This window comes from Anopheles gambiae, chromosome 2 (genome assembly GCF_943734735.2).
Source record: "Anopheles gambiae chromosome 2, idAnoGambNW_F1_1, whole genome shotgun sequence".
NCBI lineage: Eukaryota > Metazoa > Arthropoda > Insecta > Diptera > Culicidae > Anopheles > Anopheles gambiae.
In genome coordinates this window covers 57,518,957-57,591,045 of record NC_064601.1, presented here as the reverse complement: position 1 = coordinate 57,591,045, position 72,089 = coordinate 57,518,957, and the positions used below count along the sequence as shown (strand labels likewise).

The 72,089-nt window shown below is 35.7% G+C and overlaps 2 protein-coding genes across 2 annotated transcripts; both read left to right on the top strand.

The window, feature by feature from the left end:
- The first annotated feature begins 8,714 nt into the window (after positions 1-8,714).
- Positions 8,715-12,226, top strand: LOC4576785 (uncharacterized). Its single transcript, XM_001231055.4, has 2 exons — positions 8,715-9,231; positions 10,717-12,226. The coding sequence occupies exons 1-2, from the start codon at positions 8,925-8,927 to the stop codon at positions 12,060-12,062; spliced, it is 1,653 nt and encodes a 550-aa protein (XP_001231056.4). The 5' UTR covers positions 8,715-8,924; the 3' UTR covers positions 12,063-12,226.
- Positions 12,227-32,191: 19,965 nt separating this feature from the next.
- LOC5667717 (homeotic protein proboscipedia) lies at positions 32,192-68,018 on the top strand. Its single transcript, XM_061644986.1, has 7 exons — positions 32,192-32,427; positions 33,206-33,964; positions 64,437-64,594; positions 65,081-65,174; positions 65,243-65,347; positions 65,432-65,592; positions 65,678-68,018. The coding sequence occupies exons 2-7, from the start codon at positions 33,442-33,444 to the stop codon at positions 67,007-67,009; spliced, it is 2,373 nt and encodes a 790-aa protein (XP_061500970.1). The 5' UTR covers positions 32,192-32,427; positions 33,206-33,441; the 3' UTR covers positions 67,010-68,018.
- Positions 68,019-72,089: the final 4,071 nt, after the last annotated feature.

Sequence of the window (72,089 nt, the reverse complement as noted above, 5' to 3'; positions counted from 1 at the left end):
AGCGACAATGAATATAAGGATACGAAGTAAAGCTGACTGATATGGAAGTACAAACTTTACTCTAGCAACCTGGGGGTACGAAGCATAAAAATATACTTGTAATTCAAATGCGTAAATTTACATAAAGTTGTCATTAATCATCGGTATGATTTGAAATTAGAATATTTCCTAGCAGATCCTCCCTTGTACCAGAATACTTTCAATCTCGGTTCCGTTCGTGGAGTGGAAGGACTATTTTTTGTTGCTTATGTTGAATCGCGATCGTGATTTCTCATTTTTTCACTCTTTGCTACACGTTGCTAAATATTCAATTTCTCATATGCCGCTAAGCGTATGCAATACATTTTCCCTATTTTGCAGATTTTCATCCAACTGTGCGGCATTGCGTTGGGTATTTTATACTTTTCTCTCACTGTCAATCGGAGCCATCTGGTTCCTGAATCACGGACGCAGGTTTTGGCAATGACTTTGCTTTTTTTCTATCGTTTTCCTATTTTCCTTTATTTTGACTGCATCCAAGTGCTGTGCGCGTGTAGGTGATGACAAAGAAAAGCGTGCGTTGTAAGATGATAAAACGCATTTTTTTACGAATCTTTCAGTTGTACCAGCAGCATTTTGCGAACAAATGCAGACAAAGCAAAGTATCCTCTCGTTCATGTTCGCATTACGGTCTGCTGGCATCCTGCAATGTGGACGAATATTCCCATAAATTTGTAACGGTTTAATTGTTTTATCGGTACAGGAACAGAATACCTTTAATCTCTTCTGAATTATTGCAGTTGAATAACTTTTTTGGTTGATTCATTCTATACCTCTCATACAAATCGTGGGAAAGTACATAGTAACTTTCAGGAAAGTGTTGCATGAAAATGTCACTAAAAATGTCAATTATTTATATTTTTTCTTTAGTTTTTAGCTGCGTACAAGAATTGCTAAAAATTTCAAACATTTATCATAAGCACCAAAACAAATGCTTTTATATTAACATGTTTTATGGAAAATATGGAAAAATTTCCTCAAATATAGTTTTAAAGTTATTTCACATCTTATGGATTATTTTCTTCAAATTAAAATTCAATTTTTACGCAGCGCTAGCCACATGCAATACACGCTGTAATTTAACTTATTTGCATTAAAGAAATATTGGCAGTAGAAAATTTTATGAACTCCCCTATTTCTGCAAAAAAGGGTATTGAGACTCCCCGCAATAATTCAATTCTTCTTCTTTTATCTTTCATAAAATTAACATGATCGTTGGAGAGTGTTGACTTAATGGCCCTTGAATTAACCCAATCCAACAGTTTTGCAGCATTATAATTGTCCCTCAGTGAAACGATAGTACATTTGCTAAGTTTAAAGCGTCAAATATTCAGTTTTAACGAGTTAAGATGATTATCAAATTGAAGGATATTTTCTGCAACTGTTGCCACCAAAACTTGTTTCAACGAAAATAAAAGTCACCCTATCTCAATCCTTTTAATCTTTGAATTTTGCCTATTGTTAGTACAAGCATTCAATATCACTCAGGTTCTTCATTTAGTTTCATCAGATACAATGCTTAACATACTACTTCCAAAATTTAAACGTTAATTGATTGATTGGACAACATACAAAATTCCTTTAAACAAATCTCAACACATGACACTATTGACCATAAATAAATAATAATAAATAATAATAATAATAATATAAATAATAATAACATTTTCCTGCAATGTTTTTTTTATTCAGGAGGAACAGTCCGAGAAGGCCGTATAGCTTATTCCTGCAATGTTATCATCTAAACATTCCTGCCTTTGAAAACCCCAATCTATTTGATATGTCAAGTACCTCTGTTAACCCACTTTTGTAATCCTGCTCCAAGAAACTAGAATATTTTACAAACCCACCTTTGTCAATGCGCGATCTTCATAAATAACTCGCATATAAAGAAAACAATGAAAAACGGAACTCTCATACAACTCATACTACCCACAACAAAAAACTATTCAACCCTTTTTCCGCACTAGCCAGCCATCAGTGAAGAAATACTTTTACTTTTCTTTCTTTCGACACACCATTGGAAGACCTCTTTCTCAAGGCAAACTTGTTTGTTCATATTTAAAGCCCTTGTGGTTTCCAATGTATATTACTTCCAAAAGTTCACGACAGCATGAAAAGGGCAAGCTGGTGACAAAAGAAACCCCATTTGTCTATTAATTTTATCCTTCATTTTAGAAGTAAATGCCAACTATAAAAAAATATTTATAACATTAAATCCTTGGACCTTAAAGTGAGATTTATTATTCTTTGAATCCCTCATCTTCTGCACATTCCATACACTTGATACACTATTAGCTGGACACTGTGAAGTTCATTCTGTTTGTTATTATTACCTAACTAAACGCTCTCCAGTTTCTGAGATTTACTACACATTATTGCTATTCAGTTAACAGAATCTTCGTTTTTTTTTAATTCTAACATGGTAATAACTATGAAATATTCATTATTAACTGCTTATACTACTCTGAAATCAATAGAACTATTGAAGTTATCAATGTTTCTTTTTTTTCATTTCACATCGACTTTTTTACCATAATTGTAAAGAAGGAAATAAACGCAACATTCGATTTTACAAATGATTTCTGATCCAATTTGTTCATTTTTGTAGGGGGTATTGTATATATTTACAAATCGTTTGTCTTTTGGCTTTGTCTACGCCAAACTGCATCCATATCTCATTTTGGTTCGCTGGTTGCGCTCTCTATTTACATTTCGGTTTGCATCGTTCAAGCAAGTGCTAGCTGTGTTCGTTTTTAGGCTTCTTTATCAGATGATTGGGAGACTGGAATGAAAATAAAATAAACGACTTTAAAATACCAACCCTAGTCGATCTCAGCATTTTACTTACAATCCCACAAAACTTTCGATCTTCTGCGGTAGGGCATTTCGGTGCCATTTTTACCAGCGTTTATAATGGTTACAACCTTTTTTTACTGAATCATCACGGCACTTACTTAAAGCATTCCTTCTTTTTCTCAATGAAACATGATGTTAGAAACTTTAATAAAAAGTATACTCCCACACATACATTAGCGTGAAAAGAGATCCAAAAAATGTAAAACAGCTATTGTAATGAAGCTTTAGATTCGCTTTTAAATTAAAGATATTTATCCGATCGGGCATAATTCAGTACCTCCCCCCTGAATTTTCGTCGTTTCTCGTAAGCCAATGCCTGATATTTCAGGCATTCTTATTCAAATTTGTCCCAAAATGTGCCGTGCATGAACTCGATGCTACACCCAAATTCTAAACCGCATGTCAAAGACGCTAACAAGGCCACACTAAGGAATTTGCGAAAGAAGGGAAAGTTATCGATTATCGGAAGAATTATTTCGACGTTAAGGTTGGTTAATCTCAGTGAGTGATAGAATTTGCTTTATCTTTTGGACTCTTTTCTTCGTTCTTCTTTTTGAGAACAGCAGTTTTATTGAGCATAAAGTCTGCCTTGGCCCTAAAATGCTTTCTAGGTTTACAAATCACAGTCCAACTTTACCAAAAAATGCTTCAAGATTTCAATTTAAGAAACAGCAATCTTGAAACATTTCTTTACTCAGTGTTTTCGTCAAAATATGTCAAAGATGCTTGCTCTAGCGTTTTCTTCGCGATAATTTGTGTCGTTGGTATCATTCACGTTTGTTAGCATCATTCCGCTTTCGTGACATTTTTTCGCGACGAATCATAAAAGTGTCTAGTGGTCTTGGGGTAAATCGCAAACCCTGGAAATATATTTGATATACCTTTTTAGTGTTTCTAGTTTTTTTTCCTATTGTCCAAAAGAATTAGGTGCACTCGGTTTTAGCCTTTGTTTTTTAGTACATACTAGCTGTCCTAAAATTATCTGTGCATTTCGCTTAATTAAATTTGATTGTGTTTTTATTTTATAAATCTAAACAATCAATCTAAAATCAGTCTATCTATTTTTTTCATCCTCTTTGGCACATTTACTTACTATCGCTTTAAAGGTAAAGGCCTGTCTTTACCACTAATCGGAAAAGCTCTTCGGAGTGACTTCATTTCTTACCCATAGCAGGATAGTTAGTCCTACGTATAGGGGGCACGGTTTATACGTGGTTTGAATCCATTACGGGAATGTTGTAAACCCGTGCGAGTTGACGACTGTACCACGGGATCGACTCATTTGTTGGACCTATTTGTTGGTTCTGTTAATTCGTATTATAGATATTTTCTTTTTTTTTATTACTTTATTAGTCAAACGCATCGACGAAGCGGACCATCTGGACACAAACTTCCGAGGCGCTACCGACATGATTCAGCATGATTTTACAGCTCTGCATGATTTGCTCCACTCTAGTCACTTATCGCGCTCACAACTCTGATACTATGACTTCATTCAGCTCATATACCCCACATCAGTTTTAACATTCTGGTTGTGTGTTATTCTTTCTTGTCGATCCGACTTAACCACAACGGGCGCATTTGGATGCCGCCATGACGAATCTACTCACACAAACGCACAGTTTCGATTCTGTGTACCACGGTCATACTAGTGCCGGCGTCATGAAGATCATTAATTATCGTCACACCTCGCATCAACGAAATCAAAGCATCCCATTTTGATGGGCAATTGGGATCAGTTTGGTCAATTGACCAACGGTGAAAATGAGGGGGGGGGGGGGTGATGGGGTAAAAAACGATATATTACGTGGGTCTCTGAATAAGAAAAAATGAATTTCAAAGCACATTCATTAAAAAAAATCCTCCTCACATACTCTCGATACTGCAACTGGCGGTAGAAGCCAAATAACCTTTTTGTTTTATTCGCTTGCATACTATGAAAGGTGGCGGATGATCCGACTAATTAAGGAAAAAGATCAGCAAGGTCGTTCTTCATGGCATGTTGTAGGCCAACAGCCAACCACCGAACATTTCTCTGCCATTTATATTGTATAACCATCTTCTTCCTATCTCACCAGCTGTCTAGCCAACCTTTTCAGTTGATTTCTGACCATTTCCAATAATAAGAATATTGCCCTTGGGCTGATTGATACTCCATCCGCGAACCCATGTGTGACTATTTTAATCTTGCTAATGAAAATAAATGGTTTTTATTAATTTGTATTAACTTTCCAATCAATGCTTTAGAATAACAAATGTTATGATATGCATGTTTATGTTTGCATTCACATATCAGTCGCATTCGAGAAACACTCTCGAGAAACTAAAATCTCGATTATCTGTGTATCTCTTAGCACCTTCGAACTCATCGTCCGGTTAAGTCTGTTAAACATATTACACGTTAAAACATATATTTTCGAATCATGATGTAGTTTGCGCCTCCTGGTCGCCTGATCGATTGATATTGCTGCCAGCGCTGCAACGCTACCTACAAGGATGCAGCCATGCGAAGTGACCTACAGGCGGCAATATCTACGGTCGTTGAGAGCATCAAACCCGTCATGGAACCGTTGACCAACGAGATAAAAAAAACTGGGTTTGCACGGGACAATCTAAAAATTTTATTAAACAGTCACTCTCCTGTAAAAATAAATCGTCGCATAAATCCGTCGCAACGTTTGTTTTCCGATGTCATTAAAGACAACCGTAAATTGATTATCGTTTGATCCATGATCAATTGAAATAAAAATATTCTGTATGTTTCTTGTGATTTGTTCTGAGGTGCTTTGTTAAAAACCAGATGAAAACAGATAGAAAGATAAAAACCAACAAGGAGCAAAACCGAATCTGGCTAATAGAGTTCCGATTTTCAGAACGGCGTTTATCTGTTAAACGTGATATGACAGATATAATTCATTTGAGAATGGTAGTTTTTACCCGTCTGTGATAACCACTTCATGGTTTGTATTACTCTTACGTTTACTAAACAAATCAAATTGAATTAATGTGATCCATTTTGTTTTTCTAGACTGATTATTTTCTATAACAAGCAGACATATTGTGTATGGCTAGTATACGATTATATTTATACTTTGTCGTTACATATGTGACTATTTAAAAATTAAAACTAAAATGTCACGTTCCTGCTCAGAAATAATTAAAAACAAATTACACCCATTCCATCGGCAACAAACAACTAAAAACGAATATGGAAGTCTTTTCAGTAACTCGATTTTGAACACCAGGCGACGAATTTCTTATAAACACATAATGTTCGATAAGCCACTCATTTTCACGTGGCACGGCATTGGACGGCGTCCATAATGAGGATCATAATTGGACCACCTTAAGGTTTTGCTATTGTTGTTGTGTTCTCTCAGCCGGCCATATGGGTGTAAATGATCAACCGGCAGACATCGTCATTTTAAAGGAACCAATGGTTAAACTAATTAAAACTTCATTGCTGGCCATTCACTACTCTTGATTGTAATAAGACAATGTCACGTCATCAATAGCTATTAAGTTTATCTTCTTTCAGTTATATTTTCACGAAGATTTTCTGGATGTTATTACTTCTAGCTCAATACTTTGCACAACGGTGGATAGTTGAAAGGATAATATTTATAGAATATTTATCGAATATATTGAAAGGAAACAAACATTTATCTCTATTTGAACCTGATAAATATTTGTTAGACGTACATTGTTCTGTCATTGTCATTTTTTTGCATTTCTTTTGTCTATACAGACATGCTATATTTATAAAGTACTGGTGCTATGACCTGTGCTGTGAAAAGGACAGCCAGAAAGAAGCAACGATTTCTAAAAAAAATCGAATAAAAATTCTGTACAGTCTCGTGGTACAGTCGTCAACTCGTGTCCGTCATGGGTTCGAACCCCGAATGTACCGTGTCGTCATGCGTAGGACTGACTACGATAAAAATGGAACATGGTTATAAATCAATATGTCACTGAAAGCCAAACCCACTAGTGACACAGGTAGGCCTTAACCAACCACGGTTGTTGTGCCATAGAAGAAGAAGAGGATAAAAACTCTTCAAAAACCCTTTTCAAAACATATCATAACGTTATTTTTTTCTTACAACTGTGTTCAAAATATGCTTTTATATGCAAAAATAATAAAAATTAGTACGGTTATGTGATCCTGCCGGCAAAATATAATTTGTGACACATTAAACCTCTTAAAGTAAAGCAACTTAAAATAAAATGCTGGGTGTGGATTTCAAGGGGCCGGGCGGAGTTTTCGAACCACAAAAGAGTTATACGTAATATTGAGACAAGTTTGTTTTTAAAATAATTATCTACCCTGGAATATACATCCTTTTTGTATTTGTCTTTCTTTTACCCGTACATAAATTGAGATCAACATGTAACTTCATTTGACTGGGAATGGGAAATTGTTTAAGGAAAAATGTGTACATACGGTTATATATTTTTATATTATTATATTATCTAACATTATATTATTATATTTGCATATATATGTATATATATATATATATATATATATATATATATATATATATATATATATATATATATATATATATATATATATATATATATATATATATATATATATATATATATATATACATATATGGTTATAAATCAATATATATATATAACTGGGTACATAAATTGAGATCAACATGTAACTTGATGTAATAATGTATATTATTATATTTGCATATATATGTGTATATATATATATATATATATATATATATATATATATATATATATATATATATATATATATATATATATACATAAGAATATATATTAAATATATTTATATAAATATATATACATACTAACTAAACTAAACCACTTAATTTGAAACTTATGCTTGATTTCTAAATTATATACTTTTTAGCATCAATTACTTATTACATTTAATCTCATTGCATTCACAATAAAAAAAAACAAATTGAGTTATCCAGGTTGAAGTTGAGAGCAAATGACTAGACACTTGACCAATGGTCAAGTTGTCGGGACATCGATCAGTCAGGCTACCCCAATTTGAGAATTTGGCATACATAATCTGCTAAAGGCATTCCCGTCATTGATTTTGGTTTATCCTCCAGATTCTTAGCAGCTAATCCTGACAACAAAGCTGACTTACTTTCTTTATTAAATGTAAATAAACCGTTTGACGCCCGGCACGGTGACTAGACGATAGTGTATGTTCTTTAATTTTCCCGGCAGTTATGAGGCCAGAAGTTATGGGCGTTAAGGATATCATCTATTGGGTCATAGATCTGAATAGCATTATCGACCACTCCAAGACAGGTTGTAAAGAAGCAATGGTCGTAACCCATCGACCCGCGCCACCAATGCCGCCCGGTCACCTATCTGTTGCTGCCACCGTGACTCGATGCACAATGCTCATTTTCCATGCCTGGACTGAAGTCTCTGGTGTCATGTTGCTTTGCAATGTTTGGCGTCAGGTATAAAAATGCGTCAGTGTTTTCGAAAATGGCAAGACGACGGGCACACTTCCCAGACACAGGTAGAAATGGTGATCTTCAGTACCTTTTACCCTTGATAACACTTGGCACTATCCTTTTTGAACTTTGCTTTCCTTTTTGCTCTTTTTGGTTTTATATCCATTGTTTTACCTTTGCTGCAATTATTATGTATCTCTTGTTTCTTCACACTCATACCATTGAAGATTTACTGAAAAGTTCTTACCCTTTTTCTTGAAACATTGCTTTACAATTCCAGCCGTATTCAAAATAGACGCCAAATAACAGGTGCCATGCACCTGAAACAAAATAGCAGGACATACGATGCTCAACCTATAAAATGACTTCTCACTGTCAGTATTCTTGTCATTTCAGTGAGAAGTTTGAGTTGATTAGCACGTGCTGACGAATTGGAGCTACGTGTAACTGAAAGTTTTGTTTAGTTGGTTATTTTTATTTTATTCCTTGTTTTTGCTTAAGTGATAAAAAGCACATAAAGTTTCTGTTAAGCAACTGCAGTAAAGTGTTTTTAAAATGTTATCGTCTATGAGTGAACTTTTCGCTGATCACGAAATGAATCATTTTGTGGAATATAAAACAAATGGTAGTGTTGAGCAAGACAGTTTAGATTTAACCAGATTGAATGATGGTAAATTTTGGACCACCGAGTTGGATAACGTGCCATTCCTTGACCGCAGTACGATGGGATCGTTTACTGATCTGGATGAATTGCCACCAACGTATGATGAATTTTATTCATCCAAGCTTGTCATTCCGTCAGTAGTGCAACCCATGAAACATTCAGGATTTCTCAGCATCCCATCAACATCAATTTTCCTAAGTAAGTAGCTTTAATTGGATTTCTAAAATGTACGGTTAACTGTATCAAGAAAAAAACAAGACGATCCCCCCTTTGGTCAATTATAAGAGTAATTGATATAAATATCTTCCGACTATTTATCACCAAACAATCAAGTGCGGTTTACGGTGTAGATGTGAAACTAACGCAAGAATAGCCATAAAAACGTAATGGGACAACAGGATGAGACTGTTGAACAAACAGGATATGGGACCGTTTATGGCGTCGATCTGCGAAAAGGGATACTCGGCCTTTCCGGTGAAGAATGGACTGATATTAAGAGAATGCCCTTATTCTCTTCAGAAGAGGGGAAAGAAGGTGATAAAAAATCAAGTTCGATGTTGCTTAAATTATCTTTCTGAACAGCATTACAAGGGATACGCTCAACAGTTTTGCGCAAAGAGCCGTTTTCCGGGGATGGTCAAATTTATCATCGTCATGTCTGGCAAATTTTTCGCCCGATACTAGGATAGAGCTGACCGGTGAAAGAGTTTGGTTTTTTTTTTCAAATTTCTTATATTTTCAAAAAAATTTATGCGATTTAGCGCGTATTATTTAGATTGAATGTAAATCTTCACGTTTCAAGCATTTACGATTACTATTCTACGTTTAACTATGTTTTAATTTTTCATTTACAATTAATAAAAATTATTTGTTTTCAACAAATTAAACTTCTTTTAGTAAAAAAAGTCTTCTGTTCTTAAGATTCAGGAATAACTGATTTACATTTATCGTCTCCACACGAACGGGTCTATAAACAGATCCTATTTTTTCCTACTAAATTATTCTAACACTCACTGAAAATTAGCACAACATTTGCTTCCTTATAAAATTGCTTTTAGCAAACTTTCTCCTTGAGCAGACAACTTTTTTTTTTCCTCAGACAACTTTACAGTCAACTTCTTACCAACCAGATGTGCCAAATGGTGTGTTGGTGTATAAAATTTCCCATTCATATATGTAATATATATTTCGCTTTCATTCCTCACATTTGATCTCAAACATCCAAGCTGCAACTTTTCTTGTGTTTACTGATTTTCCAAGCGGAAAATCTGCCGTTACGGTGCCTTATGGCACTGATTTGGGTTTCATAGCTTGATCTGTAATTTGAAGAAAGTAGGGAGAGCTGACATTTTGTGGGTGTCGGATTCTCTATTGAATCGCGTTTCTTGCACTACCTCAGTGTTGATTATGTGCCATGCAATATAAATCATGCGGAGAACATTTAACAAAGAAATCACATGAATATAGGACTGATTTACGAATGAAGTATTATTTTTTTATTTCTCGTTACTGAAACATAAAAACAACACGAAAAGAAAGGTTGGCGACTGAATATGAACCCTATAATGGTGATTGTTATCGGTCAACTACAAAGCATTTCCTCATTGTGACTTGCCTTATTTTATGTATGCTCGGTTGATGACCTGAAATTAACGATTTGTTCTCTCTTTTTTTACTCCTCAGATTACCAAGAAACCGAAGCAGTGAGGACCAATGCTACTAAATCGAATAATATGTCATTCGAGTGCAATGAAGTAATTGATTCTACGTTATCAACCAATGCAGACGGAAATAGTTCAAATGGCGCTTTCGCTGCTGACAGTTATATTGGTTCAACTAAACGCTCCCGTACGGCCTTTACTAGTTCTCAACTAGTGGAGCTGGAGAAAGAATTTCATTCTAACCGTTACCTATGCAGACCGCGTCGAATTGAGCTTACTCGTAAGCTAGCATTGACCGAGCGTCAGATTAAGATATGGTTTCAGAATCGACGCATGAAACATAAAAAAGAAAGCTCAAATATTAAGATCATAAGCAAGATTAAAAGTTCTTGCCATTGTACAGATGGAGAATCGTCGCGGTCACCTAAAATTTCTTCTCCAGCATCTCCTCATAGCGTTCAGGCGACGATTGTAGGGGATGACGATCACAATGGACACCAAAACATAGTGAACCGCTTGATGGCACATTCTACGTATGCCCCTAGAACGAAAGTATATAACATTACTACCCTTGATTCGTACAACAGAAACTCTGTCACGCATAACGCACAATCTTATAAAACATGCTCAAACAATATCAGTTTGGAAACTTCGTACACTTCAGAAATAACTAGTGCTAATGCTGAGAAAATATTCGACCAACAGGCAAGATGCACCGACTTATCTGGTCATTCAAAAATGTTATCTCATAACAACGAGATTCACGAAGAGCTAAAAGAATTAGAGAGTTACGCCTATTTTCCCTCTATCATCCAGGCACTCGATTTAAGCTTGCTTTCCCATCCCATGGCACAAAAAACGACGACATCGATTGATGAATCACTCAAGGAATCTTCGCAGATGACTATCTTAATGCCTTCGATATCCTCTGCCTTTACCGATGATATAAGCAACGTCAATCCTTTAGTTGACACTTCGTACCTTCCTCTCGGTAGTTTTAATCATTCTTCTGAGGCTTGTAGCACATCTCTCGATAATGATGGTAATGCACCATCTGTCACTATTCAGTGGGGTAATAAGAATTGCCAAAAATATCACCACAAACTGCCTGTTATTCAGCAGGAAGTAACCGAGGATTCAAACAACAACAAAAGCAGCAATTATGACTACCTTTGCGATAGCTCGGATCTAGTCCAACAACGCCACATCATTCATTCCCAACCCATTCCATCATTAAATAAACAACAACCACACGATGCTTTTGAGGCGAGAGTCAACGTTTCTGCGCAAGAAACTACAACGTCTGTTCCAACATTTTCTATCCACTCTTCATCTAGTGATACTGACAACGTGTTTCTAGATTTATAAAAACCCAGATAACATACTTAACTCAATTTTCATCAAACAACATTTACCATATAATGGGTACTACGACATCTGGTAATTAAAACAAACGTAATTTGAATTTAAGAAACATACAACATTATTCTCTTACTTGCTTACAATAAATGTACCTTTAAACATTCTAATAATGAATTCAGCGACGATAATATTTTAAATGATACCAAACGTATCAACTGTCGATGGGTGTTAATTATGATGATAAAATTAGTAATTTTGTTTTAAAATGAAGACTTCGGTATATTTTAACCATACGAAAATCTAGTGTATTTCTTTAGTCCTAACAGTTGATTATTGTAAAATAACATCAGTCTAAGATACCATCAACCATCTTTTAAATTAATAAAACATAATATTTTGTTTTTGAGCCACAGTATTGCTTTCATTAGTTATTTTTTTTCAGCGGGACAAAAAAATAAAGTCATTATATTTAGTGCTTATTAGATTTTGTCAATCTTTTTACAATAGTAGTTAACAATACGTAGGATTGACTATCCTGCTAAGAGGGGAAATCAATTAGTCACTGAAAGCCAAAGCCCACTAGTGGTTCAGGAAGGCCTTGACCGACAACGGTTGTTGAGCCAAAGAAGAAGAAGAAGTAAAAAAACAACAAATTCTATATTTATAACAAAATATAACAAAAAGTAAAGAAATAACAAAAAACAAACAACGAAATTGCATGATTTATTAGAAATAACAAAATTTGTAACTAACAAACAAAATGCTTTTGCTTTTGGTATCCTTATCATATTTGTTACAGAGAAATTGTATAACTTATGCATCAATATGCATTGTCAATAGTGCCTCTGTTAATGACCAATGTTCCAGTATTTTGTGACCATTGTTCAATGGCCAATGTCAATTGGTTCAAACTGCATATACAAATATAAACAAGTATAATATTCATAACAAAAGCTTTCTGAAGAAATGCATACAATGGCTGCAACTTCTTCATGATTATATGTTAATTAAAGCCTTTTGTATATAAATGCCTTTTTCTGCAAGTCGTACATAATACTCAAATATCAAATGTTATTATTTGATGATAGTCCATGGTGGATAAAGACTTTTCATTCGTTCCTTTTCGTTATTGTTTCATCTATGTATATTTTCGTCTATATTCAAGAATATGTCAATTCCCATGAAAAATTACGTAGAACAGTGATGAGCATCTTTTTCAAGAGCTGAGCCACAATTGTAATAAAACCGTCTTGGCGGGTCATAAAACAATGATTATCTACGTAATATGATTTACACATTTTGTTATATGTTCTTAGCCAATTAACGACCCATTGATCCATTATTTGATTCCGACAATTGTATACAATTGTATACAAATATATTTTAAAATATTTTCAATATAGCAAATTTCCAAATCGAACTCTGTCTAGAATCACGAATCAGATTTAATTAATTGATTCGGTCAATATATTAATTTAAAAATTGTTAAACAAGCCGCATGCATAAGTCTGGTTCACGCCTGTTCGTAGAGGCTTTCATGTAACATATTTTCCTGTTTATAATTTTAACCTATATACAATGAAAATATCAAAACTCATTGCTGAACCTACCGTGACTGGGGAACAACCCATTGGGTAAATATAAACAAAAAGAGTAAACATAGCTTGTACGTAAATTGGTATGTAAACCAATACCAATGCTTTTCCTCCAGTTTTTTTTTTACATGTTTTTATTAACAAATTCATATGTGTTTCCTGCAGGTGCTCAAAATGTCAAAAAATGTTCAAAATTTATAATCATATTTTAGTAATTAAGGTAAGTGTACCAATTATGGCTTTAATATATCATCAAGATACCCATTTTACTGCTGTAAAAATAATTATTGTGTAAAATTTTTAAAGGCTATATGTTTACTAGAATCCTATAATGTGTATAACACGAGAGTATTTTTTATTTTGACTCAATGTTTAGCAAAACAATAGAAAATTTCATTTAAAAATTGCATCTCAAGTTACCAATTATGGCTATAGTGTTCCTAGCAATTCGCCATAGCTGTAACAATTGTGGTTGTAACCCAAACTCGTAGATATTTACACCGTAGGTTGTAAAAATCAATTTGTGACATTGTTTTAACTCAAATCAAGTAGTAATAAGTTCACTGCAGGTAAATTAGGAAGTAAACACCATTAAATGAATTAAATTAAAAGTTTCAAACCTTCGTTGTGTACCACAATATGTATTGATATCCACGCTGAATTATTCGCACAATTGATTGGGCGATACAGTAATTTACCCCCCTCCACTGTTGTATCTGTGCGTGAAACAACTTCTTCTAAAATATTAGGAACTTATTCTACTGATAACACCGTATTTGAACACACTTTATATTTCCTGACAATTCTTCATATTACTTCTTTGGAAGCTGTACCGAAGTTAGCTACCATTTCAGCACAAGACACAGAGGAGCGCAAATTAGGGTGGCCTCATTAAATTGGTTTAAACCAAAGTCTTATAATACAGAGGTCGAGTCGTCCAGAACATTTGATCGAAAAGCGTGGGAAAGTTTTGACAGCTGAATGAAAAAGCTTCAATAGTTTCATCGTAGCATACATTGAGGTTTTAGTTGTTGTGCATGCAGTCGTCTGAAAGCATTTTCGGTCTTTTTACATCGTTTGTTTGTAATATTGTATTTAAAAAAGTTGACGAATATCAAGAAAAGATAGAATTATAGTGAAATTATCAATTACAACAAGATTATTGCCTGAAATTACGACGAAATCATGTGCAGCCCAAGGGGGCCAAAGCTAAGAGGCCAGATTTCTGATTATGGTCATTTTTAAGCGATGAATTACTGAAAAAACTACTCCATGCCACGTTCATGAGAAACATATGTATAGTTACATTGAGTTTTGAGCACAAAATGAACAATTAGCCCTGAAAAGTGTTTGGTTGTTTGGAATCGTTTGTGAACGCTGTCAAAAATAAGCTTTCAAAATGGTGGACCAAAATCGAGCTATGCATCGACCTCTGTATTATATAGACTTTGGTTTAAACGAAGAATCTTAGCCATTGTCCAACTATGTTGAAGATACTTCTAGTCAATTATGCTCTAATTAACGATCAGAGAAGAACAAGAGCGCACTTGGCAATAGAACCGCACGAGCGGCGTTCAGATTAGACCTTTTTTCGTATTAAAGTCATTCACGACTGCGTTATTTCGATGTAATTTATTCAATGTTGTATAATTTTACAAGAAAATGATCCTTAAAACACAAAGTAACACTTTATATTGCGAAAATAACAATGAGAACCCCTATCTGTTCACTAGTAAACTACGCACTACGACCAAAACGACAGTTGTAAACAAAGCATCCATGGTATACTGCGATATTTGGTGCATTAAAGGTTAGTTGCATCAATAATGGACACAGGGAAAAGACGATGAAATAATGGTAAATTTTGATAAGAATTCGTTAAATAACTAATATTTTGCACCAAAATGATGATTTTGAGATAAAATTATAGTAAGGTGCTTGAAAATCGCAAATATCCTACAATGCTGATCTTAACAAAATGGTAAGAGATACCAAAAATCTTGGCCAATATATCTTGGAAAATATATATTTATATATACATATATATTCATCAAGTCATACGACTTAACAACATGCTCGTCAGTTGCTAAGCCCAATGTGCACTGAACCACTCATATGTAGGACTTACTATCTAATCACTAAACTTTCTAAATTATATTCTAAATAGTATTATAAATTATAGTAAGTAAAGTATATAAGAACGAATTATGTTTACTTACGTACGTAAATAAGAAAGAAAGAAACAAAATAAATATGTTTTGTCATGCTTCGAATGACGTTATATTATTTTTTTGACATCTTTCACATTTTTTGATACAATTGCTTCTTACTATTCCTTGAAAAAAACTTTTTACATGGCCATCAAATTAATTGCATCCATTTCAATGAAAGCGGTATTATAACAAAATGGTAGTAGACTGTTAATATTTTCTTGAGTTATCTCAAAACATTAACTCAAAAATATGTCAGGTCAGCTCAATCGAGCAAAACAAAAATGAAACGTTGGGAAAAACAATGCAGCAAATTATGCCAGCAACAGAACATAAAAAATAAAATTGCATGTGCTCTGTCATTAAGCGTCATTACATTTTATAGCCTATAATTGGCATTCGGTTTCCATATTTGCTAGTAGGCTTTTACGAGTCTACCGAGATGCCTCACAATCCATTCCACTACGATCGGTCAAGGTATAAGAAAGACACAACAATCCTTCTATCAATTCTTCTATAGTTCTTTTCATCCTCTTCGCTCCATTCGAAGATGAAATATACAAAATGCCTGCTAGGTGTGCCTGCTGACTGAATGACTGACTAATCATATACATCCCACAAACTTTTGACTAGCGAGTTTAGTTATCACAGGTTTCTTAGTTGTTTTCCGCCATGATTATTCCATGAAGGACGTATTAAATTATTATACCTGAATAAAAGCAGGAATCCTATTTGGTACTACGTGTTGTCATTTTCATACGTCTCTTTGGTCCTATCATACTTAAACCGATGCCACGGAGTTGTTGTTGGACCGCGACCACGCTAACAGTTCTATAGCCAATGGGGAGACCAAGAAAATTGTTCTCTGACACGAAACCCCTTCAAAGGAAGGCACACAATAATAACAGCTTACACGGAAACCAAGCATTTTTTAAAATGAATGTTAGTCTGCAACAGAACGGTTTCCTTCTGTTGTTTCGTTGGTTTTGATACCAAACGCAATGGCTCTTCAGGCTCTTATTATTTTCATAACAGTATCTTACCGGTTTCTTCACATTCTAGCAGAGCTGATACCTAACCTATAGCCAAGTAAGCATCTTAAGGGTGTCTTACTCCCATTAACAATCCATTTGATGATTACTAAAACTCTGCAGTATACTTGAGGTTTTGTGGTTTAGTAAGGACGAAAATAAAAGTATTGGGCATGTTTTACATATGTTAAACTTCGATGTGTTAGAGCGGTCTCGTGGTACAGACAACAACCAGCACGACTTAAAAACATGACCATCTTGAGTTCAAGCCCCGAATAGACCGTCGGGCCCTCATATAGAGGACTATCCTAGGATAGACAGGACAGGACTAGTGGTACAGACAGGCCACCGACAGCTGGTGTGGTGCCAAGGAAGAAGAAAATTTTTATATTGTATAGCGTACAGACGCTAAATGAGCTAAAAAACAACATATTATATTATTATAACATCGTATTAAAAGAGGCAATTTTGTCAATCGAGTATTACAGAAAAAGTGTCAACATCAGCATTCAGTTCTATTGTAGCATACCTACAATACAGAACTTATTATAAACCATACTATCAGCTATAGACACATTGTAACACACTTCGGAAAGCCAAATCACACTATTGCAACACATTCATTATAACACTTAAGCAAATCAGTCCACACCATAGCAACACACCCAGACCATACCGTTCATAGAAAAAAAAACATTGAGACACACTTATCGAAAACAACCAAAACGCACAGCATAAGTAATTCAAGTGTTACTGCAGCAAAGTAGAAAAACAGAGAACGCTTAACAACTTATCGCTAAAATCGCGGCGTATGCAAAGATCGACGAACGCACCCGTTGAAACTTTCTTGAACTGACAAACAGTTGAAACTTTTCAGAACTTTCATAAAAACACTAAAAGCGCAGTATAGGCACAAAATGACTGACACCTCACTCCGATACAATGTATAAATTGCAGCTCATATCACTATCCTTTCATTGGAACAAAAACACATTCCAAAACCAAATGTACCAAACCCATAACATCTTTTGAGTATAAATAAAACCAACTCCGACCATTCCAGGGCAGATTCGTTGGGACTGTCAAGATAGAACGTTACGCTGCCTAAAAAACTTCGCTTTCCAACTTATTTCAAGAGTTTAGTTATGTTCCCTCCTTATTCTTATATTCTAAGTGTTATTCTACCTGGATACATGTCAGCAAAACACTGACTTACCGCGACGGTACTCGATGTACAGTTGTACGATCATCACATTACATGGCGACCGTATCTCAAAATCGAACATACTACATGGCGACCGTAACTATCTCCAAATTCATTACATGGCGACCGTATTCAAAATCAAACATACTACACTATTATGATGTGTACTAGGAAGCTAGATTTGTCTCTTGTTTGATATATCTAACTGAACGAATCTAACTGTGTACTGTATATTGAATTTTTATATACCATATAGCGTTTGAAGGCTTCGATACACGACCCGAAAATTCGAGGCGAAAACTCAATAATCTGATATCTTTACATGAAAAAGGTTTCGAAGCGTGTTCCCCCGTTTTGTGCACCACCGAACATACCACACAAAACCACTGTCATATGAAGCAAGCCAGAATTTGTGAAAATATTTCCCCAAATGAATATTAATACTCTTTCAATGAGTGAAGAGTGGTTGGCTACCGGGATCATCGCGCGACAATACAATTGTTTGGTTGTGATAATGCTCTTCTTTTTCCTTTTCACATCTAGAATACGGTCATTTTTAGTTTGCGAACTAAAAACGATTTCAGATGAAATTTCAGCTCGCGGAACTGAAATCTTTTTGACGTAAAGTTTTTGCCTTAGCCCCCCCCCCCCCCTTTGACCGAAAACTTTTTGACATTTCAATTCATGTACCGAGGCCTCTACATAAAGTGGCTGCAATCTAAATTCGGACACCTCATATTTTCACCTATTATCTGACTTTGCGGCACCCTGCTACCATGCTACTTCTGTTTGAGCCCTACACCAACGGTATTTGACTGATGCAGACCGTAGAGCACTTGGACTAGGTTATGTAATACGCAGATGACCACCCAAACTAGTCGATGGACCATCAATAACTGATATCAAATTATTCTAGTACCATATTGGCCAATATTAGCAAGTAACGTGGTCATGTTGTTATAAAATGAAGAATTCCGACTTTTAGTGGATCGTACAAATTTCATACCTTTTATCACATGTGCATAGAGTTCAGAGATTTTAAAAGATAGCGGCCAGAGTTTTTGACGGCCTGAGACATAGCTGAATAGTGTTCGGACCAATGGGTAAAAAAAAAGTTTTCCGAGAAGTGGAGTAGTGGAATGTCCAGCGTGCCACAATGTCATATAATAGGTGAAAATATAAGGTGTCCGACTTTAGGTTGCCGCCACTGTACATCGAGACTGCAGGTGAGAGATGGCTGTGAGAGAATTAACTACTGATTTTTCACGTCGGTGTGTGTAGAAGCTCCGAAGGTCGTAAAGATGTGACTTATGGAACGATGTTGAAAAACAAAAAGATTTTAATCGGTAAAATGAAGTCAAATACATTTCTTTTGCTCTTTATCAATATTTATGTGCTTATTTGACTGGAAAATGACTAACTGATCGCCCACCTTAAACTGCAAATTCAAATTTTTATCAGCTCCATCGTTCGTTGCATGCCGAGGACATTTCTCTCACCAAAAATGCTGTCAGTCACTGTCAAAGCATGCTGTCAGTTATTGCCACAGCTGTTTTCTCGGTGTATGTAGAAACGCTCACCGACATTATAAAGTGCGACCGAAAAAATAATTGAGAACTTTTTGAATTGATAGCTTCAATTCAAAAAGTTCTCAATTCTTTTGTATAAGCCTTTAGCTCAACAGTATTTCTACATCAAAATTGTGACAACGTGTCTGTTGACCTCGGGCTACCTTAAGTTCAGGACCCCAAGCGACCACTCTATGGATGATCAGCCTCTGATTACAAACCATGATGAATGAGAAAAAAGTTGTAAACACTTTCTGCAAGTCAAACCCTTGGTTTTAATTGGTTGCTCTATACAAATAGATTTTAATATCTGCATAAAAATGTTAACATGTTAAAAACAAGTTTTTAAGAGAATTAAGAAAAATCGTCCAAAGAACATCCAATAAAAACTGGAAACAAAAAACAAAAAACTGTTCATGAATATGCACTTTGGACTGCAAGAACATGCAGTTGAATATTTGAATAAACGATATTTAAAATTTCGACTCCTTAACTTAATGTTAACTCTCTAGGTTAAATCACCATCCTCTTATCACTAATTTGAGGTATTTCGATACGTAAGGACATATGAAACGCGAATACTAAAAAGCCTCATAAAAGTAACAACAACAAAAACAACAACAACCATGGAACCAACCACTTGATAACGTTTACACATAATTTGATTTGGGCATCAACAAATCAAAACCGTCTCACTCTTGAAATCGTTTGTGTATCGTATGCACCAATGTGTGGATATGTGTTTCAATATAATAATTCAACAGTTATACGCAAAACCATACAGATAGAAAAGAGGATCTAGATTTCTTTAATGCGGAAAACTGCTCCTTCTTGACTGTTCTTTTAAATTTTTACCCTAATACCCTCCAAATGCCCGACCCAGTAGTACAGGTCCACCCTATCCTGCATAACCGAGGGGTTGCGGTGAATGATATCGTTACCCACCCTTCAATTATTTCGTATGATGCGGTATGCTCTGTGCTTTCGCTGGATTGACTACCTTCCAGTCTGCCTGACTGGCATATGCTGGGCCATGTTTACGCTCACTCAATGTTCCGTGAGCCTTTTCTGGGTTTGTCCCTTTGTATTTTTTTTTTCTTTCCACGATACACCACCATTCACTGTTTCTGTGGGCATCGGAAACCGGAAGGGAAATCGACCGCCCGAGCGACAGCCGTCGTCAGCGACGAAGTACCAATTGTACCAACAAAAACAGCATCAACAAACTACGACTACGTCGACGACGACGATTACGTAGAAATTGTAGGTTGAAAAAAGAGGAAAACGATGAAAAAGGGAATTCATGGCGGTCATCAATCTTCTTCTATCTTTGACTGACAGCTCTGGGATGTAGCCACCGAAAGAACCATGAATTGGTCGCACAAAACGTGGTAAGCGATCACATTTTCATTTGTTCTACTAAAGATATTTATTTATCAGTGCGGCTCTTCTTCAAAATAATGCTTCCAGATACAACCCTGCCAAAATAGCCCTACACTATCAGTCTTCACTACATTCGTATGTTCGTAAATTTTCCCGTTCATTTTCTTCTTTTAAGACCTGCAGCAAACTGCACAAGCCTCACAAAAACTCAAACGAAACGTAAGCTCTACACCATGCGAACTGACATACCAACATCGCCTGTTATAAAAACGTTGGGAAGTATTTGGATCACACGAAGAACACCGATACTTGGCCTTCGTCATTTTCATCACTTTTTTAATCTTACCAGTCTGATCTAACAATTCCAAAACGCATACAGTAATTTAGCGTAAATACTGTTTCTTTGTGGAAACTAAACAGATCACATTTTTCCAGCATCTTTAACATTTAAAAGTCCCACGCATTTCTTTGGGAAAATTGTATAAAAAAATTGTTTGTTGAATTATTAGAAATACTTGCATATAAATATAAATAAAACAAAAATTAAATTTTCAAACCTTGGAAAAAATCTTAATACTTTAACATAATCGTGATGAATAGTGGGAATCTCTTTAAGACTTTCTTAGGAAATCAATAAGAGTAGAACACATAGTATGATAAAAGAAAAACTGATCATATTGTGATTTCTAATGAACTATATTGCGAGAAACTGAGAGCTATGTTACGATCGTTTTTTCATACACTCACTATTCAAATAAATTTGTAGTACGAAACGAAGTATAAACGACTCATTTGAATGAGTTTTTTAATTTTTGATTTTACAATTTTATCATTAGCTAAAACATCATGAGATCATTTTCTCCATTATCGAGACATCATGAAAATTCTATAGCATAGAGTATATCAATTATTAGAGTATGTCTTATTCAGGATTTATAATACTTTTTTTTTCATTCAAAGGGACTGTACTGCTTTCCGTTCCGTTTCCGTTCCCGATTTTTTTTTCTGATAAATATTTTTCCGTAAAAATAGTTATCTTCAACATACTTTGCAACTATTGTACCCAGCAAATCTTAACAATACATGATTTCTCGCAATTGTACTGTTATCAAAGATGTATTACAAAGAAGAAAAATAAATATTTTTTAAAAATAAAATGCGAAAACGAAAAGGCAAGCAGCGTAAATATCGTTAAAGGGCAACAAAGTGCAAAAGCATTTTTTTCTTCCTATGTTCTGCTTACCTCACTTGATAGTCAGTGATACTATTCCCTTCTATATTTCTTCGATGATTATCAGCGTTTATAGACGAGAGCAAAATTGTTACCATCTTTTTAGCATTTAGGTTATTACAGCGCTAGTCTTTACTGGAATGGAATAAATGAATGAAAAAACCATAGGAAGTACACGACCACAGTAAATTGATTAGATACCACGCATGCAAAGATCGAAAGCTTTTGGAGAAATTTAACACGATATGTTCTACAACATGGTGTTCAGACCTTAACCCTACTGCCGTGCTATTGACTGGCTGACTATTATACCAATATTAACATTCATATTTTATTTATTACACATACTATATCCCATCTTTTTCCAAAACAAAGAATGTTGTCTTTTGAATACTATCAATTTTCTCCAAAAAAAATATCGTTTAACGTTTCGATTCACCAAAAATTATTCACATTTGTCTGTTTCATGAAACATCGTAAGTAAATACGAAACTAAAATTAAACCAACGAGTATTGTTAAGAATGACATATTATTGCGGCAGCTGAACTCAGATAAATTTCAAACTACATAATTTTCAGCAAATTTAATTCAAGACACATTATCTACCATGTCCGGTAAAAACCGCAAATATTCAACCGATCGGAGTGGTCAGTTCCTTCTACCTTTCGAAACATAGCATTCATCCTGTAAACCATAAATTGCAAACCTTTTTCCTTCCTAATGCCTGCTTTGCTATCTACTATGACCCTTCTATAACCCAAACCATTTATGCTATAAGTCATGGCAGTAGTGAAAACACTTTGAAACATCTTTACGTCATAGGCAACATGTGTTCTTATGCGCTACGTTCAAAATTTGGGATAAAACCCTTCTCACTCCATGTGCATACAATGATATGCTGGGTGAAACCTACTAACAGCCACTTTTCAATAAATCCCATCCCTATTTACATGCTTTTTTTTATTTTTCTTGCATATAATGTAACTTGTTTTTCTAGCAAATACCTGTGTTGTATAATGTTTCAGCACTTTTTAGCTGTGTCTGTGCTTGCACATGCCATTTGATAGATGTTCGATGAAAATATTGGTGGGGCTTAACAACACCTAAAAGAGACACATTATTTTATACACATTGTTCACTGTAATTCAAAACATGTGGCTTCTCATGCGTTTATACTCTATTAACCCCCATTAACGCTTTCGAAATGATAATGGCCTGAAAAGTTTAAAACGAATATAAATTCTTTCATACTACTTTGTAACATTCTTGCGAGCACCATCGTAGTTTGAATCTTTCTTTATTTGTTTACGATGAAGCAATAGTATACGAACTACTATAGCATGCAAACAATCACTACCAATAAATATTTTTAGGAACAAAGTTATAGGAGGGTAACTTTCACGATAAAACTACTTTAAACCAATTATCAGGTATCTTTTAAATATGTATTCGCTAAAATGTACAGTTTACAACATGTAAAATTTCACTTTAGGATTTTTAAATTAAATCACATATAGTTATTTAAATTAATGCATTAGCATACAATTAAATTGGATACCGTTTAAACGATGTGAGAATGCACCAATACGTCAATATCCTTTCTTATCTTAACTGTACCGTTAAGTGTTTTGCACCTAATATTGTTCATATCATGTAATTTAGAATCATAGTTCATAGTGTAATTTAGAATCATAGAAGCATAACAATATGTATTATTAAAAAACGCGTAGGATTCTCCGACTACATCTGCGACCTTGAAACCAATCTGCGCATAGCTACTTCAGTAACCATTTTTGCCAGTAATTTCCATCAATTTTAGATCTGTCCATTTTCCTTCGCTAAACAGTATACACCGTTACATCAGCCTTTACAGGCTCCGTACGCTTTGCTATTCGAAAACACGATTAGAATAATAGGAATTGAATCGAAGTTCATTGAGTTACTTCTGATTGAAAATATTTTGATACAGTCAAAACATATTTTTCACATTCAAGATTTGCAAAAAAATATAACCCCTGGCTATTTTTTAACATATATCTCCTTCTTTTTTCTTACTTGCTATTGGAGGCTACATTGGAGGTTTTCCAGTCAAGATTAAAGTTTGCTTCTTCCTTATAGGCGTAACAACCTACGCAGTCATGCCGGACTTTTACAGGTTTTCGAGACTTATTTAGTACCACGCAGCCGGACAGTAAGTCTTTGCTACGGGGGGACGGTCCATGTGTCCATGTTAAAGTAAAGTAAGAATTCTGGAATTCCAGCCTGTCCATGGAACGATATGCATCATCATGGTTGTATTTTTCATACCGAACAGTCGTTAAGTTGTACGACTTATAACATGCCCGTAATGGGTTCAAGCCCCAAACCGTGCCACCATGCGTAGGAGTAGCCATCTTATTATAAGTAATGAATAAGTCACTGAAAGGCAAGGCCACTAGGCCTTGACCGACAACGGTTGTTGTGCCAAAAAGAAGGAAATGAAGATAAATTTCAAACCACATAGTATCAATATATTTTTGCATAAAAAAACTTCGACATAAAAATCGTACATAAGGTAACCAGATCAATCATGCGACGAATTGCTGTTAGTTTACTTTTTTACCAACCTGTAATAATTCAATCCGAAAATCTATGGTTTGGTTCTGAGGAAAATATGATCCGTTCAGCTCTGGCTTGTTCGTTTTTATTGGGTATAAGTAATTGATAATTGTTACATTTTATTCTTTGCTCTGGCACATATCATTGGTGATTTTATTCTATAGCACTATATGTGTGTTATTGCCGGATGAGCAAACGGAAACCTGTTACAGGCATTTTTCAAATTATTATGTTTTTTTGGTGTTCATTTAACACAAACTTATTTTCATACAATACTGAACCACAAATAAAAATTTTAAAATGTGTCTTCTAGACCAGTGGTCTCCAACCTGTGGTCCGTGGCGTTAACAGACGTGGTGTACGAAATAATTGATTTTGTAATAGAAAAGCTTATTACAATATATAACGCTAATTTTTTTCCGCACAGTCAATAGTACATGTTCAACAGGCATCTCTAGAATAAGATTTAAACACATTTTTGATCAAAATATTTGAGTTAAACCTACAAAATATTTAACCTCAATGGATGTTGGCTGCGGCAAATGTATTTTCAAATCCAAGTGGTCTGCGATCCTAAAAAGGTTGGAGAGCACTGTTCTAGACACACTAGTAGTTGTACTGCATGAATAAGTTTTATAAGAGACTAGGTTGAAACACTAAATTATACACATTTTTGAGTTTTTTGCTAACTAGGAGTTTTAAATAAGATGTCTCTGAACATTTCTCCAAATAAAAAAAAAAATCTGGTTGCAGTATTCATTTTGTTCTATACAATGTGACTGTTGTCAAACGAGAGTAAAGCTATGTGTAGACCATTTTTTAACATTCACATATACTTTTCTGACCTCAATTATTTGACCTTTTCTGACGCGTATAGCCCCATCGCGATCACTCTGTGCCAGGTCGATGCTTGATGTAGAAAATCGCTGAACTCGTTTTGGCGACTTTGATTCTTTTTTACGTATGTGCCGTGTAATTAATGTCGTTTGTTATCGTCACCAACAAGTCATGTCGAGCACCGCTTTGATGAATTTAATCATACCGTGTGGGCATAATCGTGTTACAGCCGTCAAGTCGTTGGACTTAATAACACGCCCTTCATGGGTTCAAGCCTCGTATGGACCATGCCCTGGTAGCAAAGACTGAATATCTGGACTTTATTTTGGTTGTATTTTGATATTCTGATTATTACACCCAAAGTGTATGAATATCAGGTGGTCTCGTCCCATACAAATTAACAACTAATTTCGGAATCAAAAAAAGCTCCTTTTGACAGAATGGGTGAAATGAATTTCCATAGGAACCGTTCGCTTTGTTCTTAGCAACACATTTGTAGTACACATTGGTGTCCTCATCGACGGCATTATTTTGATCCAAAAATGGATTTAAATAGTTCAGATTTGGTTTAGCTCACAATAACAAATATTTTGAGTGCTTTTTAAGGTATTTCAGTGCAAATAACGAAGATTCTAAGATTGTTTGTGTATTAGGCAAGTCGTCAGAAAGCTTGTTTGGGGAAATGTTTTCACCCATGCTGTCAAAAAGTGACGTTCAACTTTTGCTATGAAAAACAGGCTATGAGACCACCTGATCTTCATACACTTTGATTACACCTGTTCTCACTTTCCTTTGAATCTTTATCCCGTTGCTATGGATCGCAATCAAATACGTCTGAATCATTTTCAACTACGTCTGAATCGTTTTCAGCAATGTTTGGATCGCTCTCAGCTACCTTTGGATTTTACGGTAGCTCGCGCAAATTTCGTTGCGGCACATAGTTTATTTAGTGCCCGCTCAGCGTACCTCACGATTCTCCTCATGATAGATGATTTGAAAAGCAACAATTTGATATTGCTCTATGTTTGAACCCAATTGAGAACTTGTGTTGAAAACCCATTTTTAAGCAACAAATAACATTTGACAGATTTGTCGTCTTCTACGCCGTCACTCCATAGCAAAGATGGAATATCCGGCTAAATCTCGAAAGCAGTAACATGACAGAAAGACTACGAAGGTCGTTACTCCAAAAAGAAGAAGATTGTGCAGGTTTTTTGGAAAACTTGGTCAAAGAATACAAAAATGTATGAATGGTGATGTAAGCTTCACATAAAATAATGTGATTAGATTTTACAATTGAATGCATTAATTATTTAATTCTTTCCTTGGAATGCAAATGTGTCCCGCGATCACTGAATAAACGGTTGCGCTTCAATGAATTTTGCGCGAGCTACCGTAAATTCCAAAGGTAGCTGAGAGCGATCCACACGTTGCTGAAAACGATTCAGACGAAGCTGAAAACGTTTCAGACGTAGTTGATTGCGATCCATTCTCATGGATTGTGATCCATAACAACCGGATAAAGATTCAGAGGAAATTGAGGACAGGTGTATTTCATGAAATATAACAGAAAATCCCAAATTCTCACGATCAATTTCACTGGAACTGTAATCCGGACTTTATTCGTTAATCCGCAGTATGTAGTTATATACAGGTACATGCACTACATACGATACTTGAATCTTTGAAGAGCATGTTATGTTAAGAATACGACTTAATTCATAACTTTACCACGAGACCACCAGTTATTAGTAAATTAAATGACAACTCATTGCAAAGAAATGAGAAGAAATATTCCTCATGGAATATAACCCGGATTTGAAGGATATATTATGCCTACTATAATCTCTCATACTAGCAGTACGCTGTACCAAACTGTAGGGATTATTGACTTCAATTGATATTTTTCCTCTATGAACGTTTCACCAATCTGATGCTAACGAATCATAAAAAAAATTTTGTCTGTGCCATGCATGTTTCTATTTCCTTGTCGTTAAAGCCCCCCCCCCATCTCCCCTCTTCACAAATTCCCAAATCCCTCAACTCATACTTGGAGAAATATGTATGAAAGCCTTTGAAAATTGTGTGAATAGATGTCACAAAAAAGCTAACTTCCGGTCGCCTTTTTTTGGCCAGAAATTAGCCTTTTGGAGATGGATTAATTCATCTTGTGAGGTCATTTTCATTTGAAGGGTTACTGTTATTACAAATGATGCTTTGGACGATGAATAAAACTCTTTAAAGTAAAATATATGATCTATCAAAACCATCCACCCCAAGAAACATTTCCTATAGCTTTTACACTTAAACATGTTTAAAGAATGATTTACTATGAGTGTACTAAGCCTTATAGTTTTAACATGTATTTTGAAGATGCTTAACAGTCTTTAAAGTTGTTAAAACTTTAAAAACGTTCTGAAGGCGATTATAAGACTGTCTTATAAGACTTATAAGATGCCTGGCTTTAACCATCCAGTAAACGTATTCTTAAGCATGTTTTAAGATTCGTTATTTGAGACTGGGACTTCAAGATCAACTGATCTTATTAAATGCGTATTAAGTCTTGAATGAAGGGAACTTGGAACAAACTATACAGGCTGCATCTGAGATACGCTATTAACGCAAATCGTGAAGAAGCGGTTTTCAGCAATTATAAATTTAAGTTTCTTTTCCTTTTACTTGCAGTGAGTGGTTATTATTTAATCATGTTGCTATTAACTGATATTGTATCAAATCAATAAAATTTGAGTGAAGAACTGTCAAATTCAGAAACCCTCGATTGTGTAAATTTGCATACCGGGATCCGCGTATCTCGAACACTAACTGTACGTGGAGAGTCTTAAAACTTGTTAGTCTGCACAAGTGCTTACTAAAGTTATGTGCTGCTTAAAACTATCTTAGCCATACATGCAGCACTACAAATCGATTGAACTTGTGATCAGGAAAGTCCTCTTGATCTTAAGTCAATGGTATCCATTTTAATGTATAAGATTGTTGATTTGTGTATCCAAAATGTGTCAGTCATGTGTAGATGTGTAACCAATTCATAATTTACAAGACAAATAGAAAAATGTCTATTTTTCAAACGTTTTTCTCGTCATATTTATTATGCCACATCCTTGAAAAACCTTTTTGTGCAAATTAAGGAAGTTTAAATAAAAACTATATTTTTAAAATAATTGATTTTTAAACTAAAATGTTGCTTACTATTGAGGCGCTTTAATATTTTTTAAATTATTATAATGAATTTCAACAGTTACATTTTCTTGGCACGGATTTCTGCTCACACGTAAGCGATTTCAGAATCAGACAAAAATATTAAGACAACATAATAATTCTAAAATAACTCTCAACCATTATAATGATTTCATAATCATTACTTCATTGCCGTCTCATGAACATATCCATAGCAATAAGCTGAAATTTTGATAATTTATTTACGCCTCACATCTTAGAGGTCTAGAAATGGTTTTAACAAGTAGTCTTAAAAGAGTTCTGTAGATGGACCCTTTCAGTCTTAAGAGAGTTTTACTATAGTTTTATTAGCTCATATAAGACATTCAAATGAAAAAGGGAGTCTTAATGGAATAACCGTAACAACAACATTGAAACTATGATAAGATTTAAAACGTTACTTGGGATACCTGGTCCCTCGACCAAAATGTTTTAACTATGCTTTTCATTTGAATTATCAAAAAAGCTATACAATAGATTTAAAAATATGTAACGTATTCAATTAAACACTGATTGGGGATTTCAACATGCCTTCAATGATCTAAATTTAAATAAGGCTAAACAGCTTTTCGTTTAATCCAGGATATTCCATAGCACTTGATCCTTTTTTCTCTTTTTGACATGGTTTATTCAATATTCCTAGCTGCAGATAACGTTGTAAAAAATCTCACTTAAATTGATTCAGCGTAGCACTCCAGCAGAAATTGTATACTACACGTATTCAAGTGGAATCTCAATTCTCCCTTTCCCGATTTGCGTTACTCTCCTCCAATTATTTTATGTGAAATTGACAATCAATTAGGTTCATTGTTTTCCAAATTATGTGTTGGACACTTATAGGGTATCTTCAAAGTTTCAGAGCCTCTTGGAGAAAAAAACAATTGGTAAGGTAATCCAGGGGCTAAGTATTCAGATTGAAAAAGTATATTGATTGCAGTCTGATTATAAAAACTTGAAATAACTTGTCTCAAAATTGCACAGTTTACGTTATCAATAATAATTTAAAAACATCATCATTGATATATTCATCAAACACATTCATTTTCAGAAGATTTTATAACGATGGGTTTAATTCAAGGGAAACAATGAACGTTGTACTATCCATTTTATAATAATTCAGAAAAGAAATAACTTTCTGTCGTAGCTTGTGAAAATGGATGCAGCAATGTTGCAATTGCTTCCCAAAATAGTTGGGATAGTTTTGCATAAATATTGCATGACTGAAAGAATCATAAAAAATTACTTCGATGTAGAACTTAACCTGAGATTTTGAGCTCTTACGAAACATTTTTTTTAAATCTCATTAAAGCAACAAAAAAAACTATAGAAATCATAAACACTTAACAAAGTGTAAGAATGTAATACAATTGATAATTTTTATATCATCTATAGATATAACTTAAACATATTATTCATTAAGGTTTCGGAATGTATGTAATGTTTCCAGATCATATTTCTACGAGTCAATATCTGGAAGTGCACATATTTTAATTCGCCGGAGAACGCGTTGAACGTCGTCAAATGTTCCAAGTAGGAAAATTAATTTACTTAATAATACGCATCTATATGTAAACTCCTGGAGGTGTTTTTCAGTGCAGAAAGACACTAAAAACTAAGCCTTGTCTATTTAGCTAGCTTTGCATACGAAAACTGAAAACGTGTTTGAAATTATCTCAAATGCAGTAATCATATTTCACATATGATTCCACCCTTTTATCTTTTTTTTTTATTTTGGTTTGTGCTGCTTGCTCTTTATAGATTAATCCTGTTTGCTTTGTAATGTTGATACTTTTTTCATACAAGAGTTTTATTTCAAAAGTTAAAACGTTTGTAACATGTTGAAGTTAAACAAGCTAAGGTAAACGTAAAAACATTAAATAAATGTATGAATAAACTGAGTATGTGTTTCAGGGCTTCAAATTTCCCCTGTAATCTTAAAATAACCACTAATATAATTTTCGATTGCTTCTTTAATAACGTTTTAGTTTATGAATTGTTTCAGTACGCGGTTTTTATACTCATAACGAGCAGCCTATGTTGCTTTATTGTTTATAATTCATGTTTATTTTTCACTGTTTGTTTCTTAGTACGTGACAACAGGTTTGAAAGAAATAAAAATAAACTTATGTGTCACACTCGTTATAAACATTTCATGAAAGCGCAAATGCAGCAAATACCCGTGCAATATCTATCTACATGTATGATTGCTACAGATAGGATTATCTACTAATTCTTAAAAATATAATCCATAAAAGAGATAATAAACATGTTTTCTCTACTCATTTCGCTTTTCGGGGTACAATTCAATACTATTTTCTTCTTGGCAACTTTAATTAAACATTTTGTAATGTAAGATATTTTATCTAGATAACTGAATGATCTTCTACTGGAAACAACTCCAAAGAAAAACGGTCAAAACACATTTCAAATCTGATTTATATATCCGATGGCTCTAAATTTATCTCTATTGATCAACCCACCAAGCGAATAATTATTTTTAATTAGTAAATACTTTACCAACACGCTTGTCGGTTATTTTCTATTTAACAATAGAGCCAGTGTTAAACACAAAGTCGTTATTAGTCATAATTTGTAAATATTTATTAAATTCTCAAGAGTAATAAAGTAATATATTATGCTATCGATTTCAATACTATTCCCAACTTCATTAGCTGACAGAAAACTTCACGCCAGAGATCAGGGATTAAAAACCATTCTTGATCCATACTGTTTATTACTATATTATACATATTGTTTTATTACTTACTACCTTAGTGAAGTTTAGTGAATAGGCTATAATAAGTAATAAAAATGAAAATTTGAAAATATGAAAGTATGAAATTTAAAAAGGAATATTTTCTTTGTTGGGTTTAGAAGATTTCTGATCAAAGATATTAAACAACCCCTTCAATTCATAAATATCATATACAGCTGAATCATTGTACAATTCGTAGATTTTTCATCTTCATGTTGTTTCAAATCCAAAACATGACAATCTCTGAATCGTTTGTAGATTGTTGCCAAATTGTTTTCGCTTGCTCATCCCTGACAGTAGCAGCAAGAAATAATCACACACACACTCAAGTACGCTTGCGTACACATCGAAAAAGAAGGCGTGTTACTGTTTTCGCCACCAATGTTGGCGAGAAAAGAAAATCCCAGTGTTTTGTTCTCTTTCTATTTCCTGTTCCTGAGAAAAATGTTAACTTTGCCAGCCAACCACATTTTACCAACGCAAACGCCTTAGTTTCAAAATGGTCAGTTAGCTGTTACACATCGTTCGCTTACGACACATCGAATACGTAAAACTGCCTTGGACTAGATTGCGGAATTTTATGTCCATTGAGGTTGTTTTAGAAAAGCTAGTGACGGTTTTGACATGCTAATACGTTTCGACAAACAAACCAAAAAAGTGGACAAGGTGAAAATGCTGGTGTTATTAAAAAAAGCGTTTTGATAATTTCTGTAAACCAATTTATGTAAGGAATCAAAGTATTTTTTGAAACTTGGTTTTCATTTGTGGAAATGTGTTAATTTATTGAGTGGTAAAATCGCACTTATCATAAAGCGGTATTCGGCATCCCGTCCTGTATATAGTGTTTGTTGTGTGTTTTTTTTAAATTTATCGTTTAAACTGGTGCTTGATTTATGCAAATATTTAGTATCGTTCATTCCGGAAACATCCTTGTATGTTGGTGATACCGTTTTTATGTTGATTAAATCGTTTGTGTACTTATCTAAATGGTGTTGTGCTATCTGTGGTGACATCAATGCGTGGAAAGTACAGGAAAATATGCGATACTCGAGTGTTATTGTAAGCGATACTACCCCAAGTATTTCAAACCGACAAGCTCTCGTAATATGATCTTTGCCGCTGCCACGTGTACCAGTCGTTATAAGTCGTTACTTCGTTTTTTATGTCTTCTCTAAAGTTCTTTTGACGGAATGATAAGTAAAATAAGAGGAAATGAATGCAACGTTTTTTGCAGCAATCGTCAAACATATCAGAGTGTTGTGCTATAAATTTTAACGTGGACATACTGTAAGCATTGCCGCTATCGATTACATCCCGATACAAAGGTATTGTTCGAAATAAAAAGGTGAAAATCGTGTTCCACCATGTTGAAAATAACCCCATTGATATGTATGACGTGACAATGGTGCGATAATATAATTAAATGAGTTTCTGGTGAAGAATAGAGCAATGTTCTAGAAAGTTGTTCATCTTTTGTTCTTGTTTTTGATACAACAATTTAGTTATGTGTTTCATGATGATCATTACACCACATTACAAAGTGATCAATGGTCATCTAACCATTTGATTGCGTTTTGAATGAAAAAAAGTTACAATCAACTTGATAGGAATATAATTCTCTCAAATTGAAGAAAACAATTCATAAATTGTTGGACAAAGCTATTCGTTCGGTAAATTCAAATAGTACAATAGCTTGTACACTTGTTACGACTTGGATCAGTTTCATATCACCCTGGCAATGCAAGAGGTTTGCAATTCTCTCGAACACATGGGTGCGCAAATTAAATCTGAATCTCCGGCGATCGGTTCGCTTCATGTCGGAACAGCAGTCGTGGTTGGAAGTGAAACAGATATAACCAATGCTCAGCAAGTTTCACTTACCACAAACCAGCAGCAGCAAACCATCATCGCAGGTAGCACTCAATTAATCGGCCGAAAACAAGTGATCTGTGATAAAACAACACGAGTTGCCACCCAGTTATCCGTTATAACTTCCGTAGAACCCCTCGGCGCTCAAGCTGCTACGCAGCAGCAGCCACATCAGCAGCAACGTATCGCGGACACATCTTATTGGATGCAAAACGAAAGTGGTTTTATCAACTCACAACCCTCAATGGCTGAATTTTTGACACATATCGATAGCGAGAGTCCCAAACTTGTTACGCAAGGAATTCCAATTGGACCCAGTGATAACATGGAGTCCGTACCAGAGTATCCCTGGATGAAGGAAAAAAAAACAGCACGCAAAGCGACTGCACAAGGTATGTAAATCTGTCATGTTTTGTACACCATTTAATTCAAGACTGTAATGTGTGACCTAGCAACGGAAAAGATTCCATGCCCCCCTTATATTCATTTGTTTCGTTCATTTCATTGCTATGGTTACAACCCTTACATTCCTTTCATGTCTTCCACAACTATTAATGACAACGATAAGTAGCATCGCTAGTTGTATCGCAACTAAATCATCAAAATGAATATGCAATCAGCAGTTCCTTCTGTATACACCTCTTCAGTGGTTCGTGACGCAAATAGACGTGATCCGCAAAATAATATTATTAAGAGTTTGTTTGTTTCCACAAAAAAAATACAATCGTTATTTTTGACAAAATAAATCGTATCAATTATATCAAAACTGTTCCAGACACAGACAACAAAAAAGAATCTATCACTACGCATCTCTCAACTACGCAAAACGAAAGCAATGTAGTCCGTGGTGCGAAAAAGGTTGAAGAACTCTGTTTGATAATATCTTAGTTAACAATACTTGCTATGGATTACCTTCATACATACAATGAAATGTATGAAATGTATTGAAAAAAAAGTATATAATAATTGCATACAATATATATATATATATATATATATATATATATATATATATATATATATATATATATATATATATATATATATATATATATATATATATATATATATATATATATATATATATATATATATATATATATATATATATATATATATATATATATATATATGATTTTAGTTGTAATATTTGAATATGAATATTATCTTTATTTTGCGCGACTTTAAGGGGCCCTTCTCATGAAACAGCCGTCAAGTCGTACGACGTACTCAATACAATTTACTTACTCAATAAATATTCAATTTATATCTGCCTAAAATCACTAATGAGTTTGGCTGTGTATAACTTGTATGTGTATTTATAATAGGATAGTCAGCCCCTCCAGGCGGCCTCGTGATGCAGTCGTTAAATCAGTTTAAAGTTAACAACATTCCCGTCGTGGGTTCAAGCCTGGAATGCACCGTCCTCCTGTAACAAGGACTAACTACCCGGTTGTATGGTACTGAATAAGTCTCGAAAGCCTGTATAGTTCGGCATGTCCGCGTAGGACGTTACGCCAAATAGAAGAAGTCTGTCCCACGCATGAGGGATCGGTACATACGGAGATTGAATATTGATAATTTCCCAAGAACTGGCTATCTTGCTAGAAATTCAAACAATATGATATATTTTTCGTAAAATCCGCTAATAACTTATAATTTTCATTTAAATATAATCTTTTTAAATACAAACGACATGCTGCTCGCAATTAAGCTTTCCAAAGGTTAGTTACATGATATTAAAATTAACCATGTAAGTAACGATTGTGATGTAATTGCACAGCTGATTTGGTTATAAGAATGCTTTAGACCTTTGGCGATGAAATCATTAATTCAGAATGTGTTAAAATCATCGCTCATAGAATAATCCTCATTTTCAAATTTTGTTTACTCCTAGGTATTATAAATATTAAAAAAATATTGGCAACGATAACATATGATATGAACTTAAAAAATTACCTTGACAATATACCATCTCAACACCTACCGAAACATTTCACAACTCTGCTACTGTTTTCACATTACATCATTGATTAGTTTTTACATATTCTCCATTAACACGTCCATCCCGGTGGCAGGCCTCAGGGCCTGCCAGTGAACTTTCCCGTACGCTGGTAGCAGGCCATGGGGCCTGCTATTGGTCTTTTGCTGGGGTCAAACAAAATTGCGAATAACTGTAGTCTTCTTGCATGCAGCAGCAGCAGTGGGCAAGTAAAATAATAGTGTTCTAAGAATGATTGCAGTTGATAAAACCTCATTCCATACACAACAGTATTGATGAACAGAGAGGGTTGAAATTATAGCGAAAACTCATTTTTCTACATGGTTCAAAATCCACTGCTTGCGTTCTAGATGCCGGCGGAACGGAAAGTTGATGAAAATCAGCTCCGGGCTGAACGTGTTAAAATAGTCTCATCTACCATCCTTTTCACTGCCGTATCCATTTGACTTTGATGCGTGTCTATGCTTTGTATAAATATAAATTGATTAAGATACTACTGCAGCCCTTGTGCTGGTGAATCAAAATGTTGAACATACCAATGAGCCATGTAGCGTCCAATTCGGAGACAATATTTTATTCGACGTGTAATAGTTTCAATGGGCACAGTTTACATGCCATTATGCACCTTCTCTCGTTATACTCGAGCTAATTCTGTGTATCTTACTTCCCTTCGTATTCTATCCAAAGGATAACATCATAAGAGTGAAGGCGTGAGTGAAGTGGTTATATTGTGGATGATTTACTGCTAACTACCCTCACGGCTTGTAATCCATATTACAGAAGACTTCCGGAACTGTTGGAGCTGCGCTAGCTGTGCACAACACAGCATGCATGACAATCCCCCGTCGTTAATTTACGCACCAGGAGGTAACACTACAGCCCGGAGAGAATAAACGTATAAATCCCTTATGCTCCAAACTTAACTGCATAATTATTCTATAAGTTGGTTCAACTAAAATAACTCCACTTTGTTGACGCTGATACTTGATCCAAAAGGCATATTTTTATAAAATGTTGAAATGTCAAATCGTGGGTCTACGTCGATTTAAATAATTAAATAATAACAATGATAATAACATAATATTATACTGAAAGGAAAAAAACTAAGTAAAACAAGGAAATCGTCTTTTTAACGAAATACATAATTATTCTTAATGTCCTATATATATATACATATGTCGAAAAATACGTTGTATTTTTAAGAATGAGCACTTATAGCACTAGTAGAGCACTGCTGTAAAAGTTTTAGATTAAGAACATTGGTAGAAGCACTCAAAATAAAGAAAAGCCGGAATTTGAAATATTTTTAAGTCATAAGACAAATTTTAATTAGGGTAACTGTACCAGTATTCGGCAGTGTACCTGTTTTCGGCAGGGTAACTAAAAACGTGTAATTACGCAGAAACATGTTAAAAATTGTCTTAACACTTATTTTTTAAATAGAGATATGCTCATTTGTTATTCATATACGAAGTTTCACATCATTTCCTTGCATATTTTTCAAAATATCAAACAAAATGTGCAGAGTTCAATATGTTTCGGCAGATTTACTGTTAGCCAATAGTTCGGCAGTTTTCATTATTAAGAGAACCAGAGCACTTAAACCATGAAAGTTTGGTTTTTATAAACGACTCATTGGTTGCAGAATTTATACTAGCCCGCTTGGAATTTTAAGATCACTAAAAACAAGTAATTATTCACTTTAAATGCTGCCGAAAATTGATACACGGTAAATGTTGATTTTTGACAGATCAATGCTGTTGGCTCCTGCCAAAACTTGAAACAAAAATACACTTTTGATTTCGTTGAATGTACATTTCAAACTTCATCAGAAAACTGCAATGCGTATGTCGACACATAAAACGACATTTCTTGTATCAAATATCACCAATTTCACTATAAATAATCAAATAACTTGAGAGAAAAATAATAATTTGTGAGCCGGTGGGAGCCCTACTCTATAGCCGTCAGGCAGTCTCATTTTTCCAATGCCTACTTTGATTGTAATTCAAATCAAAGTGACTGTAAAAATTGCGAGCAAAATGCCCAAAATGGGCAACATAAAATTAATAATTTAAGTACTTTAAAACACTAATTTTAGGAAAGTGAGAGTGTAAAATTGTTTTAAACATTTTTGTCTACCTATTGGCATTGATTACCGACCCGTATTCGCGTTGCCGAAAATAGGAGCACAGCCTGCCGAAAATAGGAACAAAATCAGTGTTTACATTTTCATGAATATCGCTAGAAAATGCATTTAAAACGGCAAATAAAAGATAGCACAACATAATACGATAGTTTATCGTCCATAATAATGTCACATTCAAGAAAAATAATAAATATTGTTAGTGTACGAGCTGTTTAAGTGAAACTGCTGCACTAACCTGCCCAATACTGGTACATTTACTCTAGTTTTTTTTTTAATTTTAAGCATATTTTTTAAACATTTCTTAAAAGACCATGTCACTAAAATGATCCCCACCTAGTCCGTGCATCATTCCAGCAGCAACAATTCGGTTTATTAAATGTAAATAGCTAAAGTCAAACTGATCTGTAGTGTTAAATTTGTTCATTACATATAGTAATGGTTCATTGAGGCTGTATAATCGCCTCTGTCTTTTTCTAATATTTGGTTGTGGGGCATCAAAGTTCAATCAAATCAACAAATTGGAAGTGTCAATCTTTTACACCAAAATCATACCTATGCACATTGTGCACATTGCACTATTATACGTCTATGGTTAAGAGACACCATGACAAAAAATGCCTTAAGCTAGCCACGCTATCGCACTGACTAAATCCTATTATTGCAATTAATGAATTAATTGGTAATTAAAAATATAACCAAAACTCACAAATTTGCCGGAATTTTGTCGTTCATCATGTTGTTTAACTGATTGCTTACGTATAATCTGAGACCATAATGTTTTACGAGTTGGTTCAGTTTTTACATTTGTTGATCTACTTTGTAGACCAATTTGCTCTACTTTTTTAGATATTAACTACAAACTCCATCGAGTCGGCTATTTTAATTACAAACTAAAATCTCCCGTAAATTTCCAAACGGTATTCTTTAATAACTCACAATTCCAGTTGTTTATGTTTTAATTGTTGTCTTCCTCACAATTGCCCCGATGGCTTTGACCCCATCACTCATTTGAAAATATTATCTATTCCACCATTGTATCTGCCTACAACCACGCGTCTCCATTCAACGCGAAATGTGTATGGAAGAATCCAAGAAGAACTGTAACATAAAATCATCATCGAGTATAGCGGCCTAACAGATAACGCGAGTTTCCTGTAACACCAATGACACATGTTACCCACAGTTCTTTCAACGGGACCAACGCTTCGGTACGATCACTCTACACATCGTAACCTGCACATCAACGTCAATGTCTGACACACGCATCACTATGCAACGGATTCTACCAATTTTTTTCAATCACTCATATGGACAGAAGAAAAACCTCAGCAAAAAAGAATTTGAATAGCTAGGCACGCTTTTTATGCGTTGTATTTGGCATTAGTATGATTAATGATCATGTTCTTTTAAAAATATAACATCTTTACGGACTGTGTTTACGTTCTTGTATTACCTTACCTGCGTAGGTTTATCACACATAGTAAGAGCAACGAATCATTGCAGTTCTTACCACTGCTAGGCCAGTCCCGTGGTACAGCCGACTCTCATACTTAACAACATGTTCGACAGTACCTCCCATACGAAGGATTATCCTGTTATGAGTCATCAATAAATCACTGATATCTAAGACCATTTTTCGTAAATTCAAGTCTTTGCTGACAACAATAAGTTCCTATCACTACAATGAAAATTTACTAAAGATGTATGCTGAGTTTCGTGTGAGTGTTAAGGTGTAGGTGCAAATTCAAATGAAAAACAATGTTTTTCAACCCAAGTATGCAAAGTCTAACAAGTTTTTCTAAATATATGACTTTTTGAACGAAAGCTGCACAAAATCGTAAATGTTTTCTTCGTCACAACAAAATTTATACAATAAAACATTTTTCATATGGCGTTGTGCTGCATTGTTCGTTTTGCATATAAATATCAAACCCATTTCGCGTTTTATTGTTGCATACTTACACACAACTGCATAACTGAAGGATATACAAAGGGTAACATTATAAAATCGAATAAGAGCAACATTCGAATATTCTACATCTACTACCGTGCATATGCATTTAGTGAAAGCTAGATAATGTCTAACGGGATTTCACAATTTTTTGTTTCAATTATCTCTCGCTTACAGCAGCTCCATATTATTCATAACCGCTGTTTTCTATCATGTCAATTTCTTCGTGTAAAGTAGAATGATAACATCCAACTCAAACAGAACCTATCGCCAAAGGTATTTCCATCCACAACATTAATAAACTTTTGAATTCTTACGCACGATGCATGCAGCATGCCAAGCCCAATCCTGCAAGGCGTTTGCACTCAGCAAACATAAACAGCCGTTCGGTAAAAAAAGATCAAAAGGTACCTTAAGAAACAAGAATGACAGGCCAAAAGAAAAAAACAACTATGGTAGAAATACACTCGTATGACAAATGAAGTAAAATAACAGGTTACACAAAGAAAGATGATTTCTAAACCACATACGTGATACAAAAAACTTAGTTATGAGTCGACTTCAATTCGTATAGCAATGAATTATTTTCCTTTTACTTGCTCTCTCGCAAATGGTTTGTGGCGTTTTGTTGCCCTTCTGCCACTATGCGCTATCAACTTTAACTGACGGATCAAAGTCAATTTTAGCGAGTTCAATTGCATCTGCCATCGTTGAACAGTCTGGGCTAACCGCAGAAACCTGTTTCCGACTGCTAATTTTTCATTGCTATACTTTATAATCTACTTCATCTACCCGGTAACAGTGTCCACTTCATCTAGCGAAATGATTTCAGCTGCCTGTTTTGTAAAAACTGTGTACACACAGTACATTCCATAACTATGCATGGACTACCGTATTTTGTTTCTGAAGTTGTTAGCTAAACCTGAATGCATTCTACTGTGAATACAGCAATCATTAATTGAAAGATACTTTATATTTATTATGGTTTAGAATTTCCTGCAGAATCAAATAAATTTGTTATTCTTATTATTATGATTATTATTATTATTATTTAAGTTACAATAATATGCAACGTGTAGTCATTTACTATAAACAACAACATAGAATAATTAATTCAAATGATTTGAATAGTTGCAACAGATATAAAATACACTTTTTTCAATAAAACTTAAACAATCATGAAACTCTCATCAAATCTAAACCATTAGAATCGCATGTTAATTTTTCTGGCTTTGTGACTGTGTAATACACGGATCTTGAGCAATTTAAAATTTCAATTCGTTTGTACAATTGTTGAAGCACACTAGTGCAACATTTAAGTTCAACCCACACTCCTGCTCAACTCCTATCATACATTCTCAGATTCTTTATCGTAACCACAGATCAACAACATCAACTGCGGTCCTAGCGGTGAGACTCACTCTATCAATGCTTCCGAAGCTGCAGAAGTGCCACTTCTTGTGGTTGACATTGTAATTTTATGACTACTATAAATTATATTGTCGTCATCATCGCTTTACTCGCTCGGTTTAGCATTTTTTTAAAGTCTTACTTTAGCCAGCATCGGTGTATGCGGTTTTCGCTGGTTTTGCCCAGGCCAGACTACGTTTCCCCTAATCGTTACCGCTTTTCTTGTAGATTTATTTCACCACACGACGCTCGCACAAGAGCGAAAGAGCAAAGGGCAGGCACACACCCTTGCACAACATTGCTTGTGTCATAGAAAAACTCCCAGTCTACCATTGCTACAAAAAATGTGAGTGTTTATCAAATAAATACACATGAATAACAAGAGTACACACCTCGAAGCAGGAAATTCCTTCAAGAACTACCACTCCCTTTTTGGAACGGACATTCTCCAGGAGCTGTGTTGGAGGATTGAATAAACGCGAAAAACAGCAGGAAGTTGTGTATTTCGTACTAGGGAGTGGAGAAGAAAAATGGACCATGATGTGCTAATCTGCTTAAAAATATTATGTTATCATTCCACATACAATCCACCCTTCGCAGATATCCAGCGATTGCTGAAAGACCGTCGCTTTACCCTGTCGTATTAAATAGAGGGTGGTTCAGAGGTCTACCGTGTGAAGTCGACAGGTCAAGCAATCATTTGTCTCCGAGAGTGGACCGTTTTCTCTAGGGATCAATAAAATCACCGCTGCTAAACGGTTTGAAATTTGATAAGGCTCAGTTTTATTAAGGGATAATCGTCTCACTGTACCCTGTCACGACAAACGATATTTTTACTCTGGAACGGGAATTGTAACAAAACACTTATAAACATGCCTTACCCACCCAGCATCACAAAGGGCGCCAACGCCTCCTAGACATTCACAAGAGGCGCCGTCATCACTACGAAACCATGCCCTCGGTATACATTCGAACCTTAACATCGTATACCTATGTACGGTGTACCCGAAACGAAATAGAACCGAAATCTTTTGAATGATTTTGATTAACGATCTAACATGATTCTTGCTCTGTTGTTGCTTTCTTCGCACTTGCTTCTTAACAGTACGCTAAACGAAGATGAGCATGAAAGCAAAAATGTATCACTCACTTCGCCACCCTGCTTTAGGGCACCGTACATTGAGCTCTACAGAGAATTTGATGATACTGATGAATTGCAGAACAATTTCTCTTGTAAAGAACCGTAGACACCTAAATTACTCGCAACCCATGGACTCTAGCACTTGTTGGAGAAGTTCATCCTATTGCAAAAGGAATGAACGCGTTGGCAAGAAAAACGGCCTTGGTTAAAGCATTAGTTGTGGGTTGCTTTGATTGTAACCGCTGGAACCGTAGCATGTTCCACAAGAACAAAATGTTTTACGAACCTACAACTAACAGCTCAACATCATCGCCGCCAAACCGGGTCGCAAACTAAATCGACTCCAAGTGCGGCAGCACAGCATAGGCGTGAAAATTAAAATTTACATCGGTTGATTATAGCCTCTATTAGAGCTAGCTTAAGTCATAAAACCGCGCATGATTGCCATAACAAAAATTAGACACCCAATAAAGGGAACAGAGCATAATCAATTATACACAAGAGCTCCGTTTCTTCAACGCTTATGACTATAGCAGTACCTTTAATAAAAAATATTCACTTACAATCCTAAATTCCGTCGCCATATGTTGATGAGCAGATGGTTTCTTTGGGCTTAAAACACCCTTTCAAATACACTTGAGGGCTTACAGAGTGAATGTTATTTTTGAATTTAGTTTTAGAATGTTCACAACTCACTCATAGTCACATAATAATGTAGCTCGTTTTAAGTATTTTTAACTATGCAGTTTTTTAAATTGTAATTAAAACTAATTAAAACTATTGTTTTCAATGAATTGAGACTACTTTTTCAAATTTTATTTGTGTTTATGGTTCATTAGTTGATTGGTCATGATTGAATTTTTCATAATTAATTAACGAATTAATAACTCTAGAGGAATAAAAAGAAAGATTCTGCAAACTAACAGACTCTTAGCCAAGTATTTTTATACTATTCACATTTGCAGATATAATAAAAGTATGACCCTTTTCAACTATTCTCATTACTTGCTAAAATGAGATAAAAACGCCACACAGCAAACATACTGTCTTCGGGTAAAAATAACTCATTTGTAGTCTTAGTATTTTGGCTGGATTATATATGCTTTATTACTGTTTTTAATTAAAATTTTCAAATTTCTAATGCTTTTCAATTCTTTTTTTGTACTGAAAACATTCTTAGGTGCTACTAATAACGTGACTTATCCTGTGTTAGGAACCGTTCAGGACTTATCCTGTGTTAGGAACCGTTCAGGACCTACATGAGTTAAACTCGTAAGCTTTTAATATAGCTTTACATGAAATGATATTTTAAAACCACAGTCCTCAACTGAAAATAATGTAATTTTTTGCAAAAAAAAATATCACAAAACGCCAGTACATTAACTTCTTACACTTTCGATCATATCTGCATTAGTAAGCTAAAATGTGCGTAGGCCACAAATTCTCATTGTCTGTATGCTTTCGGTTTAGTTTTCGCTAATTTTTATTTTGTTTGAACCATTACCGTGATAATCATCAATCCTAAGAAGTCCCACAACAAAAATGTTGGCTAACATTAATATCACTGTTTAATGAACTAAACTGCATACCACATATAACATATTTCATCACAACCATTCCCTGCTATCTCAGCACAAAGATTTTGTTAAGTGGGTGTCCACGTTGTAACAGCTTTTCCTCCCTCTATGGTGAATGAAGAGAATCCCCTCTATCTTAAAATGTCTGCACAGTGGGTACGGGAGTGAAGCCTCTGCTGGGATGCTATAAGAGCCTAAACCTACAGAATCATTCAAGGTCTTTTTACCTAAATTTATCCCATGCTTGCCTCCTTCTGGGCCTTTCTACAAGGGCCGCTCAACTGACAAAACAAATCATTACTTTGTTTAAAAATTCACGTCATTTCAAAACTAAACTAAACATTTAAAAAAACAGCAGACAAAAAATACTGTTGTAAAGCATACATGTGTTAAAGTTGGTCTAGAATATTTTTGTGTGTATTTTGATTATCGATATCCACTATAATAACACACTCCGCATGTCATCTTGGATGTTTGATCTCCTGTGGTTTATTTGATTGCCAACGTTGTTCACGGTCTAGACCAGGGGTCTCCAAACTATGGCCCACGGGCCGCATGCGGCTCAATTGCCTAATATACGGCCCACGATGATTTTTTAAAGACTAAAACAAAAAGTTTATTATTTTGATTATTTTAATCAAAATGTCAATGTTTACGTTTAAAATAGAACTTCAATAATATAAATCTGTACAATTTTGATACATCCAGTTGGTATTTTTTTCATTAGAAGATTATATAAACTTTCGTCCATTAGCTAAAGGTACGTCAAAATTGCCTCCAACAACGAAATTTGTTAAGCAATACGGCCCGCGAAGTGAAAAGTTTGGAGACCCCTCGTCTGTATTAAAATCTAGACTGGCGCGAACGGCAGATATTTTTTTTTAATTTTCATTGCAGTACCTTTTTTATTATGACAAATGATGGCATAACGTTAAATGTATACACAATTTTTTATAGGGTTCAATATAATATTGAATATTGAATGTAAATCAATAAAATTCTGCTCAAAAATATTCGGTTCGCGAAGGAAATTCGAGAAACAAAAAAACTTACTATCTAATGAGATTGCTTCCTGTAGGAGAATGTAGTTTCGATGGTATTTTTAAATTGCTTTCAAGATCTATTCATACCAATAATTGCGATACTGGTTTTTAAACCTACCTCAAAAATAATATTATTGCACTCTTATAAAAACTCAAAATTCAATTGATGCACACTTTATATCCAATTATTGTACACTTTCCAATACATTTAAATAGACTAACAAGATCCCAGAAATGGATATTTTACTATTGAATAGTGTTTAGCATAATACAAAACGCTGTTACATTACACGTTTGGCCTAGTTTCAAGCTAGAATCCCGCAAAATATGTTTGATGGCACGATGAAAAAAGGAGGTATTAGGCTGGACAATAATTAGGATCGAAACACTCTCTTTCTTCCCATTATTAAACAGTGGATTACACAGTGACAGCATGAAAGATTTTCATGAAAGTGAAAAGTATGAAAGATTTTCATTTATGTTTAAAAAATCGAACAAGTGCTCTTTAAAAAAATAAAACAGTATAACATGCGGCAGAAATGTTCAATACGTAAAATATGCTGGCATTCATAAATGTTTTATAAATATTTGGGTAAACAACAATTTATATGAAGTGTGCAGTAATTAGGCTATGAGCGACAATTGGCAAATAACCCTACACGTAATATCATTCTGAAAATACTGAAACCCCTTAGACAGATGTTCTCCCATGTGCAGGGATTACAAAAATAAGTTTTAATTGAAATGCTCTGCTAGATATTCTGTAGCCATGAGAAACGATTATTTAAACAAGAGATTTCCTATTCCTGTACCAAGGACTGACTATCTGACTGCATGGAACGAAATAAGTCTCGAAAGCATGTATAGACCCGCATGTCCGCGTAGAATTGAAGAACAAGAGTTTTTAAGCTAAAATTGTTCCATCGAATCAAAGTTAACCTTTTCCAAGATAGTTCGATCTCTAAAGACCATATAAACTTTTTTATTAAAGTACTACAATCAGAATCCAATAGTTGAAAGCTTTTTAATTGGCATGCTTTTTAGTTGAACGTTCGATAGTTGGCTGACAGTTCAGTTAAAAATCATGCATTTTTATGGAAAACCTGGTTTTTGAAAAATTTACAAAAATCTCATAACTTGCCGAGAAAAATTTCAGATTTGTTTGTATTCAAAAACGTGCCAACTAAAAAGCACGTATTCAATAGTTGGCAGGGAATCGAAGTTCAATCAGTGAGTTCGGACTGTAATTTTATCAGATTTTTTTTTACATAAGTTTACGAGAGTATATTTTCTTCAACTATTTCTTCAAGTTTTTATAGGCTTATTCAAGTTATAAGGTATTTTGAATATTAAGCCCACCTCATTTTACCACTGTGTTCTGTGAAATGTAATAGTACTTATTTTGCATATTAAAGATATTAAAAGCAGTCTTGTAATTGATTTCGCAATCGTTTAAATTTATTCATCTCATTCATGGTGGTATAACATCCAGAAAACCGCATATTTACGGTAGCTCACTAACATTTTCCTAGCTCTGCAGATAGCCAGAAATGACACCAACACCATTCGTAGCGTCCTTCAAGCTATAACTAGACACGAAAAAAATATCCTCCCGATGATGCTCACCCTACCAAACAGATTGTAAAAAACAACAGCAACAGAAATTAAACGTCTTTTAAAAATAGGAGAAAATCTTTTCCGAGTCACTTTTTCTACTTCTGTGAATTTTGCTTCTCCGCCTTCAGGCCATAGCAGCAAAAAGGATGGGTTCTTTTTACTAGGCGATAACCCACGAAAAGCATACTTTTTGTTTTAGATTTATATGCATTTACTGCCCTTTAAACATTACTTCTCACTCCTCAACATTCTTATAATGTTCCAATTCAACAGCATTTGTGTTTTTTTTTGTTTACGCAAAAAACATCTTGCACAGATAGCGATTTAAACTGAAATCCCACTCTATTTCTAATTACCACTTCCCTGAGCATTGCTTTGCTTTATGGTTTTTACTTTAAATTATATTTATCTTTATTCCTGTACTTTTTTGTACTTAAAAAAATCTTGTCGTTTGTCGATACAAAAAATGTCTTGTTTTGACATTCAGTAAAATCGTCCAATCGTACGCTGGTAAATTCTTCTTGCTGGCACCTTTTTTCTCGTTCCACCTATACTTCTAAACATGATAAATTGCTTGTGTTTGACCTCCAGGAATCAATGTCTTTGCTGTTATCGCGAGAAAACGCATGGAAATTGCTATACATGAAGGTTCAATGCTTTTATGATATTTGATCCCTTGATGACAAATCTCGGTGACCAAATGTTTTTTGCACTGTACATTCATTCATTCTGATCCTACTCTTCAAACAAAGCACTCTAGCGTCTATAACCAAGCTCTTGTTAGCAGTATACCATGTTCCTCATAATTTCCTATATGCACAGGTGCTGGAAAATCCTCTATGTCGAACCGACGGCGCCCTATCCTATCTGCAAGCAAAAACTTCCACACCGATTTTCAAGCACAGTCCCAAATTGTGTAGCTGAAGCATGCACGTTTACGCATATCACAGTGCTGAACTCACATACAAAACACAGTGAGAACAAGAGAAGGACCAATTGTTTACAATTGACATGTGGTGATCAATCAATCATTTTCAAAAAACGATTTCCAACTACCGTTTCGTAGCATGCAGTACCACTCTGTCACCTATGGTTGTGTCATTGCCATCACCAGGCGTTGTGTATCGACGTATGTAACTAGACGACGCAAACTGACGTGTCTCCAAGTGACAGTGAGGCTGTTTACCAAAAGTACTCCTTGCGTATAAGCAAGAATCTCCTACCAGAGAAAATTTTACCCTAGAAACACATGCATACATTTTCAGTGGGGCGAAAAAATATTGACAACATATTAGCAAGAAAAATAACTGAACGCGAAAAATATAGAATTACAATTTCATACCGTACCCTGATGTCCCTAAATTATCTATTTTATTCAAGCTTTTCCAAATTTTTCACCGAACTCCTGGTGCTCATTCATGTTAAATTAATCATGTTTTTATTAATTTCTTTTTTGATAGATCGAAACTGTAAATAAATGTTTTATTCTAAAACATATTACATATTATTACAATGGAGCTACCAATATTTTTCTATTTTCTTATTTGTATTTCAAGCACTTTCGTAAGATTCTAATGTGTTAATTCATGTCCTTAGTATCTCATTTGTACATAAATAACTTAATGGTATATAATAAAAATACAGCTCACATGAAATCCACGAATAAGAGATGGCAGACAGTTTGGAAAAAAACATGACTCCGAATCTGATACTCTAGAAAAGCCTCACTCATGCTGAGTTTAGGGATGGATTGCGCTTTACTGGCCCAACTTTTCACCATGTCCAGTTTTTACCATGAATCATCTACTACGATTTGTGTTTGCATCCGTCTGTTTGTTCTACCGAGCCTTGAGAGAACGTTATCGTTGGATCGTGTTCGACCATATTATGACGGTAGATGCGATGATAAAGCAAAAACTTTTAGTAGCTAAAATGTATTTCTCATCGTCCAGAGAGTGTAGCGTTACTACAATATTACTACAACCGCGCGCAGTAACACCTACGTCTCTACATCCAAATAAAGACTATAAATACTTGCTATTCTCCTGAGCAATTGTGGACTTAACAAAATATTTCATCTCATCATCGTACCGACCATTTCCACAATTATCACACAAAATCATCGATTTTTGTTACTTGTTTACTTTGGTATTATTTGGCTTCAACTATCTATATTTCAGTTTGATTTTTTTGTTTTGATACAAAATGAACATGACCAAAATATTTATTTGCTTCAGTATGACGGAGAACTCTTAATCTGACCAATAATAAAGACAAGTAAAGGTTGTGAGGTTACTGATTGTTGTTTTCTCGGCGTTTTAAATCCATTTTTAAATGTTTCAACGGAATAGCTTTTATACGACTGTGAGGCTATACGACCGGAAAAGTTCGGGAGAAATTAATATGTTTCGGATTGAATCGAGCTCTTATAAAACATGACTTATTAAAAAAAATGAATTTAGGGTCGTACTGTAACTATACAGATACTTCAAAAAATATGTTTTTGTACTGACGAATAAATTTTAAAATCTTTCAAAAATACATATAGCATATTTTACGAAAGTTTCAAAGAAACACTTTTTTAACGATTTTCAAAATGCGCCCCCCATAGCAGGATAGTCAATCCTACGTATGACGACCCGGTATATTTGAGGCTTGAACCCATAACGGGCATGTTGTTAAGTCGCACGCGTTGACGACTGTACCATGAGACCGGCTAGACTGGCTTGTTTGAAAATATAAGTATATAAAAGATGTTAAAAATTAATTTTAAATTGCCATTAGTCTTCATTAATTAAATGAATATTCGTTCAACACTGATCCGATTCAACAAGCGCGACACATAAATCTCAACCACATTTTTTGCAGAATCGAAGTATTTTCTACTGTTACATACCTAGTTGAGGAATGTAATCCTATCGTGATAGTTTTTTTTCTCCCATCAATACACTTTTTAAAAATTATCATTTATAATAATATAGATCATTATCAAATAAAACTAGTCATTTATATTTTTAAACGATTTTTAATGCATTAGCTCAGCTATGTCAAACTCATTCCATCAGAGGGCCACAAGTACAGATTTTTAGTGATTCGCCGCAAAGTTGAGAATAAAAAATATACCTCAATATTTATATAAAATATTGTAAAATCATTATTGTTAAACAAATTGACTTTTTGTACTCCTCGCTTCAAATATGGAATCGTTTCTTATTTAAAAATTTGCGATGTTAGTTTTTTATTGTGCTCTTTTTTTAAATGTTTAATATACTTTTAAAGTCACATGCAATCTCTTTTATCCTTATTATTGAAATAGGATATTTTTCATTTGTCGCGTTCTCACACGGCAGTTCTGTTAGAAAATATCGCTCAACCCCACTTTTTCACTGAGGTAGGGGAAATCTAGCTGCCTGTTGCGAGTTTTTTTATAAGCAATCCGGGCTATCCATCGCTGGATATATAACACAAATATTTGCCTGCAATTTTTTGACAGCTCAAGAGAAAAATTGTAATAAATCGTGTTTAAACATTAGTTTTTGCTAATTTTCAAGTCCCAAATAATCTGGTGGTATATTCATTTCTTATAACAAAAACCCGTTGTTTATGAATAATTTTGTTAAATTACGATAGTTTTATTCGATGAAGGTTCGTGGTGTGTGATCCCATAAAGGTCGGCAAATCTATTTTTTTGACACTTGAAAGGAGATGATTCGCGAAGTGAGGTATGGACTGTGTGAGCTAACCTATTAATTAGCTATGTATTGCAGGACCTCGGCATTTCGTTTATTTTAATCCTTAATCTAAATCCTTTTATCTTAAGCATAGAACGTAGAACGTAGAACGTGAGATGCAAATAAATTCAACTTGGCTACACACGCTTTCGATAAGTCGTACATATTGGATATTAACAGATTTTTATGGTGGGATGATTATGAAAAAAACAGAAGTGGCTCCAATCGAATATCAACGATGTAACATACTAAGGTCGGAGCCGTGCAGATCCGTTCGGAGCAATTCGGAGCCGACTGAAGCCTTTACTCGGCAGTAGGCCTTAGTAGGCAGGAGGAATTAAGGTCGGTAGGACTGATCGGAACCATTTCTTACTGCAGACTAGCCGCTCCGTGCGACAACCGATGACTCCAACGGTTACGAATGACTCTAGACGGCTCTATAGGCTTCAGACGGCAACGAGCGAAACTGTTGATTTGACAATCCATCACTAATTGTTGCAAAGTTTCCAAGTGTGCGTATCTTGTTATTTTCATTCCTATTTCGTTTCTAGACAGTTGACGCAACGTTTTCCATTAAGTTCGGGTTTTCCATAAAGAATGTGCAATCGAGTCTGCACAAAATTATGCGAATATTCAGAATTTAATCGAAATTTAAAACGAATGAGTTTGCATTCGATTCGATGTTTCTTAAGGGTCTCAGTTGTTCTGTACGTACGTGTAGAATAAGTTTGTTAGATATTATGGGAACAATAATGTTAATTTAGCAAAATATAGCGACGCAATTATTGTTCTTCTCTGAAAAATTTAATACACCTAGACTAATAGTAATAACAGATTTTTGGTTTGCAGTGCTTTCAGCACTTCTCAAAATATTCTCGCGGGCCGCATTCATTATCGAGTTTGACATACCTGCATTAGCTAGTAAAATAATTATTTGAGATGTCTTTACCATTATGGTACGGCCCTAAATTTGCATTTTCATAATAAGCCGTGTAAAATTGTTTTAAAATTTGAAGAAAAATAAAAAAGAATTAGTATTCTGCATAATTCATATACTCACTGTTCTATGTATCTCCACTGGAATTTTCGCAAATAGCGAAAACTCTTAACTGTCAAATTGATACAACCCGGATGATTATGATTGATCTACTGACAATTTCATTGAATTTTTTAAAAATATTTTATAGAAGCATAAAATATGAGATTGCAAGATTTAGCGTCGTAATTTGCTAGGCAGCTTAATTTTTCTGTAAATATTGTGATTTTGTTGTGTGTGTAAGTGTAAATATTGGAAGATTTTTGCCGTTTGGCAACATAATCTAGATTAACCTAACGAAAAATAAATGATAAGCTACTATCTACATCAAAAAGAGTCCTGCAAAAAAGAAACTCTGATATAGAATATAGAAGCGATATTATACTCTGATAGCACTCTGATAGAAGCGAGGAATTCGGGGGCAGAATACTGCCTTGTAGTAGCCAGGTGGAACACATTGCACCTCATACATATGAGGCTTAAGGACAATCTGAAAGGTTCCCTGATGAAAATAGTTCTTGGTCATCAGGTATAATTGAACTTGGTACTGAAGGAGTTTGTGAACGAGCTCATCATGCCACACGTTGTCGAACACCTTTTCTACATCTAACATCACAATTGCAGTGGATATTTAGATCCGTTCGTTCTCTAATATAGCGTTTTTTGGTAAATTATTTGGTGAGTTGTTAATGACTATTTGAGATTTGAAATTTGAGACTCTTTGACAATAGCACGCAGTCTCCATAAGATCATAATTTTAAACATGTTACCTGAAGAGTTCAGCAGACTGATCGGATGATATCTGGATGGTTGTGTGGGATCCTCACCGAGCTTGAGAATCGGGATCACTTTACCGCATTTCGAGGATTGCGGGAAGGATTGCTGAGACAGATATTTAAAATGCCATCAAATATAATTACTATTCATTTATTTTACCAGAATACTACACATTGCGAGGGACTACACATTGTGTAGTTCCGCCAACCCGTTAAACAGTGCAAGGTTTGTGACTAGTATAATCTGCGTGAAATCTTAAAGGCCGGGCTACATTGATCGTACTCCTGAGTGTAATTTCGATATTCACTAGCGCATCTGGCGGCGGCTGGTGGAAGCTTTTTTTGGTCATCAAGGGTATGGTCGTGCCGGAATTCAAATTTAAGTTGTTTTTTCACCGTTTTTTGATGCGAAAACGGCTGAAATACTTGCACAACATATTCACCTATCAATTACAAAGCTTTTCCAGTCCAGTTAAGGTAAAAAACATGGAAAAATAACCTATTTTCTGGAGCGGTTCCAAATTGTTTGGCAAAATGCTTCGGTCAGCCGCCGCCAGGTGCGCTAGTGAAAATCGAAATTACACTTGCGAGTACGATCAATGTAGCCCGGCCTTAAGGTATTTGAAATAATCTTCATTTTTTATTAATATTTTTTTGCGGTGTTTTTCGTCAAAACGATCACTATTTCTAATTTTGAGGATTTTTGTAAAATGAAATCCCGTCAAACATTGCGAGGGTTGCAAGTGGTATCATCTGCTCGAAATCTTAAGTATTTTAAATAATATTATTTTTTATTCATAAATTCATTTCTTTCGGTGTTTTTAGTCGAAAAGACCGCTATTTCATAGTTTGTGGATTTTTTCATAATAAAATGTCAAAACTCAGGTGTTTTGTATGCTAAAAATCGCACTGTTTAACCTGGTCTCGAAGTGCTTTAATTATAACTGCTAAAACTAGGGGCGAAAAAATTGCCTAGGCTCGCAAGCTCTTTAATGGAAGGGCTCTGGGACTGTGAACTTGTATGGCGTGCGAACCCTCGCAATCGCTGTCAATTGTATGGATACCAGGGGTTTTTTTTTTTTTAAATAGAGGTATTTGTTATCGAAAAGCTCAAGTTTTTCTTTTTGTTTCTTAAAGAACAAAATGGTATTTTACCTTCAATTCCATACAAAACTGTAAATGAGGCCCTTTCCGTTTTAAGTTGGTAGGCTAAAATTTCAGCTTGTCAGCTGTTTGCATTGCATAGCAGTTTTCGAGCAGCTATCTAAGTGAGTAAAGTATAAAGGTGTGTTTATCCCAAGGTGTATGAATTTAGAAGGCAGATATTTATCGCCTCTGTTTCGGAATAAAAAATTTTAAGAGTGTTTTGAGTATACGTCAAGCCTCCAGAAAGCTTGTTTAAACAAAAGTTTTCATCCATCCTCTCAAAAAGTGATATTCAAATTTGGTTACAAAAAACATGCTATAAGACCTGCACTACATACACTTTGATTCTGCATTCCATCACCAGATCTCTTTAATGCACCTTGGGATAAATATAAACACCACATTGTTTTGAATTTTCGAGCAGGTACGCGAATTCAATTCTAGCTTTGAGGCTAGAATAATCTAGACTGAAAATTGTATACTAGTTTTATGAGTGGTTTTATATAGAGTGTTTACATGGTTTCAGCTTCCAACTGTCAAACTCCATACAAGAAACTGAATAGAATCGTGAAGGTCTCCAATGTCTGAATCGACTGACACATCCTGTACAGTCAGTCCAAAAAGTATTCGTCTAGCTGGATATTTTGAAGAAAAAGGCAAATAATGGCCGCAATACATACGGGGCGATAAAAGTAATGATGAGGTTTGATAAAGGAACCGGTAATACACACGTTTTGCTAAAAACAAGCATTTTAATATTGCAATAGCAACAAAAATACATAAAAAACTAAAAAAAAGTCGTTTGACGGGCGCGCAAAAAGTATTCGTCCATCTAGCTTTTTAATTATTTACGCTGGACAAACACTATGTAGGCGTGAATTAAATGTATTGTTATCAATCTGCTGGTGACTTCTTTCTAAATTAATGCATTTCTGTTGTTTCAATTGCACTTCAGGCGGTCAGACAGGCACTAAAGGCGGGGGAGTTAAATGATTGGAGCATGATAGCGAAAATCATATCTTTAACTTATGTGTAACCTATCCTACCCATTTTTGAAGGTTACAAAATGTGTGGGAGGCCTCATTCCTTGATTTGATCAGAGTTTGGCAATTTTTCTGACACTAATTGTGTGACAAACTGCCATGTGAGCAGCCATCCTTGACGGTTAATCTAACGAAAGAAGCGGATTAATGTCCAAAAAATCAAATATTACCAAGGAATCCGTGAATTTTATGATGGCCAATAAGATAAGGAAAAGAGACGGGTTACATTTGGTTGATGGGTCATGCTGGATTTCATCGTAGCTGGTCATGTAATAGCTTGAATGAGTGAGTTGTTACAAACTTGTTTTGTTTGAATAATACCAAACACAGAAAGTGGCTAAATCTGTTAAGATGCATCAAATAATTCAAGAATTTATTTCAAATTAGGCTCTACTAACATATTATAACATGTTTAAATCGCCAAGGTCATACGGCCACCGTCTATTGTAGCGAAGCCAGTCTACTAAAATACAGCATCAAAATTTCGTGTAACGGTGGCTCCATGGTGTCATGATACTAGGGCTCAGTAAGGAAAGGTGAACCAGAAAAATGATTCAAATTTATGGGAAAAGACGTATTCTTGCAGTTTTTAACTACTTTGAGTCCCAGTTCTGAGAAATTTTACTTAAGAACTACCACATGTTTCAAGATCAATCGAGCTGGAGAACATACAGAGCATAGTCATTTGCCCAAAACACTAAACCAGCTGAAACCAAACTAATGAAAATGATTTAGTAGACTCTAAATATGATATAAGTTGCCAATTTGTCAATGGAACTTGCCCACGTAACCAGGAAATGCAATCTTTCTACCAGAGAATAATTGGAACAAGTCTTGTAGGATGAGTGGGTCAAAATATGCCCTTTTTGAGGTTCAAATGAGTTATGGCGTTGGTCAAGTTGTCAATAATAGTCATAAATGCAATAAGACATTTTTCAGGAAATTTTTTTATTCCATCACCTTTGTTGTCTAACGCATATTACGCCAAAAACCTGATAGACGAATACTTTTTGCGCGACATTCAGACGCCTTTTTTAGTGTTTTAAATATTTTAGTGCAATAACACACTATTTTAATGCTTATGTTTAGCAGTACTTGTGTATAGATAGTCCCTTTATCACACCTCATTACTTTTAACACTCCATGCCTATTGCGACCATAATTCGCCTTTTTCTGCAAAATATTCAGCTAGACGAATACTTTTTGGACTGACTGTAGGTGGTTTCGGACCATTTTTATTATTTATTTTTTTAAGACATCACACAGGGTATTTGGTTCCCAAATATTCAATTTCTGTAAAAAGTAATATTTCGATAATTAAACAAAATCACTCTATCAACAGAAATTCCAAACGCAATCTCAGGTACCTTTTGGCATATTGTTTTGGAAAGGGTTCAGATTGAGAACCAGGTGAACTGTGATCAGATGTCAGCACAAACGCGTGTTACTTTTGATAGGTTGTTCCTGTTCATAATCAATATCAGCCCAAAAATTTGAATGATCAAAATAACACCAATATCAACATAACATTTTCTGTAATGGATGTAATGGAACTGTAATGAATAAATACACCTAGTTGGTCATTGTCAGTAGTTGCCATTTTTATCCGATTCATTATATTCTATTTTTGTAAAAATGTTTTGCAATTTGTCATTATTTTCTATTGTCCTATTCTTGTAAAATTTAATATCATATAAAAACTAAATTGCGGCCGGTGCTACTATTTTAATTAAAATTTTGGCCCGTGTGACCGCTGTTGCCCTTCTTGAATGTAAAACGTGCATTTGAGACAACTAGTTGAAATGTCCTGAATACAGGGCTCGCAACAGAAATCCGAATATACTAGCTCAAGTATGCACAGAAAACTGTATACATTACCAGGTATGATCCAGTATCCTTAACCGGGTAGAAAGCCAAAACGGACATATATTCTATCCTGTTCGTTTCCTCGTATTTCTCAAAATATTTCACTTTTGGCTCTGTTGCGGTTTTATTCTAAATTTTTATATGCAGTTCATTTGCGGTTTGGGTCCACAGTAAACACATGTTGATCGGCACGCTTCCTCTTTTTCATTCTTATATTCAAGCTTATCTAAATCCACAATCTTTACATTATCACGTCAATCCACATGCTGCCACTAAATACTAATTCATAATTTCTATTGTCTTTATCAGTTTGAAAATCACTGCTTTTCTAGCACGCATTACAAGGTTTTCGTTTTCGTCCGTTGGTTACATGGATGAATCGCTATGGCATGACTACGTGACTGAGAGTGCAAGAATACCAACAGGACCAAAGATACAAAAATAATCCAAGTTATCCAAACATAACAACAACTCACGAACCAAAATCGTCTCACTATAGAGTGAAAAAGTAACGCTCTATAGTGAGACGATCGAAAATGATAACCTTTTTGTAAAACTACAGTCAGAATTCGCTTTTTAGTTGGCATGCTATTAAGTTGAACCAAAGTTGTACCAGGTGGTCTCAAAGACTGCTTTTTATGACAAAATTTGAACGTCACTTTTGAATGGGTGAAAACTTTTCCCCAAACAAGCTTTCTAGCGACTTGCCGAATACACAAACAATGGGGGCCTTCACGATTCTAGTTAGTTTTTTGTATGGAGTTTGACAGTTGGAGGCTGAAATCATGTAAACAATCCATACAAAACCACTCATAAAAATAGTATGCAATTTTCAGTCTAGATTATTCTGGCAGAACGGGTGAAAACTTTTTCTCAAACAAGCTTTCTGGAGGCTTGATGAATACTCAAAACACTCTTAAAATCTTCATTCAGAATCAGAAGCGATAAAAATCAGCCTTCTAAATTCATACACCTTGGGATAAGCCTACCTGTATATTATACTCAATTAGATAGCTGCTTAACATCAGCGGACCTACCAATAAATAATCCGAATCTACGTAGGCGTGATGTACAGATAGGTGAACGCACTTTTGAAGTCGTCCCAGAATTCACCTATCTGGGGTCAAAGGTCAGCAACGACAATAGCATGGAAGCTGAGTTGCGCGCAATGATGCTGGCTGCCTACCGGTCATTCTACAGCCTGAAAAAGCAGTTCACCTCAAATAACCTGTCGCGACGGACGAAGCTGGGACTATATAGTACCTATATAGTACCAGTACTCACATACGGTTCTGAGACATGGACACTGTCCAAATCTGACGAAGCCCTCTTAGCCGCGTTCGAGAGGAAGATGCTCAGAAGGATACTTGGCCCCGTATGTGTGGAAGGACAATGGAGGAGCCGATATAATGACGAGCTATACGAGATGTACGGCGACCTCACTGTCGTACAGCGTATTAAGCTCGCCAGGCTCCGGTGGGCTGGCCATGTTGTACGCATGGAAACGGACGACCCAGCCCGTAAAGTCTTTTTAGGCCGTCCACAAGGACAGAGGAGGCGTGGTAGGCCCAAATTGAGGTGGCAAGATGACGTGGAGGCGTCCGCCATTAAGGCCGGGATAACGGACTGGCAGACGAAGGCGCGAGACCGTGAGCGGTTTCGGACACTCCTGAGGCAGGCCAAGACCGCAAAGCGGTTGTAGCGCCTGATAAGTAAGTAAGTAAGATAGCTGCTCGAAAACTACCATACAATGCAAACAGCTGACAGGCTGAAATGTTAGCCTTCGAACTTAAAACGGAAAGGGCCCCAATCTTGGAATCTTCGTTATTTGCACTGAAATCTGCGTTCCTATGGAAATTCATTTCACCCATTCTGCCAAATGAGCTTTTTTTGTTTCCGAAATTAGTTGTCAATTTGTATGGGATGAGACCACCTGGTCTTCATACACTTTGATGGAAACCCTGGGTTTTGAAAAATTCACAAATATCTCATGCCCTGCTGAGAAAAAAATCAGAATTGCCAGACGTGTAAAGGCATATGAAAAACCAAACCTTTTTATGTTTGATTTTCGTAAACAGAATTTACTCATATTGTTTAAGTGTTCCTGTTTATTAATTCCAAGTCCTCTACAATAGGTTACACAGTGCCTGGTCCGGTTATGTATCTATTTAGTATTTTAGTACCAAATATTTGTACAGTTTTATTCATATCATGAGATAACCTGTTATCTTGAACTCAGATTCTATCAAAAACGTATCCTTATTTCCATTTTCCTGACCATTTTGTTGGCCAGGTATGATCGTTTCTGTGGTTCGTAATTCCGGTTACACTTTTTGGTTTATTTCCAGTTCTTGTTACTGGTACAAGGTTTTATGAAACATATCTACTTTCATGTACCCCCATACTCTCCCTTTAAAATCTGAAACATTTTGCTTTCTTTATTCCGTTTAAATTGCCTACTCTGGCAGATGCATGTTCCACCTTTAGTGACTAACTCGATGACCAGAAATACCGATTTATCTCTATTCCGATATGCCAACCGATTCACAGGTTTTCTCATAATACTGACCAAAAAGTCATCAAATCATTTCCCTAATGATTTAATGCAGTAAACTTCATATGAAATATGGAAATCACTAGTGACCAGAACCAGAAGCTCAACACTGACAACCAAGGCCCATGTCTGTACTTCATGAGATGCGATGAAATTGGACTTACTGGTAATACACATTGAAATTACTACCGAAAACTACTGATAAATTTTTCTATTATGTTTCAATCCTTAATAAAAAAAATTGGAACATAACCGGATTTATAATAAGGATAGTTTTTGTGCTCTTCATAGATCATTACTGTCACTCTAACAATTAGACAAAAAACCTAATATTTTCATTGCACTGCTAAAAAAACCGAGTAAATATTCAAAAATACAAAGAGACGAATAAATGAGATATAGAGTGACAAACAAAATACAGATTACGCAAGAACGTACCTGCGAAGTAAAAAAAGAAGGCAATAGACAAGAAGAGCGCGGAAGAAAATGTGCAAGTGAAATCACGCGTGCAAGAATATGTTTAATCAATCAAAGTAGTTTGGTTATAAGATTTGCTCTACTGTTTCATAATTTGCTGCAACAGTCGATGCTTTTCAAGCGAATCGGTGCAAGAAGTCCTGCAAGTAACACACCGTTAGTCGTTATTAGAATTTTTATACAGGAGAAGAAGATAAAACATTTGATTTAAGATTTGACCCGGTTAATAGGCTATACGTATCTAATAACTTTACGATGCGCGCAACGGAGTTTTCAAGACAATGCAGCCTCTTAAATCCAAGAGATACATCAAGACAAACTAGTTCCAGGATCTTTTACAAAACTCCAGCTGATACTGAATCTGATTCCAGGTGTTAGAGATGGTTTTAAACCTACACAGGCGCTGGAACTGTTTCTGACACCCAAAGGCGGATTTTCCTATAAGTGGACTGAGCGGCCGCGAGGGGCTCCAGCCTAATAGGGGGCTCTACCTAAACCTTGAAATTTTCGCTTTTAAGGTGATTAGTTTTGCACATACGAACAGAAAATTATATCTAATTCAAAGTAAGTTACATTCTTACAAGTAAGTGTGTGGAATTTGTTGATAACGTCTATAGTAATCAAAAGGTGTATCAAACTTTGAAGATAAGTTTGAAAGACCTGGACAAACTGGGCATACTTTCAATTTATTTTATAAGAACTACGTCAATGGTCTCGATGGCAAGTACAAGTTTACAAATGCACAAGTACAGAATAATCATTGTGGGATACTTGGAATTCCGGCTTTTCTTTTTGTATCTACAGGAAATCATACAAACTATGAGCAGTGGCTTACACCTCTCACATGATGGACAACAAATTAATTGTTTTTGACAGTTTATCTTTTCTTTGTTTGATTCATCTCCATATAAACGACTCTTTGCTTAGAAAGATGAATGAATGCATGCAAGTCTTTTAAGGAAAATTTTCTTACACCAAACAATGAATAATGTATGATTATAGTTTTGTTTTTTTTTTATTTCATAGTTTTGAAAAATCATTACAGACAACACGGATGATCGACAACCTAAATATATTCAAATTATGTAAATCGCTTTGGGCCCGGGATGGATAAATCCGTCTCTGGTGACACCATATCGGCCTTGCAACTCATTCTGGTTCTATCTCGGTTTTGGAATTGATTCTAGCACCATACCGACGCTGAAACTTATCTTATACTAGTCCTAAAACCCATTTTAGTACTTTAACTGAACTCATACCAGTGCTGGAACAGATTCCGAGCATATTCTGTTTCTGACATTGATTCCGTTTGCGTATCGCGTGATTCAGTACCTGTGTAGCGCTACGATTCGTATTCGCAATATGTATAATTGCGACTAAAGGGTAAAAAAGAAACAAACCGCAGCTGATGAAATTGGCCATAGTTAGAATCCCTTCTTGAGGGAATTAATGATTTTAACATTCGACCCCTTAAAAATGGATACCTTTTGATAGATCCTTTCTCTTTAACAAAACAACAAAAATTACCAATTTTTGATGCGTTTTATTTTTTTATTAAATTTACGTTACAAAATTAAACGAAGTGAGCCAGTAAGCTAAGAAATTAAGAAGGAAAAGAAAAAAATAAAAAATAAGTAAAAACTTGTTTTTGAAATATACTAAAAATAAAAAAAACCAAATGTTGCTTTCAAAACGTACGGTTTATTTCGTAACACCTTTCTTTAAAACACTACAGTAGAAATGGGTAATGAAATACACCTCACGGTTTGAATTTTTAGTCGTTCTCTGAGATCTGAACTGGCTACTCTCAGGATTCTTTTCGATCCGTTATGAACCGACTACACTCAGCGTTCTCTACAATCTTTGCTAAACCGGTAGCTCAAAGAAACCGTGCCACATTTGACGTTTTTTCAATCGAAGTTGACAATTTAAATCATGTCGACAGTGTACAAAAAGCAGGTTGACGTATTTACAAGGCGTAGACCATTGTGTTTTACAAATCGGCCATTGTATTAAACATGTTAACAGATGTTTATTGGACTGTGAAACCCAGTGAAAGCATTAGCATTGCATCCTCATATCTTCACGATGAACCAAAGTTTGCGGAACAGATTGACAGGTATCATAAACACATAACGGGTTACGATGACGACGCGGAATACAAGGCACTAGTTGTCACTCTTTATTACGCGCACTCAACGTTTACACTCAGTAACACTCACGGCGAAGTTAAACTTCGCCGAGCCGCTACTCGTCTTTCCATTGCTGGTACAGCTCGGTCAAGATCAGACACATTGTGGTTGTCGCAGCTTCCCATGAACTGGTTAAACGGCAGCATCATCTGTATCAGACTAGAACAACAGACCTATAACCCGCATCTCTCGTTAAAATGCAGGCGTGCTTCAGCAAATCGAAGACAGTGGAACATGACGTGGTCTCGTCTCCATCCTTGCATACTGGACACTGAGGAAAATAGCAACGTAGAAACCTATGCAAAAAGCTTCTAAAATAACCACATCCAGAGAGAATCGCGGTGACAAAGAAGTTCCCATCACCATGTTTTTTTCCTAGCCATGCTTCAACATCTGGGATCAGCAATTAGGTCCACCTCCTGTTTAACGAGCTACTTCACTCTTTTGAAGTTTTTGAACTTTTTGAAGGAAGTTCAGCCGCTGCCGCAATCGCATCCCAACTAGTGCTGTCCTAAGGCATTCTTCTCTTCAATTGTGATGAGCGTACAGTATCGAGCTACGCATCGCTTTTGTCGAAATGTCACCTCATCTTTCTCCAGTACCGCCAGTACCGCTTCTTCCGGAAGCAAAACTGACGTTCAGGCCGGCCGTGGGGTCCATCCGTGTATTTTTTCAGATGGTCCAAAATCACTATCTATTGTACTTTGGCCAAAGTATCTAAGACTTCCAAAAGCCTCAAGACTGACGGGTGGCCCGGAGGCTTACGTAGCTTAGGTATCAGGACTAACTTCTGGCTTTTCTACATAGACGTAAACTGGCCGGTGGTAACGATGTTCATAAAGATTTTTATAACGCCTCGGGTTACATAGCGCCATCATAGGCTCCTTTACCATTATTGGGGCCCTTTCCGTTTTTAGTTTGTAGCAAGGACTGTGTAGGAGCTAGTAATGCGCGTTGCGTTCCGAACCTGCCAGGTGCGATCCGTTCCAGCCTGCAAGCATCCGGACCGCGATCCTTACTTTTAACCCAAGCAGGTTCAAACTGAACCTGTTGCTCCCACCGTTCTTTGCGATCCGACCTGAACCGGCTGTTATCAACGATCTTATCGATCCGATCTGAACCGGTTGCTCTCAGCGTTCTTTGTGATCCGTGCTGGGCCGGTTGCTCTCAGTGCTTATTGCGATCCGGCCTAGAACGCACGACATTCTACTCTCTTTGTATTGATGAGCCGGGTTGCTGTAAACAAATCATCCAGGCTCAATTTAAACCTGTTTCTCTCAGCGCTCTTTTCGATCCGGTTCGATCCGGGTTTCCGACCGGACACTATACCGGTAGTCCACCGTACAGTATAATGTCAATCCTACGAAAACAACTTAACAGTCTTTTTTTATATAATCCGATGTTATTCGGTGCTATCTGCTTCTATTAAGAAATATCAATTCAATCAGTGTAGTGTAATTTAATCCATACCATTTTTAAAAAAGCAGCTTGAACTTTGATTTGCATCAATATTTAATATGCGTTGCAACAAATTTCTGATTTACTTCTTTATATAGAAGTATGAAAAGGGAAAAATGATCAATTTTGTTAAAAACAAAAACAAAAACAACAAAATGCCTTAACCTTTTATTAAAAAAGGAACTGTATAGCGGGTTACTTAAGTTAAGCGTTTTTCTTTTAGTAGAAGAATAGTTTTACACATTCAATATACAAGTATTCAGCTTTATTTTAATTGAAACTGTGTGATTACTGCACAAAAATAAACACAAAAATATATTACATAATATTGAATGAATACTTTCAAGTTATCCATATACAAAGTGAGCAACTGAAATAAGCGTAGCCATGGCAGGTCATCTTTGACCTGCGTTCCGCGTTCGTTCTTTTTCTCCAGATTGACAGGTTCATTCCGTTCCTCAATTTTTGGAACTATTCTCATCACTAGTAGGAACGATGTAAAGTATTAGCCAAATTAGTTACCTTTAGATACCTTTTGACAGTCCCCAGAAAGCCCTGGAAAACTCATCAAACCCTCAAACATATAGATTTACTAAAGGCATACTTTTTCTGTAAAATTTATGAAAGAATTAATAAATTTCTTGCATTTACCAGCCCAATTCATCATTGAAATCATAATTAGAATTTGAATCGAAAAGGGCTTTCAGATGTCCACCTGCTGTAACAAACTTTTGGCTACTTGTCAAATCGTTCTACATTGCTTGACCTCTTTCCTACACATTCCTTGATACCGTGTATATCATTTAAAAAAAGGTCGATAATGTATTAATTTTACTCCAAAAGCCGAAATAGATATTCAAGATCGGGTTTAAGAGGCGTACCACCAGTAGTTGGGTGTTCTTCTCCCATAGCGGCATAACAGGTTTTGGTTAAAGCTCTCACGATTTGAAGAGCGCTCATGAATAGATCTACTTTAATGAGACATCGGATATGGGCAATTCAGCTTTACTGACCACCAATAAACATCAATAGCTGCAACATTTTTTTTTTTTTCATTTCCCTTACGGGCACGTATTGCCCCAGGGTAATCAAACTACAATAAAATTTCAATTACCGTTGAATCATAAATTATCGCTTTCCATCGTTTGACAATAGCAGCTTCCGTAACCCCAACATAGCCATCACAAGTATACCCGCGTCTGTATACCCTTTTCGGCTCCTATGTTGTGACGTCTATTGTGCGTGAAAATAGGTAATAGATAAATGTACTTTCCTTTAACGATCGCTTTCCTATCTGTTTCAAAGTTTGTTTTTCACGAGTTAATTCATCAACTACAGCTGGCATGTACACATATAACAGTCTCTACGGCGAATAAATTAATGTCATATACATAGCCACGCTTATATTCTTCTTCTTTTTGGCTCAACAACCGTTGTCGGTCAAGGCCTGCCAGTACCACTTGTGGGGTTGGCTTTCAGTGACTTTTGGATTATCCCCCACAGCAGGATAGTCAGTCCTACGTATGGCGGCACGGTCTATTTGGGGCTTGAACCCATGACGGGCATGTTGTTAAGTCGTACAAGTTGACGGCTTTACCATGAGACCGGCTTGCCACGCCACGCTTATATTACGTCTTTGCAAATAATTTAAAAAATATTTCAATGCATTCCTTTTGTATGTGCCTTTCATTTCAGCTGAGTTTGTTGCAGAAAATGGCTTGCCACGACGATTACGCACAGCGTACACCAACACGCAACTACTTGAGCTCGAGAAAGAGTTTCACTTCAACAAATATCTTTGTCGGCCACGGAGAATTGAAATAGCAGCTAGTCTTGATTTAACAGAAAGACAGGTAAAAACTGTACCTAGGTCATTGAATCATTATTATTTCAATAAGCATAAGGTAAACCCTTTCTTGTCCAAGTGAAATATTCTCTGCTACATGCTGCTCTGCTCATGTAAAAAAAAACAAATCGGGTTACGGGTTGCTAAACTTATATTGATTTTTTTAATGACAGATTATCAAAATACATATATGTAAAATGTGGTAAATTTATTTATAAAATTCATTTTATTTATTTTATATATTTATATATTTAAAAATATAAAAATACATGTGATTTTTTTACTTTGCTTGTACAATACTAGTGTATTGACATATTTTGTTTTAGAATTCCTGTGGTTTTGAAAGCGTTAACGAACTATTTAGTCATTTCCTTTCACAATTTCTATACGTATAATTAAACTAGTAACAACTATTGTGATCTGTGGGGTTATTCGTACCGATTAATTCATTTGGATCATTATGTTTTTATTTTGTGTTTTTTTCTCAACAAAGGTCAAAGTGTGGTTTCAAAATCGGCGAATGAAGCACAAACGACAAACACTTTCCAAAACTGATGATGACGAATCTGGAAAGGACGATCTCAAGGGTGAGCATGAAGTACAGATTATCGTGGCTGGTATCATGCACACAAGCAACTCATTGGTATTGTTTCAGATTCCAACTCAAAAAAATCTTGTCAAGGATGTGAGCTGCCCTCGGACGACATACCAGATTCGACCTCCAGTTCACGGGGCATGAACAATAATACTCCCAACACTGGTAAGTCGTCACCTGGTAAATTGAACAACAAGTCACATAAATTGATGAGAATCTATCTTTAACATCCAATTGAAACTCTACCAGTTATGACACCGAATTCCACCATCGATATAAGCACTCCGACTGGTGGTGGTGGAAGCACGAGTGGCGGAACCAACGCAGTCAGTGCTGATTCAAGTGTAGCCTCCACGGATAGCATCGATGAGGAGGATGATGTACACGCCAAAGTTAAGAAAAAATCTGACGTAAGTATTTGTAAATGGAGAAAATTCAATACCGATGAACAATACACGATGAATCTCCTTTTTTTCGTTTCACTTCACCGGACAGGCGATAAAGAAAGAATCGGTTAGCTCAACTAAAGTTAGTAATAGCAATTCTTTCAAAAGCTACGATAACTCTGGCTACCCAAAAGATAATGGGCTGATATCTGGTCCCCCATCAGCAGCAATACCTATTCCGCACAGTCCAGTTTCTTCTTCAGCCATTTCTCCGACCAACAATATAAATAGCAACAATAACAACAGTAACAACAACAATAATCTTCAGTTATACTATAATCATCCCAATCATTCGTACGGAGTCATAAAACATAAATGTCCACCTGGACCAGTCATTGGCCATGAAATTGAAGGATCGCCTGCAACTACGGGACCTTCTGCTGGAGGAATTTATTTCAATAATAAGCAACAGGAATATTTTAGTAAAACGGAATGTGGGTTGCACTATCAACCATCATATCAGCATTATCAGAAAACAGTCGTGCCCCCTGGAGCAATTTATACCAATACCCAACACATACTCAATGATAGCTACCAGGGTGCACAGAAAATAGATTACAATCCCGCTCAGAGTTTAAAGGGTTTTAGCACTAAGCCCTTAGTACAAGATAATTCCCAAAAGTTGCACCACCAACAACAAATGCAAAATGATCCAACGTTCCAGTCACAGAATCAACCTTTTTATAACAGCTGCGATACAGGCCATAACGGCGCCGGCCAATATGTTCCAAGTGGACAGCATTACTATTCGAATGATTATGATCCACAGCACGAGTTTGGTGGTGGGACAGGCTACTATGAACATACCAAGATGAGTTTAGTTGGACAAAATCACTACTACGACAGCATGGGTTCCTTTCAACATAATACTGTAGCTTCTAACAATAACATGGAGTATCAAGGCAATGCACCGTACGCTGGTATTGATGCTGCACTACCAGGTGGAATAGGCAATGAATCCTGTGAATCCTATGCCTTCCATCAATCGTCCCACCTAGCTAGTGCATATTATGAACAACAACATCAACATCAACAGCACCAATCGCAGCAAAATCACCACCACCAGCACGCTTTTCAACATCACAGCATTCAGCAATTACAAGTTTTCCCTCATCAACAGCAAACGCATTCAAACCCTACCGGAGTATCTGGTGTGAATAACGCTACTGTAGCCAAGACAACAACCCATATCGAAAACCATCACGATATTACCACAGGCGAGCATTGCTCGTTCAACGGCTGTCCACCAGGTAGCAGCACTAGTACAACTCAATCAAAAGCAGCCGCTATGGTTAGCATGGACAATTCCAATTCGTCTGATTTCAATTTTCTCAGCAATCTAGCGAATGATTTCGCTCCAGAATATTATCAACTCAGCTAATTGTTAATTTAATTGTTTTCAATAGTCTCCTGATTTTAGTTCTTTTATGCTAGAAAATACACTTGATTTGCCGAGTCATATTCACAGTTCTTCTTTTTCCACGTACAGCAACCCGTCAATTATGCTTGGTGCTTTACCGGGGGTTCCAGGTGTTGCTCAAATACGACTGATACATCAATTTGCTGCTTTGATTGTTCTCGATATTTGTTATTGTACTTATTAAGTTTATCTATTTTATTCACAAATAGGAAAGGCTGTGACACAGTACACCTATGATTTTGATAAGTTAGGAATACAATTTTTGTATCGTAATGTCGTAAAAATAATAATGTCTTTGGTAGTTCTTGTCGATGCTGATTTGTAATTCATTTAACGACGAGGAAATTAATTTTTATTTTATTTTAAACGGTTGAGTCATTCGCTAAATGAAGTTAACATAATCTAAAACACAATAAACACGGCAATAAAAGGTCTTATGTGTTACATACCACATTATTATAAATAATATTTTACCCACTTTAGTAAGTAAACCTATTTTAAAGACCCAGTTAATCTGCCCTGGTTAATCCAGCTGATGTTGGCTAAAAGTTTATCCAGATAGTACGGCGATCTGTTGTACAGTATTTTTTGTGTCATCCTTTATATGAATAAATATTTAGCTTTTTATTCTAAAACCTTCGTGTACACATGTATTGTAAAATCTATGTGGCTAGAAGCCATTCTTGATCACGCGGATTTTGATATTATACCTATGGAAAAAAGTGATGCTGTTATAAGACCATACATACACAGTTTAGACCAAGTAATACCTTAAGAAATAATAAAAATATGAATCCTTCATTACAACGATAGGGGGAAAAAGTAAAATATATTAATCGTTACAATGCAAATATATGCCTGTATATTCATAAAAGTTCTATGTACAAATTCTAGCCGGCAGCTATAGGTAATTCTTAAAATCGTACATGCAAAGCAAAATGTTAAATAAATTAACATTGACTATTTATTACTTTATGTTGTTATTCTACTATCATTCAAATTTAACATTAAACATTGAAATTGTCATCGTATTTGCTTACTATTTGCCTGTATCTTTATCGTGCACTTTCAAGCAACGATATTCATATGTACAAACAGCTACCTTACACATACTTCCTTATATTTCTCTGTCTGGTATGATCCAGTTTCCAGAAAGACTATTTTTATAAACAAACCTTGATAAACAAAATAGTTCACTACCAAGGTTGGTATCAGTGCTTCATCGGATGAAATTTTATCGTGCAGTCAAAAATATATATGTGGTATGACAGATTACGTCGAACGTGCGATTTCTTTCGTCGAACAACCTCCAATTTATGTATTACGTTGGGTTCCCTATCATCCATCGCATCAATCGCAATATCAATCGAAATAGCACTTGACTAATGTTTATTATTCAGAGAATAAAATGAGTTCTGGGTCAAATGACACATCATTGTAAAGCTATAGTCAACCTCTTTCCGTTTTTGTGTAAATAAAAGTGTAAAAATGTGTATACCAGTGCTAAAAACATAGGCAAACCTGTTAAACCTGGGAAAACGTATTCGGTGTCAACATATTTATCGTGAGCGACAAAATATGCAGCACACATTGCAAAATGATTTGAAACCCCCTGTTTATTAGACACACTCAGTGCAATTTAATAACACAATCGCCGATAACACAATTGCATAACTGTCAAATTCAGGATGGGTTTTTCTTAACGAGTAGCTCCCAATTATGTTGTTGTACACAAAAATGCCTGTTATCGGAGTCAAACGAACACATGTCAAACAATATCACTCTAGACCAGTGGATCCTAAACTTTTTCACCAAGCTCCCACTTATTATGCATAATTTATGCTATGACCCATTCAGTAGCTGATTTGGGGTATCAGCTCTAAGCATTCAAATGAAGATTAAGCGGAAGGTAAGTGGAAACGGGTGACCAAATTCACCATCTTGGCATTCGCTAGGAATCCAAAACGATTTTGGGCCTGAACTTAGACCCATTAAGATAGTGAAACTGATTCTATATTGGTAACTCGAAACCCGTAGTTTTGCTCTATTTGCCTAGTGATTTCGTGTAAATTGCCTCTGATGGTCAGTAGGAACTTTTTTGGAAATAACTACTCTTATTTTTAATTATTATTAATAAAACAAGCGTTCTTCAAGTTGTCTTTGTAACGACAGTATTATTTAGAGAAACAATGAAATCCGTGATTTGTCTCGGACTAAGACGAAAGGGTGAACTTAATTGGAAGAATTCTTCTCTCCCGTAGCCCTTACCCAGCTAAGTGACATTTATTCTAAATTTTTAAACTGGATCTGTTCAAATGATGCACAAAATACCAAATATTGTGGATTTGTGCGTGATAAACAGTGTTGAAAGTGTTCAAATTTCGTTTGTGCGTGCGTATGACCTTCTTCTGTTGAATGATGATGGCGTCTAATTTGTTTAAAATTCATTTGCATAAAAATTTCGAAAAAGAAAAAGAAGCCACATTTCGTGTGGCGTTATTTTGTGAAAATGAGGTGTTTTTTGGTATAAAAAGACTATACGACCAGTAATAAGGTGTTCGTGATCGGCCCTACGTTGTGATATTTTATGTTAAAGTTCAGTGAAAATTGCTCAGGGTTTAAAGGTGACCGTTTGGCGTACGCGTCAGTATATTCCGAATCCTTTAACGACAATGGTTGACAATTTTGTTCTTAGCCTAACGGACCTAACACTAATACATCGACAATTCAAACGCAACGCTAACGCTTCACCCAGTGAAAATACGCACACAATATGCTGGATGAACGTAGCCCTAGCTGTCAAGGCGCAACAATAACAAAAAACGTAAACATAAGGATTGGAAACCTTATTTCCCAGAGAATAGAAAAGAAAGCAACGAAAAAGCCACATCGCAGTCAATTTTAAAGGGCTTCCGAACAGACATTTGTTCTTAAATTTTAACCATATTCTGCTCCAATAGTTCTCGAAATACCAAAAATTGCAGATTTGTGCTTGATTTTTTTTTTTTATAAAAATTGTTTATTTAGAACAACTTAAAATCTAGTATGACATTTGGAAATTGGGATACACGTAAGGAGGACGTACAGGTTTTACAAAGAACATTTAAGGATCTCTTCATCAATCACAGCATTGTTGTTTCCAACAATGTGGATGATGTAATTTGCAAACAAACGTAGGATGGGAATCCTCTTACGTATACTAATGTGACTTAAAATAGGCAAGAGGAGGGATGGGAAGTTTAGGTTGTGGTTGGGAACGATGGCTTCTATAGCCTGCATTAGTATGCTCCAAGCCCCAGCTACCCTTGAACACAGGGCAAATCTGTGCTCCAGAGTCTCTTCCCGAGAGCAGAATGAGCAGGTTGAGGAAGCACGATTCATCCTATCGAGTAGCAGTCCGTGAGGCACCTTGTTGTGCACCAGCAAGTACAGCATCGACCGTTGATGTGATGATAGTTTGAAGCTGCTGACGTTTTTCCAGATCCATCGCCAATCAGTGGAAGGTGACTCCAAAGCCACTTTGGGGTCCGAAAGTCTGTCGATCATCATTTGCCGCAAACTTTTGGTCGTGATGGTAGGTACCGAAAGGTATGCGATCTGCTGGATTACCGTCCGAAGGCAAGGATATGTTGTAGCAATGGAACCTAGGTTTGGGGGATTTCCAGCATAAGCAATGTGCTGAGCCCCGACTTTTAGGTATCGCTGCTCAGCAACGTACCGATTCACCAGCAACGCCGTTGCAGTTATCGCGGGAATGTGGAGATTGAGACCACCTCGTCTGCGTGGGAGGGCCAATTGCGTCAATGGGATTCGAAATCCCCCAGACCCGTCCCATAAGAAAGACCGCACCGTCCTAGATATTAAATCTATGTCCATTGACCGTGCACTACACACCGATGCAATGAACCAAAGTTTGGGCAGAAGGAAGGTGTTTAAGAGCACCACCTTCTGAGCCAAATTCAGGTTACGGACACGGTGCAGCCTGATCAAATGCCGGAACTGTTGAACAGCGTTTTCCCAGTTATGCCCCATGGCCTCCCGTATGTTGTTGGTGAACAATATGCCGAGCAGGCGCAGTCTCTCTACTTCCCGCAGCCACGGTACATGTATTGGGGAGGCTGTTGGTGTGATGTGTCCTATGTCTAGTCCCGTAGTTTTTTCCACGTTCAGTTTCGCCCCAGCGGTTCTGCCGAACGCTTCGATAGCTGCTTTCACTTCCTCGAGTTTGGAAAGGGAGGTTGTCACCACCGAGATGTCGTCAGCATATGCGTTGATCAGGTCATCCTGATCGCAACAAATGCTTTCTAATCTGGTGATGAGCGGATTAAGGTAAAGGACAAAAAGGTGCATGGATAAAGGATCGCCCTGTCTGACAGAACGTCGGATGGGTAAGGATGGGGAAAGGTTTCCATTCACAAGGATACGGGAGGAGGATCGTTCACCAACTGTTCGCAAAAGTCGCACTAGTCCTGGATTGAAGCCCAGAGAAGACATAGTCTGCGACAAAAAACTTCTATTAACCCTGTCAAAAGCCTGTGAAAGGTCAAAGGAAACGAGCTTACCACACTTTCGTTGATTCCTGAGATCAACCACCCGCTCCTTAACAGAGAGCACAGCTTGAAAAATGTTGCAAGGTTTGTTGCTACATTTTTGCGCTGTCGATATTATCCCCCACTTCCTGATTATAGAATCAAGGCGTAGTTTGACAATTCTCGACAGAAGCTTGTAGTCCGTGTTAAGCAGGGATATGGGCCGAAAACAGGAAACGGCGCCCGTACTTCCTCTTTTCCCCACGAGAACTATGACACCGTCAACAAAGTCCCGTGGAAACCCACCTTCAAGAGCCTCGTTCAAAATGAGATGTAATTCCCTATGGATTATTCCGTATGCACGAAAATAAAATTCCTTAGGGATACCATCAGGACCGGGAGACTTTCGCGACGCAGATTTTTTAATTGCATCCATTATGTCATCAGGTGTGATCTCACCCATGCAATTATTATTGGTATCACAATCCTCTGGAATGATTCGACTGCTGGTA

Excerpts from the sequence above, each read along its gene's own strand:
- LOC4576785 (XM_001231055.4), top strand. The coding sequence starts at position 8,925 with ATGTTATCGTCTATGAGTGAACTTTTCGCTGATCACGAAATGAATCAT. Across the intron at positions 9,232-10,716 it reads ATCAACATCAATTTTCCTAA|ATTACCAAGAAACCGAAGCA; the intron begins GTAAGTAGCTTT and ends TTTACTCCTCAG.
- LOC5667717 (XM_061644986.1), top strand. The coding sequence starts at position 33,442 with ATGCAAGAGGTTTGCAATTCTCTCGAACACATGGGTGCGCAAATTAAA. Across the intron at positions 33,965-64,436 it reads ACGCAAAGCGACTGCACAAG|CTGAGTTTGTTGCAGAAAAT; the intron begins GTATGTAAATCT and ends CTTTCATTTCAG. Across the intron at positions 65,593-65,677 it reads AAGTTAAGAAAAAATCTGAC|GCGATAAAGAAAGAATCGGT; the intron begins GTAAGTATTTGT and ends TTCACCGGACAG.